The 72,089-nt window shown below is 34.8% G+C and overlaps 1 pseudogene; it reads right to left on the bottom strand.

Moving 5' to 3' along the window:
• Window positions 1-41,142: 41,142 nt before the first annotated feature.
• On the bottom strand, window positions 41,143-42,738 carry LOC121496266 (annotated as a pseudogene).
• Between the last annotated feature and the right edge of the window lie 29,351 nt (window positions 42,739-72,089).

Below are 72,089 nucleotides of genomic sequence, written 5' to 3'. Positions count from 1 at the left end.
GTCTGAGAGGATTACAGATATAGAAAACATATCAAAATTTTTCTCGTAATGAACTAGAAAAAGAGACAATGAAAACCTGCTAGATGTTTGATTATGTTTTTAAACAACTATTAGAAAGAAGGGCTGTCCATAAAAAAGAAAGAAAGAAGGGCTGTTGAGAAGGAAAAATAATGTGGCAACTTTGGATTCTATTGAATTACAAGTGCCTATAATATATTCAGGTAGTATATTCTAAAAAATGTTTACCTCTAACTTAAAGTGTCCAGCATTTATTAGAGAAGCAGAAAAATAGAGAAAATATAATTCAATGGGGATATTGAGAAGAAGATGATTATAGAGGAAAGTGAGAAACAATGTTCAAAGAAGAAAAAGCAATAGAAAAGAGTAATATACTGGAAGCCAAGAGAGTTTCCAGAAAGAAGGGATGATTAGCAGTGCCAGAGACTTCAGAGAGGCTAAGAAAGGAACATCATAAGAAGCCACTAGATTTAGTCATTAAAATACTGTTCTCAATTTTGAGAAGGCACTTTTAGAATATTTATTAAATTTTTATTTTAATTCCAGTTAGTTAACATACTGTGTTATATTAGGTTCAGGTGTAGAATATAGTGATTCAACACTTCCATACATCACCCAATGCTCATCACAAGTGCACTCCTTAACCCCGTCCCATATTTCACCCCTCCCCCACCTACCTCCCCTCTGGTAATCATCAGTTTGTTTTCTATAGTTATCAGTCTGTTTCTTGGTTTGCCTCTCTCTCTTTTTCCTTTGCTTGTTTGCTTTGTTTCTTAAATTTCATATATGAGTGAAATCATATGGTATTTGTCTTTCTCTGACTGACTTATTGCACTTAGCATTATGCTCACTAGCTCCATCCATGTTGCTGCAAATGGCAAGACTTCATTCTTTTTAATGGCCGAATAATATTCTATTGTGTATATATAAACATCTTTTTTTAAAAAGATTAATTTGTTTATGAGAGACAGAGAGAGAGAGAGAGAGAGAGAGAGCACAAGCAAGAGGAAGGGCACAGGTAGAGAGAGAAAGAATCTCCAGCAGAGCCCAATGTGGAGCTTGATCCCAGCAACCTGAGATCATGACTGGGGCTAAAATCAATAGTCAGCTGCTTAACCAACTGAGCCACCCAGGTGCCTCTACACCACATTTTTATCCATTCTTCTATCAATGTACACATTGGCTGCTTCCATAATTTGGCTATTGTAAATAATGCTACTACAAAACAATCTTAAAAAAGAAGAACCAAACAAAAAAATAATTCCAGACTTCAAGCTCTATTACAAAGCTGTAGTCATCAAAACAGTATGGTACAAAAATAAATACATACACCAATGGACAAAATAGAAAATACAGAGAAGGGTATAACATTTGAGTGATGAAATTATTTTTTAAAATATGGACAAAACTCAATAAGCTCTTATATTCTCAGAACTGGGGCAAGGGGAGGGAGGGATGTCATCATACACCTGGTGTGAAATTTCCTAAGTATTTCTCTATGGGAACTGGATTCCAAGATCATACTATAAATTACACAGCCTACATGTCCACCCTAATTTATAATTACTGGTGATATACTATATTTCCAGGCATCAAAGTTGCTGTTTCAGATGCCAACATCATCAATAATGGAAATTTAATCTAATTGTGGCTAAAATTTCCTTGACTTTGAGAAAGACTTACATGACTACTAAGTAATCTAGTTCTCAAGCAGCATTACTTCAAAATACGGTAGTCAGAAGAGACAAAGATCAATATGACTAAATGGAAGGACAATTTTATTATTGTTTGGAACTAGAACTTTGGGGAATTCTAAATATCTAAAATTTTGGGAAAAATACAATGATCCAAGGACAATATCAATTTTGTATTAAGACTATAGAAGAACATTTAAAAACTCAGCATTTTAATGTCTATCCTCCTTAGTAGAAGGTACTTCTCTGTTCCTTACTTTCCATAACCTTATTAGGGCCAGTCTCAACCTCACATAATGTGAGCCTTTGCTTTTGTGGATCTGAATTTCAAACCAAACATCTAACAATTCAAATGCTATAGAACTTGAGATTTTCTTATCAGAATATTTTTCATAGATGTATTTATTAATATCTACATATCCATATATTTATAATATGTTGATATATTCCATTTAAAAGGGAAATATAGGCACACCTGGGTGGATCAGTGGTTGAGCATCTGCCTTTGGCTCAGGGCATGGAGTCCTGGGATGGAGTCCTGAATCGGGCTCCCTGCAGGGAGCCTGCTTCTCTCTCTGCCTATGCTTCTGCCTCTCTCAGTGTCTCTCATGAAAAAATAAATAAAATATTTAAAAATAAATGAATGAATGATTGAATGAATGAATGAATGAATGAATAAATAAATAAATAGGGAATTTAGATAAAAAGAGAACTACTGAGTTCAGTACTATTCAGAACTATTGAGTTAGTCAACTAACAGTTCATCTCCCTGGAAATGAAACATGTAACACTGAGTATGGTCCATGAACTAGGTAATTATAAATTCAGTTGAATTAATGAAGTTATGAATACAATTTATTCATTTCCACTAAAAACTGATGCTTATGCTTTATTGTGTTTACTTCTCCATTAGAAAAAGTAGAGCATCAAGGGCTTTTTCGTAACGGAATTTAAGATTTCCAACTGTATGCCTTGAAGAATCAACTAAAGCAATCCAAACACATATTACTACTTCTACAATGCTCAATATTTTAAAGGAATTTTTATTTAATGTATTTAAAGTAATTTATTACTACAAGCTACTAAGCAGTGTCTTTTGAGTCCATAATTATGTAGAAGGTAAAATATTTTTTTCTTTTGTATCTTTTTTAAAAAATGAAATTTAAAATGGAATGCATTAGGAAGGCTCACAGCTTACTCTGGACTTTAGCTATTTGTCCAGATACATCATATCTTATTACTGTACCTAATAATAATACATACCTTCATCCTTTTAGAAATTTCTTTGCACCACAAATTTGTGCTTCTTTGAAAAATTTGAGTGTTTATATTTTAGTCATGGCACAGTTTGTGGAAAATCTTTGATGGGAACTGTGAAAGCTTGGCGAAAGTCACAGTTTTAGATTAACATAAGCACTTACAAAAAATAAAGACAATTCAGAGTGGTTCCTATATTTGTTCCTATAAAATAAAAGTGATATCAAGACACACTCTACTCTGAATAGCTTTTTATGACAGGTGAAGTTTACTTTTAATTATCTCTTGATATCATTTAGAAAAGTACATGTCACAGATAACTTGGTAAAAATAATGAGGTCTTGGTTGCATGAGACCTCATTCTAGCTATGTGTAAATTAAATCTTCCTACCTGGGATTATTATATTACTACATTACTGTAGCTTATCTGAAAAATTTAACACCAAATGCTAATACTAATATTAATATCCAAGTTCATTCTAAGAAGTATCATATTTATTGACTTATAGAAACAAAAGCCAGTCAAACCTTATAATTTGTTTTTGTTTTTTGCTTATTTTTTTGTCTTCTTTTGTTTGCTTTTGTTGACAATTTGACAACTATCAGTAAACATGCAAAAATTGAAATCTGGCTTTCATTTAGTTTCAATGATTTCTCACTGCTAGAATAATCAATTTTTAAAATCTAAAAAAAGTATGTAAATATTTTAATTTTTCTGGAATATTTTATATTGTTACTCTATGCTTTTCTCAAAGCCTCAAGTAATTATCAGCATACTTGATGAAGGATACATAAGAATATATCCAGCATAATAGCCTCTAGAAAGCTGACCAGAAATAGTAGTATAACTTGTGAATTGTCTAAACCCCCGAGACACACAGAAAACTTCATGTGGCATCTTTTCATGATTTTATACAAGGACACTTTGTTTCTATTCTTAAACCATAGCAAAAATTCAATAGCTCATCCCACATGGACTTCAATCTTTTTTTCAGGTATATAAACCCAGAATTTTAGAGGGATCCTAGATTTTATATAGAGTAGTGGTTCTCAGACATATGGGTTACAAAGATTAAAATTTTAAAAAATAGCAAAAACAATTGATGTGGAAAAGAACAAAGACTGGTCAGTTTTTTTGTGGAATCCAATGCTTTAAACAGAGGTGAATGAATAAAGAAAATGTGTATACATGTGATGGAATACTATTTGACCTTTAAAAAGACAAAAATATTCTGCAACATGTGACAAGATGGATTAACCTTGAGGATTAAGTGAAATAAATCAGTAACAGGAAGGCAAATACTGTATGGTATGATTCCACTTATGTGAATATCTAAAATGGTCAATTTCATAGAATCAAAGAGTAGAATAGTGGTTGCCAGGGGCTGAAGGAAGTGGGAAATGGGGAGTTACTAATCAATGAGCAAAGAGTTTCAGTTAAGTGGGATGAATAGGCTCTAGAGATCTGCTGTACAACTTTATACCTGCAGTCAACAATAATGTACTGTACATGTAAACATTTGCTAAGAGGCGGATCACATATAATGTGTTCTTACCACAATAAAATAAAAGTAGAAGGAAAATACCATTTAATAACTTATTCAAAAAATTTAACACCAGGGCAGCCTGGGTGGCTCAGCAGTTTGGCGCCGCCTTCAGCCCAGGGCCTGATCCTGGAGACCTGGGATGGAGTCGCACGTCAGACTCCCTGCATGGAGCCTGCTTCTCCCTCTGCCTGTGTCTCTGCCTCTCTCTGTGTGTGTGTGTCTCTCATGAATAAATAAATAAAATATTTTTAAAAAATTAACACCAGATGCTAATATTAATAACAATAATAATACAAAAATAATAATAATGCAAACATAATAAAGGACAACCTGGTAGATATGTTTTAATTTTCTAAAAATTTCATGAAATGCAGTAGTTAATAGTTGCTCCTATTGTTTATGAGGTAATACTTAACATACCCTACCAGGGCACACTCTGCCTCGCCTTCTCAACCAGCCACATCTCTTACTCCCCTTGCTTTTTGCCCTCCAGATTCCCTGACTTCTTTTGGTTCCTCTAGAGCAGTGGTCTACAAAGTGAGATAAAGAAAGACACAGCGGGATGCGGGGGATTGCGAGATAATATTACATTGAGGTTATGGACGGTGAAAATATTAGGATTTATTTTGACATTCATCTATAAAACTGTTAAAGTAGACTTTACCGAGATTTTCAGTAAAGATTACTGCCTTGGTACCTCAGCCAGAGGGTGCATCATCAGAATGGAGTTCTCTGGAGGAAGAGCAGGTGCTTGCAAACCTGGATCTTAGAAGGCTTCACTCTTCTGTCAATTTCCAGAATATTTTAAACACTACAGTTCATGCAACACAAACTTTCTTTAAAAAAAAATAATTTTACTCTTTTACTAAGATTTTACTGAGGTTGTTTTTTTTTAAAAAAAAATGCCTTAAAAATGCCTTATATAATAGAATGTCTATAGATCTTTGGAGATAAGATGGGCACTGACTATCAAAATCTGTGATGCTAAAGTTCGCTAGTTAACACATGGCGAAACTCTTAGAAGAGTTAATGTATATAAAGATGAATTCTTAAGTTTTCCTTTACAAAAAGATGTGCTCATTTCTGTCAAATGGTTCTTTTCAATTTCAAACCTACTAATTATTTTTTAAAACTAAAATTGCCTAGCCTATTTGAGGTAGCTTTGATGTTTTAATGAGTGAAACAGCTGATAAAACTCTTGTTATGGATAGACTTTTGAAGACAAATGTTTGGAAGTGTTACCATCATTATTATATAGATGCTGAAAGTTATGTGATTGCACCACCTATAAATGTTCTCGTATCTGCATACTTTGTGTTAGGAAGCAAAGCTTTTTAATCTCTTAGAATTTTTTAAATACATAATTTCCATGGATTTTAGATTTGTTAAAAATAAAAAATTCAATACTCTCTGAAGTTGCCAGACAACTGATTGATCCCAGTAAATCATAATTTGCTGGTCAATTTTTAATAAAAAACTTGTGCTAACTGGGCAAATGGATTGTAAAACCAAGTTATAATTTTGTAAGTTTAGCTAATCATGTAATTTTCCTATTTAGATATGCTCCTCCGTGGACTACTATGTTTTAAAGCTATAATAGCCATTAAAATTAGTCATCAAAATAAACCGGCCATAGAAAGACTTTTAATCACTGTATCACAAAGTACTAAACCAAGATTTTCAAAAATAAAAATGTAGAATTCATTCACAACAGTGATATATTTTTTGTTGTTGTTGTTAGAATGGAAAGGTTTTTGTACCATTCATGTAATATTGAAATTTTTATATTTTTGTTATTTTTGTCTTATACACACCATGTAGATACAATAGCATGTGTATACTACTCATGGGTAAAGAAACAAACAAATAGTGTGGTCAAATTTTTTAACTGTTTTTGTACATAATCAAAATAAAATTGGGAGACCACTGCTTTCATGAGCTGTGCTCCCCGCCACTTCAGGATGTCATTCATGCTTTGCCACTTGCCTGACAGGCTCTCAGCCTCCTCCTTTAATCTTTCATTATCATTACTTACCTCCTGTTCATCCATATCTCAGCTTAAATGACACTTTCTTAGAGAAGCTTTATCTGATTTCCTTCAGAAAAGTTAATTATTGTACTCTCCTGTGGTTCTTTGTACTTTATCTTCATAGTACTTAAACACAGTTTGTAATTTTGTATGCATTTCTGTGATTATTTAATGTTTCTACCCCCACCCCACTCCCCTAAAACACAAGGCTTTCAGCTGCAGGGAAACAGAGTCCCTGCATCCCTAGTACCTAGCAACCTCAGACATATAGTTGATATTCAGTGAACATTCCAGTTATGTGTGAATGAATGAATTGTCCTTAAAAAAGCTTATTATGGATGAAGATCAATTCAAGGCCCAGTGTTTGGTAATCATAAATTGAATTAAACTGTTCATTTTTACAAATAACCCAACTGAAGCCCAAAGAGATGAAATTATACCAATTATGTTAAATTATTATGCTACACTTCTGAGACAAGAAATTGGGTCTTCTCGGTCCCAACCCAGAGATATTAGTACTCCCATGTTGTATTGGTTTTTATATCATGTTGATTTCTTGGGATCTGTTCTATCCCTCTGAGTCAGTTATCAACTTCTCCATTTCAGAAATTATGTTTCATCCAGGGGTTTGTGGTTCATGAAGTTTATACAATTCTGAGGAGTCTCATTAAGTAAAATAAAATAAAAACAAAAGTTGAACACAAAACTGAGTTGATACAATAGGTGGTTGAGTATACTGGATGTAATTGGATTTTTCAAATTGCTACACCATGGCTAGAAATAAATTACCTAATTACAAAGAAGTAACTGAGAATTATGGATACTATCCTTCTAAAATAAAACATCTGCAACTCAACCTCCCTCTAGCTAGGTCCCAATAATGAGGTTACTCCAAAGCTCCAAAGACTTGACAGGAAAGAACCCTGTGACAGTGAAAGAAGGAGAGGAAAGAGACAGTGATACTAACTTTGGTTAAAATAACTTAGTTTTGCAAATTTTTCAAGTCGTAAAATTCTATGAATGCATTGTTACAGGCCATCACAGAGCCCTGGGAGGGGACAGTAGAAATGAAGTACCTTTAAAATTAAGCTCCATTAGCTTTATAATAATTTCTTCTCTGCTGATACCTTTTGTATAAGAGTTGTTGAAGTTTGCTCTCCTTGACCTGCCCCATTTGTTCCGACTCTGTATTGTGTATGCTCAGCAAATTGAATTTATCAAATTGCCAAGTTCCTAACACCATTCTAGTAGCTGGTCCACTATTTTTCCCACCCTCCTATTGATTTATGCATTTTGGTTTTTCTCCTTTGGTATTTTATTCACTTCTGGAGATAGAAAAACCATGTTCTGAATTTGAACATTTAAAAGCTTCTCTGGAGAGCCTTTTCACCTCTGAGTTAAGTTCAAAACATCTATTGCAATAACAGCATAAAATGGCACACTAGGGTATAATTCCTAGTGCTCAAATGCTACATATATGTATACTCAAGGTGTAACATTTAACCTTCTAAATTGTGCACATTCTCTTTCATGGGGAAGAAAGTTTTAAGTTAGAAACACCCAAAAGATCAACCTGATTGACCTACAGTCACCAGGTGTCCCTCCATTCTATAATGTTCTTCAGATTTCTGCCTTGATATCCTCATTCAACCTATTTCTCTACCCACTTCTGTGTCTTGCATCTTTGCCTTTTGCTTTTGGATCGTTTCCCATGAATCTTTGACTTCTCCGAATTTCACTTCAATAAAATAGAGAACACCAGCTTTGGAAATAAATATACATTTAGTATTCATTAATCAAAAATTTTGTAAATTCAGCTTTCTGACTCTGACTGTAAACTCCATACACACAAAAGCTATTTCCTTTCTTCTTTCTGTTCCTCATATTGTCTAGTGCAATGGCTTGGACATATGAGACATTAAATAGATTTATGTACATTCGAACTAATTTGGACTGTCATTATGTTGACTATGTACCAGAATTTGAAAGAATAGTATTTTAGTACTAAGAGATGAAATTATTAAGCCTCCTTATTAAAGAACTGTTTTCTGCCTAGTAAACCCTCCCTTGGCATTCTTGTCCACCATTCAACTCAATGATCAAATATTTATATTTTATCTTTTGGAGGTTTAACTGCTAAAGTATATCCCTATACATGCATTCTGTTTTTGAAAAAAAAAAAATCCCACGGTTTGTCTCTGGAAGGATGGGTAAATTTCTTAAAATTTAGTGATCCACCACAGAGGGTCTTCTCTGTGAATATTGTCATCTTGTTTGCCAACTCTGAAAGGCCTTCTCTTTCAATGGCTGAGATAATTGAATTTATAGCTATACTCCCCAACCCAAGAAACCAGACAGATACATGTCACCTAAATTAGAGTATACTGGGTGTTATATGCAAGTGATGTATCACTAAATTCTACTCCTGAAACCAATATTACACTATATGTCAAATAATTAGAATTTATTTATTTAAAAGGTTTTATTTATTTATTATTTATTTATTATTTATTTATTTGAGAGGAAAAAAGGGAGAAAGAGATACAGTGTGTGAGTACAGAGAGTAGCAGAGGGAGAGGGACTAGCAGACTCCATGCTAAGCTTGGAGCCCAATGCAGGGCTAGACCCTATGACCCTGAAATCATGACTTGAGCCAAAGTCAAGAGTCAGTGACTTAACAACTGAGTCACCCAGGCACCCCCAACTAACTAGAATTTAATAAAAATTTGAAAAAATAAACTAAAAAATAAATTTAAAAAAGAATACACATTGAGACTGCTAGGTCACCATGATAGAGTAACATCACCCAATTATCTCATTCCTTCATCCCAGATTTCTATAAAAATTAAGGGAAATAGAGGCAAAAAACAATAAATCTGGAAAAGTGGTAAGTAGTAACAAAGAATGCCTAGCATGGATTATGAATTCTAAGGGAATTATTAAAACATACTAGAAATGAAACTGTCTTAATGAAGAAAATTTATTCAAATATCTGCTAATACAAACAGATATGAAAATTGAAGCAGCAGCTTCTCAAGTTCAGGCACTAAATTTCTTTCCCTTTCTGGACACTGTTATAGAGAGCATTTACTATTTACAGTGTTTTGAGCTAAGCGTCAGGAGCAATGAGAGCATTTGATCCTGTGAGTGTTATCAGAGTAGTTATTTGAAAGACTTTATTTTATATTTATACCATCCTATGAATTTGATGTTGCATTCCCATTTTAGAACTGAAAAAAAATTAGAATTTACTCAACATTATACTTTAAGTTAATGGTAAAGCTTTCGTCTGAGTCCAGTTTTACTTGACTCCAAAGTACTTGGAGTACTTAAAGTAACCACATGTAACTGATTTTTCAACTGACCAGCTAGCCGTGTCTTATATTCTGAGACTGTTCAGTACTCCCTCATGATAGATTCTTTATGCATTATGTATTAATTTTGAGAGTTTAAAAAATCTTAATGAAAGAATGAGACTCCAAAACAAACAAAACCACTTCTTTTGTTTAACTTGAGAATGATGATAGTTAACTTCTGCAATGTGAAAATTAACTACTAAAAACAAATCAAAACCAAACCCTCAAAATATTATAACCTTTGTCAAGTAGGATTTTTTCTCTTCTCCATTCAGAAAATGTCAATGGATTATATATGTAGTAATCAGAACATTAATCCAACAATTTCACAAGGAGCTGATGGACTAGTGATGGGCAAAAAAATGGTTTTAAGGTAAAGTAAGAACAAAAGTATAGAATCTGATGTGACATTTGGAACTGGCCAAATGGAATCATTGAAAATGTTCTGAACTAGAAAATGAGAAGTTTATCCACTATTTCAATCCCCAGATGCTTCACTAGGTTTTGGTTCAGATCCTGGAGGGAGACTTTCCTGAGTAATCTGCAATGTGACTTCCATCACACCTTTAGGGGTGAAAATAAAGGCTGTGCAAAGTTTCAAGCCAGTGGATTTAGGAGAGACTGGACATGCATAATTCATGTGTAGTGAATTAACAATAGTTGATGGCATCCTGTCCCTGTTCTCTCTCACACACACACACACACACACACACACACACATACACCATGCACACACACGTGCACACACCACGTATTGGTCCTAAGAGTCTCAGCAAGGACAACCTTGAGTTACTTTTGTAAGGATAGATGAAGAAAGAATAAATTATGTTCCCAATCATAGGTAATCATCTAATGTATCTTTCACACACAGATTCTGGAAAAATATATTATCCCAGTTTGTTATTCAGTATATATTGACTATTCACTATTTCAGTTTCAAATTGCTTTGTGCAGTTTAAAAAGAGTCAATTTTGGGTAGAAAATATGGAAAATTTTGTATTATTTCTCACCCCTGCTGTTCCTTAGTAGGCCTGGCAGATTTACATTCACCATTGTTGGGGCCACCCCTCAAATCACCCTCTTTCCAATTATTTCTTTCTTTCCAGATTGCCCTGGATGCCCAGATGAGTCATCTTGATGTGGAATCTGCCTCTAACTCTCTCAGGCTTTTGAGACTGTCAATTATTTATGTTATCTTAGATGCTTGTTTTGTTTCATTTAATATTTTTAAATGTTTCCCAGTAAAGTTTAGAATCTCCATGAATGGAAAAGGATGATAGAAGACCAGTTTGGTGATAATGTCAAATATTGTCCAAACAATGAGACTTTCATACTGTTTGATGACATTCGCTGCCATGGTTTATGCATTCCTATGCTAACAAAATATCACTTTATACTACCTATTTTAAATTTTTTTTACAAAAACTTGCATGTGTTATTATAACATGAGTGGAGCAGGTTATGGAAAAAAAAAACCTCTTCATTTTCAATAGATAAATACTCCTATCTCCATACAAATCCCCTGTAGATGCAGAAAAAGAAGAGAGCAGGAGAGTGAGTTTTTTTCTTCAAAATATATGATCATTTGATTTTTTGACTTTCTGTCTTATGAGGACATCTTCAGGAAGAGTTACTATTCAAAAAAAGTACTATATAATGTTAAGGAGAAATTGATTCTACATGTGTTGGAGGGCTCATATTGTTACATGTAGAGAGTTGCTTTATTATTTAACATTAACCAAGAGAGATACATTTTCTTTTGATATTCTGAAATATTATTACTACAGTACAACATATTTTGTATAGAGTTTTATGCTAACACAAGTCTTTTTGTAGAATAATCCTTTGCTATACAATTGAGTGTAAGCCCAACTTATGTATAATGATTTCTTTTTGCCAGCTCAATTTTCCAGTTATTATTGATTGCCCACATTTTGTACATGTTGCCCAAAACAAAGAATGCTTGGTCAGATAATTATTGGGCTAGATGCTGCTAAATGTGGCAATACAATTAGTTTCAAAGAAAGTTAGTGTAATATCCCACCTCAATTCATCATAAACCCTATTGGATTCCTTATGGATTCCATTGTGTGTCCTTATGGACACATAAAGGGTCTGACTCAGCAGGTGTAAGAATAATTCTAACATTGCAATTGCTTTTCTATTAGTTGTCATCACTATAGGAAGGTGGTTAAGAATTAAGAGTGCTCTTTGTCAAAATGATTAGGCTATTAACTGTACAATCTCCTTTTGGAGCTTGTTTTTATGATTATTTGTAATTCAACTATTTTTTTCTATTTCTGGGGATATTTAATCCTACACACTGAACAAGTAATCTCAAATTTCAATTTAATTAATTAAAAATAAAAAGCTTTGATGATTTTTTCTTTGCTTTTCAGATGTATTGAGTAATAATGAATTTCTCCATAAAAAGAAAGTATGTTTTCCAGTAATCATTATATTTTTAATTTCCTTAAACATTGTAGTATTAATCATATTGTTTTTCTTGTCATAAGTCAATGATTTAAAAAAATAACTGAATATTAAAATTAAAATGCACCATTCCCAAGAGACACACACTATTTTAAAGGTAGCTAATATCTAAAAAGCATATTTGGTTTGAAAAAAATTTTTTTTGGTTTGAAAAATTTAAGATGACTAAATTTCTATTTTAATTGTCAGTTTCTTATTAGTAATAATTTGTTAAATTGCATTTAGTTCCTCTATTCAGACAAAATAGTATTTTACATATTTTGGTCTTTTTTTTCCCCATTATTTCAACATTTGGAATGAGTTCCACTAAGAGAAAGTCTGTTTTATCTGTATAAATGGAAAACAGTTTTGCATTGGTTTTATCTGTGCATATAATCAAAATGGAATTTTTATATAATCTATGAGTTTTGGTGCTCTAGTATTGAGTGGATAAGCTCAAATTCAGTTGCTGTATTTGGTAAGAGTGCACATTTGCTTTCAGTGTTTTCTATCTGATGTGGATTTAAAACAAAGCTTATTAAATCATGGTTCCCACCTGTTCAATGGCTCTCATTAAAGATAAAAGCCATGGGTATCTGTTTAACATACTACATTTGTAAGAGTGCTTTTTCTCCCTTCTTTTCTTTTGTGTGTGTGTGTGTGTATGTGTAGGATTATTTCTGCTTCGTGTGATATTAAATATAGGCTCTTGATTTATTTCCTGTGATGAAAAAGTTTTCAGGCTTTTAGAATCTCACTGAGCACAGGCTTAAGTATTAAAATAAGAATGTAATTCTATATTCTTCAGAAAGCACTATTTTTAGATAAAAGGGACTCATACATGCTCTAGAATGCCATCACAGAGTGTGGTTAACCTTTTCATAAACCAGGAGTCTTGGATCTCAGGAGGTAGGATAATAGAAACAGTTATACATTTAGTACCCCATTCCTTTTAGTCTTCCTCTCTCCTCTAGCCACATTTTTTTCTCTGCCAAGAGAAAAATGGGCAAAATAGGAAAAAGAATATTAAGATCTCTGGCTTGGCTGATGTACTACTAAGTGAGCAACAAAATGAATCAGAAAAAAAAAAAAGATTGCTAATTCCACTTTTATGTCTTACTTAAAGTCCAGTTGTCTCAGAATTTAGCCTGAAACTCTTAAACTGAGAGTATAGCATGAATGTCGGTATTCTTTTTTTAAAGATTTTTTAAAAATTTGAGAAAGAGAGAGAGAGAGAGAGACTGAGGGAGTGGAGGAGGAGCAGAGGGAGAAGGATAGGCAGAGTCTATGGTAAGTGCAGAAGCCAATGCAGGACTTGATACAGGGCTTGATCCCATGACCCTGAGATGATGACTTGAGCTGAAATCAAGCAATCAGATGCTTAGGCAACTGAACCATCTGGGTTTCCCGAACATCTGCATTATAAATCCTAGTGCAACCTGTCTAGGCACTATCACTAATTACTTCCAAACAAAATTTAGAGTAGACTGGAAGTTCGCTGAGGAAAATTTCTATGGAAGAAACTCATCAGAGTAAGAAGCTGTGGGATTTTCCCTTCCTTCCAGGTAGGGAAGGGGAAAGCTTCTCTCTCTCTTCCCCCATCTAAAGCTGAGTGAAGGAAACCCAAGATAATCCCTTCACAAAAGTGGGCTACCTGCAAGGAGAGGTTATTAGGCTATTAACGGTACAATCTTATTTCTGGACTGGATGCCTCTTGAGCCACAAATCCTAGTCCTTATCATGTTGCTACTGGAGATTAATGCAAGAGAATTCCTAATCTCTAGGAATTTGATTTTTTAAGCCATCCAAGAAGTTGGTGGCTATCTGTTTCGTAATTTTGAAGGCAGAAGATTGGCTGGAATTATCTGATTTTGTCAGAACAAGGCAAGAAAAGTTAGCAAGGACTAAGTATCATCTGGAGCCCCAGAAATCTAAGTAACTCACCCGAGATGCTGGCCAGTGAGGAGAGACTTCAGCAGAAAGATTCTAGAGGTTGTCTATTAACATCAAGGGATGGAAGAGAAGTTGCATCAAAGGAGGACAGTGCGAAGTTCCCTCAAGGGCACAGAGAAGGAGGACATTCCAAAGAACACATAAATGGAAAGCCAAGTTTTGGATGGTGTACATGATGGAGGGTACCAAGAACCACCCTAACAATCTCCATACTGTTTCCTAGAGCAGCTGCACCAGTTTGCATTCCCACCAACAGTTCACAAGGGTTCCTTTTTCTCCACACCCTTGCCAAACCTTGTTGCTTCTTGCGTTTTTAAGTTTAGTCATTCTAACAGGTATGAAGTGCTATCACATTAGTTTTGATTTGCATTTCTTGGAATTTAAGAAACAAAGCAAATGAACCAAGAAAAAAAAGAGACCAAAAAGGGATGCCTGGGTGGCTCAGCGGTTGAGCATCTGCCCTTGGCTCAGGGCGTGATCCCAGATTCTTGGGATCGAGTCCTGCATCAGGCTCCTTGCATGGAGCCTGCTTCTCCTCCCTCTGCCTGTATCTCTGCCTCTCTTTCTGTGTCTCTCATGGATGAATAAATAAAATCTTAAAAAAAAGAGAGAGTGAGACCAAAAACCCCCAGACCCTTAGATATAGAGAAAAATCTGGAGGTTATGGGGGGTGGGGGTGAAATAGGTGATGGGGAATAAGAATACACTAATCATAATAAGCACTGAATAATATATAGAATTGTTAAATCACTAAACTGCACACATGAAACTAATATAACACTGTATATTAATTATACCAGAATTAAAAATTTAAAAAAACACACAAATTGGGGATCCCTGGGTATCTCAGCGGTTTAGCGCCTGCCTTTGGTCCAGGGCGCGATCCTGGAGTCCCGGGATCGAGTCCCGCCTCAGGCTCCCGGCATGGAGCCTGCTTCTCCCTGCTCCTGTGTCTCTGCCTCTCTCTCTCTCTCTCTCTGTGTCTATCATAAATAAATAATAAATATATAAATATATAAATAAATAAAGCTTTAAAAATTTTGTCTTAAAAAAAAAAAAACAAATAAGCAAAGAAAAGCACTAGAGACAGAACACTTTGCCCTTCTTCCATGCTCCCAACACTAAACCTGTCAGAAGCAAAAGAGGGGTGAAGGAAGGAATAGAAAAGTTAATTGAATCAAAAAGAAAATCAAGTTCATTCCTCTCTTTCCCCCAGGCAAGTCTATAAACTCTCAGGGAGGCCTGAACAGAGCAAAAGGGGGAGAGCACAAACTCAGATTAGAGGTGGAATTTTAGGCTTAGAGTATCCTGGATTCCCTCACATAGTAGCAGGAGATCTGATCAAGATGCTCCCTAGAGGTAAGTCAACTAGGTAGTACAGGGTGTATTCTCAGGCGATAGTGGTAGAAAAATAAAACTATTTCTGATTATACCCTACCTGATTAAGCCCAATCATAAACCAGTTCCCTATTTTTGACATAAATTATTTTATCCTCTAATTTATCCCCTTGACTTGTGGTAATAGCTCTGATTTTCTTTTCAGGATTCTATCTGCTAAGAATTCATGTTCTGGGTGGACATAACTCCTTCCCTGACTCTAAAAATAAGGCATATTGCTCAGGCCAAAATATTTCAGCATAAGCTCATCTTCTAGACACTTTATTAGTTCAAAGCTGGGCAGTGACAAAACATGTGGCCCTGTGCTCCTAGGGCAGGTTTCAACACTAGGTTTGCATGGCAGCTACAGAGATCACAGAGGCCTGGCGCAGATGCTTGCTTGGCATCACTCAGTCCCCAGCAATGGCCTTGGCACCTAGGACTCTGCCTTTGGCCCTCTACCCAAAGTAGTGCCAGGACCCCTGCACTTACATGTGTACTTCAACTCTTCTTACCTTCATATCTATGAAGGGTGAGAAGACCTCATTCTCATTTCTTATGTGAAGGTTGCCAGAGAGATGGGCAGCTGTATTTATAGGGATGTCTCCTTTCAGATAATCTGAGAACACCATCAGCTCAATTTTATAAAGCTAGTATATCAAATGATCAGGAATTGCTTGTTTTTTTTTGTGTGTGTATGTTTTAAAGATTTATTTATTTATTTGACAGAGAGAGAACACAAGTAGGGGGAGGGGCAATGGGGGAGAGGGCAGGAGAGAGGGAAAGAATCTCAAGGAGACTTTCTGCAGAGCGGGGAGCCCAGTGTGGGGCTCAATCTCATGACACTGAGACCATGACCTGAGCCCAAATCAAGAGTCTGAGCTTAACTGACTGAGCCAACAGGTGCCCCAGGAATTGCTTGGTTTTTAAAGTTGAAAATGCTGAAGATGCAAACATTGTACATGTTTTTTTACAGTGAAGGATATAAGGACCTAGAAGAGACATGAGGAAATAACCATGGCTCAGACTGTGATTAAATACAAGGAGAGCTTCAGGAACATCCCTGCAACCAGCCACAATGTTCAGTACTTTTTGGATATTTGTTGGATTTCATTTAGAATGTTATTCGATTTGCTACTCTTTATTGTCTAGTGGCAAAAGCAAAATAATTCCAGCTCTTCAAAATGGAGGTTTTAATCCAAGTTGCAAGGTAGATGAAATTATTGAAGTGATTTTGAAACTACTATTACATTACCTCTCCTGAAATAGAATTTGAACTAAATGTAAGATCACCAGAACACCTGATACAAAAGGTTTATGTATTATCCATCTGTGTCATGTGGGGTTTGAACTTTTCAAGAATTCAGAAACTCCATACTGACAAAGGTAGTTTACTCTTCTTTTCAAGTTCATATCATGAAACCTGTGAGCGATTGTGGACATGGTGCTCCTCTGAGGAAAAGTGACTCTACAACTACCTCTATTTAACCACACACCCTGGCCTCCAGTATTCATATCTGGAAAAGTACTCTGGCTGATTATGTTTATAGATTGCCTACATAACATCTTGTACACTATTTCAAGGAAGATTAAAGCTATATCTCTTAGAATGTGATGGTACAGTTATATTTACCTATATAAGACTTCCTGGTGTATAACACAACTGCCTGGAAGCATGATGACACCAACCTTGAGGCTCACGATAGGGGTGTGCCAAGAAAACAAAAAAATATTCTGCAGTGCATACAGACATCAAGGACACTGGAAAAACCAAATGTGTTTTCTGTATTAAGTTTAGAAGGAGTGGAGTTCATTCTTGGTACCAAATATTTTTTTTCTTAGTTCTTTTCTATTTTATTTTAATTTTTCAAATTTTAAATTACAGTTGACATAATATATTCAAGTGTACAACATAGTGATTCAACAGTTATATGCATTACCAAACATTTTATATCCATTTTAATACTTAAATTACTCTGAATAAGAATAGACTGTAAAATCTATCTGTGCTTCAAACATCCTAAAAGATGAAGTGGTACCTATTTTACACTTACATCGTTGCACTTAATTTAGGTTAGTTTTCAACAACAGTAGTTTTGTTTAAATTTCTTGTCCTACTTTTGGTAAGCTCCAGAGGCAAAGAAATCTTCATATTTCTATGGGAAATTGTGCAATTTATGTTATGCTTTTCATTTGGGTGTGCTAGAAACATTTTCTCAATAATGCTAATTAACTACTTAGCCACCTTTTTGTTACTTAAAGCTCTTCCATATTTTATTTAGTAATGACAACAGTTATTAGCCAGTCTCTGTTTACCAGTGAATGACTATAAACACTGCAGAAAACAATTGCCTCATGAAAGTACAACCAGTCACTTATCAGCACCTACTTGCATTGTCTTAGCTCGGCTGTTAATACAGTATTTTAAAATTTTCTTGCAAAAGATTGCTACATCTAGTTCTCTATAGATATGAATTTTCTCTGAATGTGCTTGTGATTCATATTAGAGGAAAATTTTATATTTGTCATAAAATAAAAGAAGAAGCTGCTAAAATTGAGGGCAAAATAATAGTTCCCAAACTAGCTGATTTCAGAATTACCTGGGGGAATATTGAGAAACAGCTTTCCTGTAGCCTACCCCAGACATATTGAACTAGACTCTCTAGGGCTGGAGCCTAGGGATCTCAAACAAACAAACAAACAAACAAACAAACACAAAACAAAAACAAAAGTAAAAACAAAAACAAAAACAAAAACAAAAACAAGTGGTTTAGGGAACCACTGTTTTAAAGTGAATGGTGATAGTAAATTTGCTAAAGCAACAGAGAGAGCTGTAGGTTTTCTTTTTCATCTGTTAAAAGGTCAAGCTTTGAAACTCTGGGAGAACAAAGTATTAGGTCCTATGTAATAGACAGTAAAGCAGCAAATTAGAAGTGAAACAAGATGACTGCAAATTGTCAATTAATTGAAGGATTTTAACCACAAAGCTAGACCTCTAAAATGAAACATTTTATATAATATCCAAGCATTTTCATTAGAAAAAAGTAAAAATTGTTCATGACAAAAATGTTTACATTAGATATACTTTATATGTGGTAAATGTATGCATATATATATATATGTGTATATATATATATTTATTTATACACACACACACACTTTATTACTTGGTATTCCTTTTGGTTTCCAAAACAATGAGAGAGAGAAAGGGAAGTTTCAAGTATCCTCATTTTGAGACTCAGACTTCTTTCCATGTTTGCAGAGATTGGGAGCTAAGGTACAAAAGTCTGTATTGATCTAGTCCAGCAGCTGGCAAGTTTGAGAGACAGGACTAGGAAGTTAGGAGATTGTGTTAGCAGTCATAGCTCATTTTTTTTTAGGGTGACAGGGAAACATAATTCACTTACTGTAAATGCACAAAATAAAGCTTTGCAATTTAAAGGGGAGCTTTATATATTTAGAATACACTTTGAGGTTAACAACCCCTTATTCCTTAAAGGATTACTTGAGATAACAATGCTATATAAATTTGTAGGTTGGAAGGGATGTTTGAGTACATTTAGTTTAGTTCTCTCATGTTATAGATGAAGATCCTAAGACTCAGAGAGTTGTATGGTTTGCCTAGTGATTCAAAGCTAATCTGGCCAATCTGAGGGAAAAGGGCAGCTTTCCTAACCTATTTTTCTAGAATTATGGATTTATTAAAAAGATTAAAGTACACTAATGAGTTATTTATGTTGGTTCAATTTGCAAATATTTTTAACTTCATTTTACTTTTTTTGTAACTGAAATATTTTATAATACTTTGAATCAAAGTAATGTCTTTCTTCAATAATTTATTGCAAACTGAGATAAAGTTGGTTTTTGCTTAAAAAGGAGTCCACTCTCCTCCCCCAGATTAAAATTTTGCCCTCTTTAGCTGATCACTAATAATGGTGTTTTCAAGGGAACAGCAAAAAGGAGACATTTTCTTTTAGTTTCTTTATAAAGTTGAACTATTTTTACTTTGCTATTATGGTAATGGGCAGAAAATTACATAAAACAATATTTTGAGGGAGTTTTTTCCTGGTTGATTTTAAATCATTGTGCTGCCTGCAAAGTTTTAATCTTTAAATTCCCCACAAATTATTACATTCTTCAGTATCTGATTACTGCATTGTGGATATAAAAATGTACTGAAGGATAAGAAAAGGATTCTATGTGTTTTTTATAACCCAAGAAGTTAATGAATGTGGCAACATTTTTAAGGTGATAGCAAAAATGTTCTGCCCTATAATCAAAATACTGTCTTCCTATTTAAAGGTCATAATTTTCTGGCACTGTGAAATTCTTACATGAAGATGTTAAAATGGAAATATACCATAATAGTTTATAAAATATTTTCAGTCTGATAGTAATCTGAAAATATGAAAGAAAACTTGTCATCCCTGGCTCACTTAATTCTAAGAAGACTGGGTAAAAGGTTTTGTTATAGTCTGATGGGAAATTAGTTTTTTCTGTCTCATCAGAAATTTTTCTGAGTCTCTCTTCTTCCATTGATGAAAAAGACGTGTAACATAGCCCTTGAAGTTGTCACTGAAAGGAGTGGCAGTTTGGGGATGAAGTTAACACTGCTGAAGGTGAAGTAGAAGAATGGGGAAAAGCTGTCTTAATGACATTGTGTTGCCCTGCAATCAAGTCTAAAGGTTGGTGTCTTTTTGTTTCTACGTATTAAAGACAATTAATGCCCTTTATTTTTTAAGTGACTTTGAGGTGGGTTTTCTGTTGCTTATAAATGAACCTCTTAGCTGAGTGATTATTTAAAAATCTTAAATTGTTCCATATGCTGCTGTCATTGGTGCCACATTTTTCTATGGGTTTTTGCTCAGTTGTAAGCCTGACCTTTTTAAGTGTATCAGTTTAAGAGTCAAACAAATAAATAAACTCTAGGTATGAAAACAACCTCAACAGGATTATTACAAAATTTCCCTAGCAGTATCATGGGAAATAAATATTAATGCTTTTTAACCGTTTTATAATTTACACCACTGACATGCAGTATCATGACCAGTTTTAAAGATGAGAGCAGATAAATATTACTCAACAGAATAAATTCATATCCATATATAAGCCAAAGTAATTTTCTAGAAATTATATTTGCGTATAAATTCTAGTTGCTTTATCCAGGAGTGGATCTTTTATTTGGATATATAGGAGTATGGAAAGATTTGTCAAACTTTATTTCTTTGTGCAAAGCTTGCCTACCCACATATGACCTTCATGAGATAGTTGGAAAAGTCAATAGAGATGGAGAGTCTAGGTCATTGGCACAAAGCCTACTTTTTATGGGTCATTTACACTTGTCTTTTAGAAATCTACACATCTGTCTGGTTAACAGTTGGTGTGGGAATTTATGGGTCAAGACATAGCTTAGAACACATAGTCTTCCTGAGACTTCAATGTCACCTCACCACTTGGATGATAACCACTCTTTTCTCTGAAATGCTAGTAATTTATGGGTCATAAACTTTGGTTCTATTCTCAGAACAGAATAGTAAGTAGTACCAGCCATCCAGGGAAAATAAATCCTTATTATTATTTTCACACTTCTCTTGATCTTATAGGCACTGATAGGACTCCTTTCTAATAAGCATTTGTGAGTTTTTCCAGGCTTCTTCCTTCTCTCTCCACCCTATCTTCAGTCCCTGCCCCCCTTCCGCTATTCTATGGCAATGACTTATCCTGTTTTGATCCATTATTGAGACTAATCTGAGCCTACCCCAGAGTTTTGATACATTTTACTATACCTGGAGAACTGTAGATGGTTGTGGGGCCTTCAAAGTGGTTATTTATGTAAGTTATTGAGCAAAACTCTGGGGGATGTGGGGGTTGGGGCACACTTCCTAGAGGAAGAAAGAACTAAAACTTAAATTTGATTAAGATCAGTGGATGATATCCCAGCAATGGGATAACTATAAGCATAGAATAATACCTCTTCTTCAAAAATCCTCTGATCCAGAACCATGCAATTCTGTTTGAACTCTCAGATGAAGGACTGAAAAGGAGAATGAGAGCATCAAATGTCCTATATTTTAATTTTCTTGGGAGAAAACTAATGTAATATAATAATAATTTGGATGCTTATGGCTTCTGTGAAAGGGAACTATGCTAGACCTTAGTCCAATGAGTTGAAGGTTTAGGCTTCGTAAATAAAGGTCATTAGTACCCCTAATATTTGCATAACCAGACACCGGGCATTGGCAGTCTTGGTGCACACATTAACAGGCATTGGTGATATTTCTAGTACCTAGATATCATCAAGGGCACTTGGGAGTAATGAAAACCTAAACAGTAATTTAACCTGGATATACAAAAGGAATGGAGGAAAGGGTAGAATTCACTTTGTGCTTGTGAGAATTGTGTCTTTGCAAACATGTGAAATCACACGTAGAGATTCTGCAGAGGGTAAAGTGACATAATATGTATAGATAATGTATGCAGAATATCTAATGTGTCCTGGGCACTAGGCTAAGTTCTTAACATTTCTTCTTACAACAATCCTGGGAAACTGATGCTAAAATGATTTTTCCATTTTACAAATGAGAATGACAGGGAGATATATTTAGTACCTTGCACGACTGGTACTTGTTTAACATGCGACAGAGCTGGGATTACAAACAACACAGTTCGACAGTATTTTTTAGACTTATGCTTTTTATGACTACTACAATTCCTGTTCTTTGTGAGAGTATTACTAGGAAGCTAGTTTTTCCCCAAAGGCAAAGATGGATTTTGAAAATCAGGCTTATTTAATGGGTTCACAATCCAAGCTTGGGGTACTAAAGGAATGAATATACTCTCAGCCTGTGGGTAGGATTTAACTTGTTCCACCTGGTGGTACTGCCAAAGCCCCATCCTAGAGGTCTGAGTGGAACTACCGTCCTTCCCTGCAGGTTGAAGGGCACATTTCTTCATTTATCAGTTTTAAATATATGCCTACCACCTGCCAGACATTGCAGTGGGCACAAGGATGCAGTGACAAATAACAGGATGGCAGCAGCTCTTCTGGAAAAGTTCTGTTTTAGCAGGTAACCAGTGGCTAAAGCTTCCAGGTCAACTGGCCATCATATTCTCTTGGTAGCTTCCTCCAGCAGCCATAACAGTAAGTGGTGTTTAACTTTCTACAGAACTTTCAGGTTTTCAAAGTTGTTGAACATTTCATGCTCTCAATAGCAATGTGTGAGCGTTTCAGTGGCTCCACATCTTTTGTTTTTTTAGTCATTTTAAGTTTAGCCTTTTCTGTGAATGTGGAGTCATATCTCATTGTGATAATAATTACCATTTTCCTGTTGACTAATGCTGAAGCTTTTCATGTGCTTAATGGACATGTGCTTTTTGACCACAAGGAATGAATGCTGTTAGCTGTAGGCTTTATATAGATGCCCTGTGGAAATTATCATCATGAATGGGTATTGTCAATTTTTTTTCATGTTTTTTTCCTTTACTTTCTCATTTATTTCTTTAAGATTTTATTTATTTATTCATGAGACACACACACACACACACACACACACACACACACACACACACAGGCAGAGAGAGAGAAGCAGGCTCCATGCAGGGAGCCTGATGTGGGACTCCATACTGGGACCTCAGCATCACACCCTGGGCGGAAGGAAGATGCTCAACTGCTGAGCCACCTAGGCGTCCCTACTTTTTCATTTAATATGTTAAGAGAGTGGATTGCTTTGGTTGATTTTCAAATGTTCAATCATCGTTTTACTCCTGGCATAGCTCCACTTTATTAGAACACATTACTTGATGTATAAATAGTGATATTCTATTGCTAATATTTATTAAAAATATATTTGTTTATGGTCCTGGGGGATATCTGCCTATAAATTTTCATGTGATTTCTTTTTATGTCTTGTTTTCAGAGCTCTGCTGGCCTCATAAAATGAGTTGTGTGATCCTTCCTTTCGTATTTTCTAAAAGAATTTATATACAGTTGGGATTATTTCCTCTATGAAACAATTTTGTACTGAGATTTTCTTTGTGAGAAATTTGTTGATTACGTGTTTAATTTCTTTAAAGATTTTCTATTTATCTGGGTGTCCATTTTGGTAAATTGTGATTTTCAAGAAATGTGTCCATTTTATCTAATTTGTTGGATTGGTCGGCCATGAATTATTTAAATTTTACCTCATTATTCTTTTTAAATTTCACAGGACCTGCAATATTTCTTTCATCCTTGATAGTATTAATTTGTATCTTCCTCAGACTTAAGGATTTATCAATTTTCATTCTTCTTAAAGAATCAATTTTTCCCTTTTGTTTTTTTCTATTGTTTTTCTCTTTGCTGCTTGATTTCTTTTTTGTTTTCTTCCATATATTTTGAGTTTATTTTGCTCTTCTTTTATTATCTTCTTGAGGTAGAAATGTAGATAATTAACACTTTCATCTTACCTAAGCATTTAATGCTATAAATTTCTCTGTAATCAGTGTTCAAGCAGCACGACATGCTATATTTTCATTATCATTCATTTTGAGTTGTTCTATATATTCTCTTGAGATTTGTTCTTTGACCTCTGTGTAAGACTTTATGGATTTCTCATTTGATTTTGCTATCTTCAGAAAGTATACACTGTTGGATTTCAGAATTTTGAAGGTTTTTGAGAATGATTTGCTGGCCCCTCATTATGGTCTATGTTGTTAGCATCCTATGTGCCCTTGGAAAGAATGTATTTGTTGCAGTTGTTGAGCATAGTGTTCCATAAAGGACAATTAGATCAATGTAATTGGTAGTATTTAAATTGCCTAAATACCCCCTGATTTTAAAAAATCCTATCTCAAGTAATAGGTTAACCAAATTTTCCTTTTGTTTTCAAGAGTCTGCGCTCATGAAAACACACAACTGAGTTGTAATTAGGAGATGATGTGCCACCTGTGGTGCCAACTAATCAACTGTTGTATAGGTTAGTTGCTACCTGCTAGCTGTTGTATATACCTAGTTGCTAAGAGAGAAGTATTGACTCTCTAGGTTGTTTTCCCTAAGAAGACAGGTGGGTCCTATATGGTACTTTGTAGTACTGTGACTACCTGTTCATCATTTAGTGTACTCTGGATCAGGTGATTTTCCTAATGGCCTCTGAAGGTAGTTTCAGGAGGATCCCCTGCTGAGAAAACAAGTCACTGGATGCAGAGCAAGTTCACTAATTCACTCTCAGTGAGTGGCAAAGTGGAACGGTGAACCAGTTATGTGAAGGTGTGAAGGCAGTCAGGAAACCTGTATGACTGCTGCGTTGCCTGTATCATCAGTTGTGCTGGAAACAGATTTGTTTACTCTTTAACCCCTGAATAATGAGAGAAAAATGTACCATATTTTGCCTAATGGTCTGTCATTTTATTAATTTGATTTAGTTTTCTTTACTTCTGTGAGTACATATGGGGAGGACAGCTGGGGGTAGAGAAAGGCAGACAAATGTTCAGTCTTCCATTGAAAACCAGATGCTGCCTGACTGGAAATAAAAAATATATAAACTGTTTGGTTCATCCTTGCCAACAACCTAATGTCCACTAGTGAAAAGCAAATTGTTACACTGTGTCGGTACTGACACTTTTGTTTCCAGCTCTACATTTTGTATATCCATCTCAGGGATTTTCAGTGTTTTCCAACAAGAAATAATGTCCCTGGTAAACCCAAGCAGCTTCACAAAATTCTCAATAAGAAAATATGGTAATTTATATCCTGTCAAGTCTGCGTACTTGAGGGTCTCAGAGATCTCTAGATGCTAGAAGATGCTGATGAAATATGATTCTTCCCTTAACACTTAGCCACTTTAAATAGAAGTCATTCTAAATATACCGTGCGATTCCCTGTGTCTTCAATCAAAATATATTGAATATAATGAAATGTAATAAGGGAGGGAAGGAAGTAATTAACAGATACCGAAAAATTAATACACTTTTAACGTCAAGGCAGGGAGCAGAGTCTGTGCTGAGCATTGTGTCCTAAGCCTGAAGTAGTCCTGTAGGATAAACAGTGTTAACCCAATTTAGAGAAAATGAAACTGAATTTCAGATAAAATCAGTACCTGCTCTAGGACTCTCAGCTAATAAACACATAATCAAAGATTCCAATCAACCTTTATAGTTCCAAAGAGTATAGGAACTCTTCCTCTGTACCATTTTACCTCCTGACATTTCCTTTATAGGTCCAGAGACATTATTAGGCATTGTGCTGTTAGGCACTGTTACATTTAATAAATTTAATTGCAATGCAACTGAAATCTAAAATGAAACTTTTGAAATTCAAATAATTTCTCTGGAAGAAATAGTCTCCCTGAGAATATCTATAATGTTAAAATACAATAAAAACTATTAACATTATAGTGACATACTTTATTTTAAATTGAACTAAGCTGACACACAAGGTTACATTAGTGTCAGGTATACAACATAGTGATTTGATGACTCTATATGTTATGCTCACTACAAGTGTAGCTACCATCTGCTAATGACACATTTTAAACGGCATCATTGAATTTTAATCAGTGACAATTTATAAATCATCTCTTTCCTGTGAAAGATGGTGGCCTTACCTTTTAAAAACCCCTCTTATTGCCAACCTATTACTTCCAAATTTTTGTTTTTCCTATTTTCACATTATGGCAGTTAACAATCTGAAATCACAGTTCTCATAGTTACTTAATGTGTTCTGCTTTTAATAGATTCAGTACTCATCACTGGTCATTCATATAATTCCTAAACATTTATTTTAATGGGCTGAATTCCAGTTTTAATTGAATTTTAAATTTTAAGATAATTATGGATTCACATACAGTTTTAAGATATAATACAGAGTAATCCCATGTTCCCTTTACCCAATTTCCCCCAATGGTAACATCTTATAGGACTATAGAATGCTATCACAATCCGGGTATTGATACAGTCAAGATATAGCAAATCTCCACCACCATAAGGATACCTCACGCTGCCATCTAGAGAGCCTTGACAACCTTCCTCCTACCCCACCTCTCTTTTAACTTCTGGTAACATAATCTACTCTCCATTTCTATCATAATGTCATTTCAAGAATATAAGAAACATTAAGTACTCCTCCTCCCATCTTCCTTATAGGTTCTTTAGATTACAAGATAATAACAGAGGAGAGCACAGCTAAATTGAGAATAAATTGCAAAACCATTTTTAGTTGAAATTTCTATTGAGATATTTGTAGATTTACGTATAATTGTGAATATAATGCAGAGAAATAGTTTGTACACTTTTCCCAGTTCCCCTCAGAGGTGACATTTTACAGAACTATAGTATAATACAATAGCCAGGTTATTCCTACTAATACAGTCCACCAATATTCTGCAAATGTCCCAAATTTACCCTGTACTCACTTATGGGCACACATGCATGCATGTGTGTGTGTGTGTGTCTGTGTGAATGTGTCAAATTCCATACAATTTTACCCCACTGCTTGGGGCTCTTCAGTTTTTTTTTAAATAAGTAGGTGTATGTTTTTTTGCAAATTTGGGAAGTTTTCAGCAATTATTTCTTTGAATACTTTCTAAGCTCTATTCTCTTTCTCCTCCCTCTGAGCCTCTGATAACATGAATTTTCAATCTTCTGTTATTGTCCCACAGCTCCCCGAGGCTCTGTTATTTCTTGTTAATCAGTCTTTCTTTTCCCTGTTGTTGTATTTTTTTTATTGTTCTTTGTTCTAGTTAATTGATTTGTTCTTTGTCCCCTCCATTCTGGTATTTAGTCCATCAGTTGAGGGTGGTTGTTTTTTTTCCCCCAGCTTTTGTATTTAAAGGCCTATAATTTCCATTTGTTTCTTCTTTACTCCTTGTATTTCCTTCCTGAAACTTTGTATTTCTTTACTGAGACTGTCCAGTTTTTCATTTGTTTCAAGCATGTTCGTATGGCTTGTTGGAACATTTTATGTTTGCTGCCTTGTCTAATGTCCTTTTTCTGTTTCAAGATCCCTTCTGGGATTACATTTAATCACCATGTTTCTCAGACTTTCCTTTTTGGGGGGGGTGAGCTAGATGATTTTCAGAGGTACTGGTCAGGTATTTTGTAGAGTATCCCTCCTTTAGCATTTGTCTTATATTTTTCTTCTTATTAGACAGGATTATAAATTTTAGGGGACGGGAAGATTACAAAAATTTAGTGCCATTTTCTTCATAACAAGAGTATATATACTAACCATGACATCATTATAGATGTCAACCTTGATCAGCTAGCTGAGATAGCATTTGCCCATTTTCTCAGGTAATGTTACTATACACCCCTCCTCCCCCATTTCCTTACTGTAAGCTTTGGAAGGAAATCACTATTCAGAGTTCAGAGAGTGGGAAGCTACTTTGAACTTCTGTTAAGGCTGATTATCTCCATAAATCATTCTAAATTCTGCCTAGGATATTTATTTGCTTTATTTATTTATTAAATCATCCATATATGTCAGTATGAACTCATGGATATTTAGTTTATACTTCAGGTTCTACAAGTATTATACTTTCAGATATTATTCTTCACCAATTATTCCATTTTTAAAAGTTCTGTTTCTGATGTGTTATTTTTTTTAAATATTTTATTTATTTACTCATAAGAGACAGAGAGAGAGGCAGAGACGTAGGCAGAGGGAGAAGCAGATTCCCTGTGGGGAGCCTGATGCAGGACCCAATCCCAGGACCCCGGTATCATGACCTGAGCTGAAGGCAGACCCTGAACCACTGAGCCACTCAAGCATCCCTCTGATTTGTTATTATTTTAAATGTCTATCACTTAAATTTTTTCTTTTACTTTGCTGATTTATTTTATTATTATTATTTCCAGTAAACAATTTTTTATTTCTTTCCTTATTTTGTAATATTCTTAAAATTTTCATCTGCTAAATGTTAATGATATGCTTTCATTATATATAAGGATGTTCTTTTTCCCTATTTTCTTTTCTATTATAACAATATTGTGTGAGAGTCTGCTTCAAACTTTATCTGTTACACATTTATAGGCAAAATAACCACATTGTTTTTTAGGAGTGAGGGATGAGCAAGGATATTTATTAGTTTCACCACCCTAGATCCCCCTCCTCTGTTGTTTCACTAACAAATAAAAAGTAGGGTCTCCACTTTCTGAGATCTTCCTCCACATTTCCCCACCCACCTTAGCCCTCTCTAGCCCTTATCTGAATCTTCACTTTGTTTTGCTCTTATTCATCTGCTCAAGTTTGACTCCATCCAAGCAATATCTCCTCAATACTGAACACTGACCTGAAAAGGTGCTTTATTTTGTTGATTTCCAGATTTCATAGATCCCAGACTCCACGATAACTTAGCCACTTTCAGACATTCCCAAGGTTCCTTAAACTCTCACCTCCCATATTGGTTGTTTCCGTGTGCCCTTCCAGCTTTTGCTGCTGTTTCAGAGGATGGACTGAGAAGCTTTGCAGTGAATACATGATAATGATTTAGAATTTTCTATGTCTAAGCTCATTCAGAAGACCCTTTACTTTCCCTCTACTTTCTCTAGGATGGTTTTGGATATTGAGCAGGTAATTTAGTTGCTGCTAATTTGTCTTCACCTATTTTTATTTTGCTTTTTTTAAATTGAAATATAATTGACATGTAATATTGTGTAAGTTTAAGGGGTATACAACAGGTTGATTTGATATATTTATAAATTGCAATAGGGTTACCACCATAGCATTAATGAACACCTCCATCACATTACATAATTATCATTTCATTTTTATGGTGGGATTAATTAGATCTAGTCTCTTAGCATCTTTGAAGTTCATAACACAATATTGTTGATGACAATCTCTGTGCTGTGTATTAGTTCTCCAGGACATATTTATCTACTAATTCCAAGTTTGTACCTTTGAAAATATATTTTGGGGTTCTTGAAGATGTCTTCTCACTTTAATTATGTTTCTGAAAGAATTTCAAAAGATTCAAGTACCATGCTTGTGTCAGCAATCCTACTTGTTCAAATTTGACTCTAGCCTTTCTCACTCTTTTGCCCACCTCTAGGTAGCCTTATGGTGAGCAGAGTTTTATATAGTATTTTAATTACTTATAACCCCTATCATCTTTCCATCCTAGGGGCACCTGGGTGGCTCAGTTGATTAAGCATCTGACTCTTGATCTCAACTCAGGTCTTAATCTCGGGATCATGAGTTCAAGCCCTGTGTTGGGCTCCACACTGGCTATGGAGCCGACTTAAAAACAAAACAAACAAACAAACAAAGTAAGGAAAGAAAAGTAAAAGAAAGCAAATATATAGAAATTGTTTCTTCCTTCAAGTATACATGTATGTGCGAGGACAATTAATAAGATGCATGATAAGCACCTTAGTAATTTGAGGGAATATGCAAAGTAAATACAGAGGCAACAGTATACTTATGTATTTGTTTATTTATACTTTATAGCTTCCTCCAAAATGAATGTGAGGAGGTGGGATTATAATCATTCTAATTAGGTTGCACCTTTCTCTGTTTTGAGTTTGCTAAATCTCATTAATTTGGGTTATATTAAAAAAGAATGAAGTATATAATCCTCTTATGCCTAACATGCTAGCTATTTTCTTTTCTTTTTCTTTTTTTCTCCTTTCTCCTTACTTGCTTTTGCTCTTTCCATGTTTTTCTTTTCTTCCTTATTTATATCTCCTCTTGTTATAAGGGACTTGACTGATATATGATTAAAGATGCTTCAAATATAGTGTAACATAAAGCTTGGAGGAATAAAAAAATGCACTAGATGACATAATAGGGCTCCAAATCTGTCCTGGTGGATTGTATCTGCTAAAAATGAAATTCAACAGTATTGAATGTGTGAAAGCAAACTGGAACATGCCGCCAAATGCATAAAATTTAAGAAGAGAGTAGAAGGTTCTCAGCAGCAGTGTTTTAGTAAGCAGTGGCTATAATTTTTGTCAAAAATCTGAAATGACCACTAAAAGTGCTAAATACCCTGAGACTGCAATGATTAAGGGAAAATTAAGGACAAAATCTCACACTTTCATCAGGAGTGCTACTATGATATTTTTAGGTGAAGGGATGTTTAAATATTGTATTATTTCAGACTCCACTTCAACAGGGTTTATTCCTGCCAAATGTGTTCTATTCACTGACATTAGAATGAAGATGGTAATCAAAAACTTTTGATATAAATTAGTGCCCTGTTTGAGGAAGACAAGTGCATTTCCCTCAAATACTGATAGTGTTATCACAAAGAAGAGTCATATAAAGTCCCTAGTGGGGGAATTACAAAGTTTGGGGGGTATGAGAAAGAGTTCAGATGAATATATAAGACTTGCACAAAAATCAGACAAAAAATGGTATGGTCTGCCCCAGGTGGCAGTGAGGTATCTAAACCACATTTGGGTGGCCATTTGGTAAAAATTCTACAGAGTATTCTATGTTCTCAAAGATGACTGGATTGTATGCCTTTTAGAATGTCTTCAAATTATGAATGCTGGTAATTTTATAAAAGACTCATCTCACCTTGAAGAAATAACAAGTTATCATACCTACTCATCTTAAATTCAACTAAAACCTTTAAAAAGGAAGTGATTTATACTAAATTGTCATTTGATTTATAATTGTGAAAGCTGTGGGAAATATAATTTAGCCTCTATTAGCAGTGTGCTCTAGTGAGATCATTAAAACTAAACTATAATTCCCGAAAACAGGAAAAAATATTGGAGGTTGAAGAATATGTTACTGACCTCTTGCAAGCTCATGACATATTCATCAGTAAATGAATCCTGAACTTGTCTTCCTATTCATATTTAAAATAAGACTCGTGGAGATTTTTTTTCAATTCGGAGTAAATTGATTGAAATAGCATCGTAGAGTTTCCTTTTTGTAAACCATAACAAAATGGTCAAAGTAACTTAAAGATTTTATTTATTCATTTATTTTAGATAGAAAGACAGAGTGAGACCAGGGGAAGGAGCAGAGGGAGAGGGAGAAAGAGAAGATCAAGCTGCTGCAGCGAGCACAGAGCCCAACATTGGTCTGGATTGCAGGACCCTGAGATCATGATCTGAGCCAAAATCAAGAGTCAGAAGCTTAATGGACTAAGCCACTCAGGCACTCCTAAAATGGTCAGAGTAACTTAAAAAACAGCAATGACAATAAAAAAAAAAATACTCCAAAACAACCAAAAGAGTGGCAACACAATGTATCATAATTTAATGCCATTAACTATAAAAAGTGTTGCTCTTGTATTAAAGCAAAAATTAAGAATCTGAAACAGAGGAAGGTGCTGCACAGATTGATTGTGGCTCCTCCTTCCCCATAGTACTTAAAATGAAAAGTCAATAAAACCCTGCAAGTTGTCGCTGAGAGAGAAAAATTGAGTAGATCTCTTTTATTGTTTTCTTTCCTGAAGGAGTAGTAAAGACGACAGCTGCTGGGAAAAAAAGTGTGAAAAGGGGAAATGAACCTGGAGCTGAGGTTCTTTGGTGGGAATAAAGCTTCCAAAAACAGACAGTAAATTAGGAACCAGGAGTGTATCTCATTCTGAGAATGGGGTTTCTCCTGTTAACGTAATGAGTGCAGATAAGGACATTTAGCAAAATCGCAGGACGCCTGATTTTCAAACTGCAAGCTCGCTTTAGTGCTATTTCTTCCCTCACAATTCCCTGAGTTACAGAATAGCAGATAGAGCAGAAATCATCTAGCTCTCTCAAACTGTGTCTGTGAACAATAACAAAAACCCCAAAATCCAGGTAAGAAGAGAACAGGCAAATTGTATATGGATAGACAGCTATGCTTTGTAAAAAAAAATAAAGCAACAGTATCATCCAGAGGGAAAAAAAGGACAACACTATGGGATGACCAATATTTTCATACTTTCAGAAGCAAATCACTCAATCTAGAGAGAAAACGTCCCAGTCAGTTAATGATATGTAAATGAATAAAAATGTGAAATCTGTTAAGAGAGCTCAGAAATAAGGAGCTAACATAGTTATGTGATGTGAGAGACAGAATAATGGTCTCTGAATGATGTCCATGTCCTAATTGATGGATTTTGAGAATGTATTACCTTACATGCCCAGAGAGATCTCGTAGGTATGCTTCAAATTAAGGAGTTTGAGAAAGGGAAGCTATCCTGGATTATTTGAGTGGGTCCAATGTCATCACAAAGGTCATTACAAGGGAAGGAGGGAAGTAGGAGGGAGAAAGAAGAGTCAGAGGCAGAGGACTAGAAGGATTTAGAGATGCTATGCCACTGTCTTTGAGGATGGTGAAAGGTACCAAGGCAAAGGGAGGCGGGTGGCCTCCATAGGTGGAAAATTTCAGGCAAACATTCCCCGCTCTCATCCCCAGAATGAAGATAGCCTCGTTGACCATTTAAACTAACCTACAGAACTGTAAGAAATCTGCATCTTTTTAAGCCACTAAACTTGTGGGAATTTGTTAGAGCAGAGAGGGAAAACGAATACAAACAACATGCAAGAGAGAAAAATTGTACACCTTAAAACCAAACAAAACAACTGAGGACCAAGTAAACATTGTTAAATTTTTAAAAATGTCAGAGAAATGAACAGACACTGATGAAACTTGACTTACTAAAAAGAAGGTGAGTCAAGAGATAATCTTTATCAATACGTGTGAGCACAGACCAAAAGACTGAACAGATTAAGAAACAAACAAGGCAAAAAAACAAAAACAAAAACAAAAACAAAACAAAAAGAAACAAACAAGGCAACTAGAAGCTGACATAAGGAAAATATGTAACATAATTTTCTTTCAAACACCACAGGCATTGGTAAACATTCTCAAGCATGGAACATAAACTCTTTTGAAAAATAATGAAGTTAAAGTGAATTAAGGTATAATTTTCAGGAAGATGAAGATGTACTCCTCCATATTCCTTCTGTTAAGTACAACCAAATCCCCTGGATATTATGTAAAATGAACATAAGACTTTGAAAAGTGAAGAGAAAAACGCAGACTGTCTGGGACCTTAGGATCCAAAGAATAACATGGTGGTGGGTTCCCAGAGGGTTTTTTTAAATTTCAATTTTTTTGCTGAAAATATCCCTGACTTGGAGCTAAAGAAACCAGTGACCTAAAAATGGCAATAGATGCAGACAAGAAAGCCCCAACAAATGCCTGCTCTCCTTAGCAAACAGATTAGGAAAAGGACAGCCTAGTAAGACAAAAAACTCCTAAATATCTACCCAATTGAGCCAAACACCACAGAAAAATATATGACTCCATCTCCACATACTAACACCAACCAAGATGAAATGTGAAATCCAGACCTTCACCTCATCATGCTGGACCCACCCAAGCTCCTAAACCTACTAGTTGGTTTCAGAGATGGTCAAGTAGTGAGCAGAATTTCTCTCTGTCAGCAGTGAGGAATATCTCAACCCCCAATAACAGTGGAAACCACATGATTAACCTGTGAGTCCAGAAAACAATGAGTCCTGTTTAAGATATTCAAAGAAACAGAATGTCACAGAAGGATTTTATATCCAGCAAATTTAATTTTCAAATATAAGGCAAGACTATCATGAACATAGACAAACTATCATGAACAGAAATGAATTCAGGGTGTACTTTTTTCATTAGCATTTTCCAGTTGGATTGAATAGAGAATGCTCTTGACACAACAATCAAAATTACTAAAAATATGTATGTATATACATATGTATTTAACATATATATATATAGTCATAGAACCTCTAGAAGTGGCCATTAAATGTTTTCACCTACAAACCTAAAATTTAATGATAATAATAAAAGAGACAGTATGCGATGTGATGCTAATAAAAAGGTGATAAATGTTGATAGCTGGTTTCTGGGAAGAAAAGCTGATTTGTGTTGGCTGATTTCTCTGGTGTAAATGCTCTCATCATAACAAATTTCAGGCTATCAACTTAAAGAATCTCCTGCTGGTAAGAGATGGGACAATTTGAGCATCTATAGAAATAATAATAGCAATAAAGCAGAAGCGCATCAAATGTGCTTTAAAAAGAAATAAGCATTTATTCTGCCTTTATTATAAAATCAATACCTTGAGGAAAACAAAATAATCGATGAGGAGAGGTGAATCTTTATAAGAAACATTCCATCTTATACACAAAGAAGGAATAATTTAAAATGTTAACATTTTATGATCCCTAATAAAATAGGGATCTAATACCAAAGGCTAATCACCACTGACATCACAAGGGGAAACTGATATTTGGTACCTCCTAAAGGAAGTACAATGTACCTCCTGTGAAATAGTCTTGCAAATGCTAGATCTAATTATGAACTTATGATAAATATAGGAGAGAGATGAACATGTTGAATGATGTCATGGGAGTGCAAACAGTACATCCAGGTTGTGGGGCATGTATGGAATACTAAAAGACAAAAAACAAAATAAAATAAAACTTTGATTTTTTTTCAAAATAAATTGTAAGAAGAAAAAAACTTCTGTAAATTACAGAAGACTTAAGAAATAAATCAACCAATCAAGGTGTGTACCTCTTGTTTAGATTTCAATTTTATCAAATATGGTATAAAGATAAAAAGAATTATAGGATGATCAATTAAATGTGTATATTGCCTATGTATTTGGTGATATTAGGAATTATCTTTTTTAATTACGGGGGAGGGTGTGATGAAGATACTTCAGTTGTGTTGTAAAGGGTAATTATTGTGTTTTATACATATATACTAAAATGCTATGGATGAGGTAATGTTGTCTGACATTAGTTTCAAAATAACAGGATGGTGTGTGAATGTGTGACATTATGGAAAAAATAAGAACTGGTCATGCCTTGATAATTGTTAAACTCGGGTGATGAGTATATGTGGATTCAAAATGCTATTTCCTTCACTATTGTGTAAGTTTAAAATTTTCTGTAATAAAAATTTTAAAAGATGACCTTTGGCTATAAAGTATAAAATTCTAGGACATCAAATTAAATAAGGTATTGTCTATATCTAATAATGCTGAAGAGAATTGAAGCTAAATGTTTTGGTGGTATTAGGCTATAGGTTTGCTTGACCTCTCAAAGTTCTTTCTATTCTTGGCTGTCCTTCATTTCTTTAGAAAGCAACATTATTTTTGTCTACAGTTCTACAATGCTTTTAAGATTTTACTGCCAAGGAACATTTTATTATGGAAACGTTAACTGTGTCTTTGTTTCCAATATATTACTGCAGTAGAGATAACTACACTTAAGACTACCTATTTAAAAAAAAAAAGACTACCTATTTTAGGTCACTTAATATACTACTTTCCCTCATTTAATGGCTAGAGATCAATATTATTATTGTAGACGAAAATCGTAGATACCTCTAGCTTCCAGATATTCCTACAGAGAATTACTGAACTCAAAATATTATTTGGTAGTCTCTCTTGCTTTTTCTGTGGGTAGGTAAACCTGTTATAACATTTAAAAGAAATAATTCTTGAAAGGCTGTATGCTGCCATAACATTGATTTCATGGCACTTAAGATTATTCTAAAATGTTTATTTTTAAAGGTAAGACAAATTATATTTGTTCTTATAGTGAAGGAAGAAATACTGCAATTACCTTGGCTATATTTTTAATCTTTTAATAAATATTGAAATAAAATTTATAACATACATGTAAGGTAACAGAAAACAAAGGAACATTGGTATACCAATTTTAAGAAACAGACTTACCAGTTCCGTTGAAGCCTTTTGAGATAATCTTTGTGAAGTCCATCACAACCCCCATCCTTAGAGAATAGACCACTATTGTGAATTTTGCATTTATTCATTTTTTAAAAAATTGTTTAATATGATTATACCTTCATCAATATGCTGTTTAGTTTTTTCAGGTGTTTAAACATGTATTAATGGATCCACATTTGTATATTCTTCTAGACTTTATTTTTTATAAAGATTATATTTCTGAGATTCATCCATGCTGATTCATTAACATATCATAAAGTATTTCAATTTATAAATATAGTCCATTTTATTTATCCACTATTCTATAGATATGAATTTGATGTTTTTAATTTTTCCTATTGTGTTTTTGTGAGCATTCTTTTTCTTTAAGTTTTTATTTAGATTCCAGTTGGTTAACATAATATTAGTTTCGGGTATAAAATATGGTGATTCAACACTTCCACACAATAACTGATACTCATCACAAAATGTGTACTCCTTAATCCCCATTACCTATTTCACCCATTCCCCCACCCACCTCCCCACTGGTATCCAACTGTTTGTTCCATTGAGTCTGTTTCTTGGTTTGCCTCTCTCTCTTTTATTCCCTTTGCTCACCTGTCTTGTTTCACAAATTTCACATATAAGGGAAATCATATGGTATTTGTCTTTCTCTGATTGACCTTTTTCACTTAGCATTCTATTCTCTAGCTCCATCCATGTTGTTGCAAATGGCAAGATTTCATTCTGTTTTATGGCTGAGTTGTCCGTCAATGGACACGTGGGCTATTTCCATAATTTGGCTATGGTAAATAATGCTGCTATAAACATCAAGGCACATGTATCATTTTTTAAAAAAAGATTTATTTATTTATCCATGAGATACACAGACTGAGAGAGAGGGGCAGAGACACAGGCAGAGGGAGAAGGAGGCTGCTTGCAGGGAGCTATATGCGAGACTTGATCCTGGATCCCGGGATCACGACCTGAGCCGAAGGCAGGCACCCAAACCCTGAGCCACCTAGGCATCCCCACATGTATCATTTTGAATTAGCGTTTTTTATATTCTTTGGGTAAATACCTATGTGTGCAACTGCTGGATCTTAGGGTAGTTCTACTTTTAATTCTTTGAGGAATCTCCATACCTTTTTCAGATGGCTGCACCAGTTTGCATTCCTACCAACAGTACAAGAGGGTTCCCCTTTCTTCACATCCTCAGCAGCATCTGTTGTTTCTTGCATTGTTGATTGTAGCCATTATAACAGATTTGAGATGATATCTCACTGTTATTGTCATTTTGATTTGCATTTCTCTGATGATCAGTGATGTTGAACATCTTTTCATTGTTTGTTGGCCATCTGTATGTCTTCTCTGGGAAAATGTCTATTCATGTCTTCCACCCATTTTTGGATTCAATTATTTGATTTTTGGTGTTGAATTGTGTAAGTTCTTAATAGATTTTGGATATTAACCCTTTATCAGCTATGTCATTTGCAAATATCTTCTCCCATTCTGGTGGCTGTCTTTTAGTTTTGTTGATTGTTTCCTTTGCTGTGCTGGAGATTTTTATTTTGATGAAGTCCCAGTAGTTTATTTCTGCTTTTGTTTCCCTTGCCTCAGGAGACCTATCTAGAAAGAAGTTGCTATGACTGTCGAAGAAGTACCCACCTGTGTTATTCTCTCAGATTTTTATGGTATCAGGTCTCACATTTAGGTCTCTAATTCATTTTGAATTATTTTTGAGTGTGGTATAAGAAGGTGGTCTAGTTTCATTCCTTTACATTTTGCCATCCAGTGTTCCCAACACCATTTGTTGAAGAGATTTTCTTTTTCCCATTGGATATTCTTTCCTGCTTTGTTTAAGGTTAATTGACTGCATAGGTTTATTTCTGGGTTTTTATTCCATTCTATGATCTATGTGTCTATTATTGTACCAATACCATACTGTTTTGATCCCTACAGCTTTGTATTATAACTTGAAGTCCAGAATTGTGATGCCTCCAGCTTTTCTTTTCTTTTTCAGGATTGCTTTGGCTATTTGGAGTCTTTAATGGTTTCATACAAATTTTAGGATTGTTTGTTCCAGCTCTGTGAAAAATGCTATTAGTGTTTTGATAGGGATTGGATTAAATGTGTAGATTGGTTAAGGCAGTATAGACATTTTAACAATGTTTGTTCTTTCAATCCATGAGCATAAAGTACAAATAATTATAAGAGAATATTATGAAAAACTATGTGCCAATAAATTGGACAAGATGGAAGAAATGGATGAATTCCTAGAAACATATAAGCTACCAAAACTGAAACAGGAAGAAATGGAAAACTTGAACAGACCAATAACCAGCAAAGAAACTGAATCAGTAACCAAAAAACAACCAACAAACAAAAGTTCAGGGCTAGATGGCTTCACAGGTAAATTCCATCAAATATTTAAGGAAGAGGTAAAACCTATGCTTCTCAAACTATTCAAAAAAATAGAAGGAAAACTTCCACATTCATTCTATGAAGCTACCATTATCCTGATACCAAAACCAGATAAGAACTCCACTAAAAAAGCAAATTATGGACCAAAATCCCTGATGAACATGGAAGCAAATCTTCTTAATAAAATACTAGCAAACAGAATGCAAAAATACATTAAGAAAATCATTCACCACAATCAGTGAAATTTATTTAGGGTTGCAAGGGTGGTTCAAAATTTGCAAATCAATCAACATGATACACCACATTAATAAAACAAAGGATAAGAACCATGTGATCATTTCAATAGATTCAGAAAAATCATTTGACAACATACAACACTCCACATCCATAAAAACCCTCAATAAAGTAGGCTTAGAGGGAATATATCTGAACATAATAAAGCCATCTATGAAAAACTCATAGTGGAGAACTTTTCCTCTATGGTCAGGAATAAGACAAGGATGTCCACTCTCACCACTGGTACCTACCATAGTCCTGGACGTCCTGGCTACAGCAATCAGACAACAAAAAGAAATGAAAGGCATGCAAATTGGTAAAGAAGAAGTCAAACTTTCACTATTTGCAGATGACATGATATGCTATATAGAAAACCTGAAAAATTCCACCAGAAAGCTGCTGGAATTGATAACTGAATTCATTAAAGTCAAAGGATACAAAATCACTGTACAAAAATCTGTTGCATTTCTATACATCAATAATCAAGCAGCAGAAAGAGAAATTAAGGAAATAGTTCCATTTACAATTGCACTGAAAACAAAAGATACTTAGGAATAAACCCAACCAAACAGGTGAAAGATTTATACTCTAAATAATATAAAACTTTGATGAAAGAAATTGAAGATGACACAAGAAATGGAAAGACATTACATGCTCATGAGCATTCTTGATGTACCTATGTAAGAATATATTTATCCAGAAGTATGTCTGATTTATATGTGCAATAGTTTATCTAGGATATATATCCAGATGTAGAATGATGGGGACACTGGGCAAGCATTTTTTTAGCTTTATGAGAAAGTACAAAACTTTTTAACCAAGTGGTAGTAACCAATTTACACTTCTATCGGCAATACAAAGTTAATTCCAAATCCTGTACACCTACATCAGCAACTGATGTAGTCTAATCTATGCCAATTTAGTAGGTGTAAAATAGTGTGTCATTGTGGTTTTCATTTCTATTTCTCTAATTATTAATGTCATTGAGCATCCCTCAATGTTATTTGTGTATTTGTGTTCATATGGACTTGTTGATATTTTTCCCCAGTTTTCTAACTTGGTTGTTTACCTTTTAATTTTTAAAAATTTTTAATTTTTAAAAATTTTCTGTGTAGTATGTTAATCTCAGTTAATGAGTTGCAAATATTTTATCCTGGTCCATGACTTGTATACAGGGACTTCAATATCCCATTTTAAACAATGGATCAATCATTCAGATGGAAAATCAATAAGAAAACACTGGACTCAAATACACATTAGACCAGATGAACCTAACAGACATATTATACAGAACATTGCAACCAACAGCATTAGAATACACACGGGACATTCTCCAGACTAGATAATATGTTAGGCTGCAAACCAAATGATAAGAAACTTAAGATTGAAATCACATGAAGCATGTTTTCCAACAACAATGTATGAAAGCCAGAAATCAATTACAAGAGGAAAATTAGAAAATCACAAATATGTGGAGGCTAGTTAGCACACTGATAAACAACTAATGAGTTAAAGAAGAAATAAAAAAAGAAAACCAAAAAATATCCTGAAAAAATAAAAAAATAAATAGGAAAACTTATGAGATACAGCAAAAATAGTTATTAGAGGGAAGTTTATTTATTTATTTGTAAAGAAAAGGGTGGAATTTAATCTTTATTTACAGGACACTGTAAGATGGAAGATCCCACATAGAAATAAGCAACCCACTGAGAGGAGCTTCATACAGTTTGTACAGTTCAGAACTGGTCAAGTATAGTTTCGTTGTAAAAAGTGCTACAATAACAAAACACATTTAAAAAGAGTTGTTGGGATCCCTGGGTGGCGCAGCGGTTTGGCGCCTACCTTTGACCCAGGGCGCGATCCTGGAGACCCAGGATCGAATCCCACGTCAGGCTCCCGGTGCATGGAGCCTGTTTCTCCCTCTGCCTGTGTCTCTGCCTCTCTCTCTCTCTCTCTCTGTGACTATCATAAATAAATAAAAATTAAAAAAATAAAATAAAATAAAATAAAAAGAGTTGTTAGTAGAGAAAGTAAGACAAACAACTACCAAACAGTACTCAACAAACAACTTTGTCTCAGCTGTACAATCTAAAAGTTAAAGGTCCCTGGAGTGCCATCCTGAACTTGAAATGTATAGCCTTCAGAGGTAGTTTCAGGCACAACATTCTGATCTTCCTCTTCCTCTACAGAGAGTACTTCTCAATCAAGTTTAATGAAGCTTTGTACACAGACTCATTTTCATGGTTTTGTAGAGCTTCAATTTTGTCCAAACCCCCACAATCTTCAATCATTATACTAAGTTTCTCAGTTTCACCTAGTTTCTTAGCAGCTTGAAAGATGTTTGAAATGGCATCTAGAATAACCAGAATAATCTTGGTATCTTTTGCAGTTAAGAGGTTCATCATGCCACAAGAGGTTCTATTATGCCACAATGAACGAGGTATACAATCTGTTCAACTGTTCCACCACTTGTATAGTTGCTCACAGCCCATACAGCTTCCACTGTGTCTTAAAGTCTGCCTTAGAGAGAACACCAACGAGGAATGGGACTAATCCATGATTCACAACTTGCTGTATCTGGTCCTGGTGACCAGCTGTGATGTTTGACATTGTCCATGTAGCTTCCTTCTGAATATTAGTTTTGGGGTTCGTTAGCAGGTTGGGAAAGACAGCAAGTGCTCCGGCATCTATTATAACCTGAGTCTGTTCATCTGTCCCAGTGACAATATTTCCTATGGCTCTTAGTGTAGGAGTCACAATGGGTAATTCAGTAGCTCCTAGAAGCTTCGCAAGTTGGGGCACAACTCCTGTTTTCACAACCATTTCAATCCATTCATTTGGACCATCAGTAAGGTAGGAAATGGCCCAGCATGTATCTGCTAATACATCTGGGTCATCATGATGTAGGAGACGAACTAAGGTAGGAAGAATCTGCTCAACAGCATCTAATGGGGGTGCTGGATTCTTGTTGTGACAAAGGTTTGAGAGTGCCCAAGTAAGGTTACATAAGTAACCACATGCTAAAGATGACTTATCAGGAACTGCAACGAGAGCCAACAGTGGGTCAGCTGTACCATACTTGACAACCAAGTCTCGAAAAACTGAACCATCACCTGCAATGTTTCCTAGAGCCCATACAGCTTGTTCAGTGATGTGGGCATGGAAAGATGCCAACAGAGAAATGAATGCTGGGATAGCACCTCCATCAACCACAGCCTTGGTCTGTTCTGATGTTCCAGAAGCAATGTTAGTGAGGTCCCAAGCAGATTCGAACTGAATAGGACTACAATCAGTTCTGCCCAAGAAGGACACACATTTTGCAATCAAACCAGCCCGGATTATGTTGTCTATGGGGGGCTGGTTTTCCCTACAAAGTAGTTTCCTAGCAGCTTGAGTAGCCTGGAGCTGGCTTTCCAAATTGTTGCTATTTATGCCTTTGACAATGTCATCAACAGACCAATCTACAGTGCCCTGGTTGTTGCGGTTTTCCTGCAGTGGAGAGGTAGAGTCATCAGGAAATGAGCTTTTATTTCCCCTTTTCAGCATCTGGTCTTCCTTCTTCGCATTCCTCAGCTCCACATTAACTTCTATTCCGCGGCGCCTCATTTCTGTACTGTCTTTCCCCTTGTTCTTGAATCTGTTAAGGTGGGCAGCTGGTGAATTAGCCTTCTCGCTGGTGGACATGGTTATGAGACAAAGGGAGAAAGCTGCTCGGCGGGCTCAGGCTTCCCCAGGAGGCGGTGAGGGGCGCGGGCTGCGGGTGGGCTGCCCTCAAGACGTCCACAGGGATCAGCCCAGAGACGGTGTGCCAGAGGGAAGTTTATAGTGAAAACCAGCTGCATTAAGAAAAAAAGAAAGATATCAAATAAGCAACCTAATTTTATACATCAAGAAAACAAAAAAAAAAGAGCAAGCTAAGGCCAAAGTTAGTAGAAGAAAGGAAATAATAAAGATCAGAACAGAAACTAATAGACTAGAAACTAGAAGGACAATAAAAAAAGAACAATGAAACTAAAAGCTATTATTTTGGAAGGTAAAACTGATAAATCTTGAGCTAGATTAAGAAAAAAGAGGCTCAAATAAGTAAAATCAGATAAGGAGGAGATTTACAACTAATAATACAGAAATTATAATGATTATAAAAAACTACTGGGAGCAATTATATACTAAAAAATTAGATAAACTAAAATAAATGAATAAATTTCTAGCAACATACAACCTAGCAAGAGCAAATCATGACGAAATATAGAATTTAAACAGATCAATAATGAGTAGAGAATCAATAATCAAAAGTTTCCTAAAAAAGAAAAGTCCAGGACCAGATGGCTTCACTGAATTCTACATATGTTCAAATAATTAATATCATTGCTTCCCAAACTCTCCCAAGATATTGAAGAAGGGGGAATATTTCCAAGCTCATGTAAGTCGATACAGCCATTATGAAAAACAGTATGGAGGTTCCTCAAGAAATTAAAGATAGAACTACTATATCATCCAAAAATGCCACTTCTGGGTAAATATCCAATAAAAATATAATCATTATCTTGGGGGATAAATGTATTTCCCATGTTTATTGCAGCATTATTCACAAAAGCCCAGGTATGAAAAATTTGTGTCTCTCAGTGGCTGGTTGATAAAGAAAATATGACAATGGATATTAATCAGATTTAAAGAAAGAAGAAATCCTGTTATTTGTGGTATGAATAAACCTGGAAGGCATTATGCTAAGTGAAAAAAAAAAAAACAGACAGTGAAAAACAAATACTGCATGGAATCACATAAGTGGAATCTCCACTCACCTCCCCAAAAGTCAAACTCATGGAAACAGAGTAGAATTATGGTTGTCAGAGGCTGAGGATTGGAGGAAATGGCAAAAGGTTAGTAAAGGATAGAAACTTCTAGTTATAAATGGTTAGGATCTAAGGAGTTAATATGTGATTATAGGTGATATTATTGGAATGTACAATTGAAATTTGTTAGGAGGACATACTTCAAGGGTTTTCACTAAAAAAGAAAATAAATATATAGGGATAGATGGTTTAATGAACTCATTGTGAAATATATCAAATTATCAAGTTGTACACATTAAATGTATTATTTTTTTGTCAATTATACTTCAAACAATCTGAAAAAGTTCCTTTCTTATTTGAAGGTCATACGGATATTCTCCTGTTTTGTCTTCTAAAAATTTGTAAACATTTCTTATTATATTTTGTTTTTCAAATATTTTGGAATTTTCGTTAAGGTGTCAAGTTTCCATACATTGTTTTATTGGTTTATTTATCTATTTCCACTTTCCTTATATCTAATTGTTTTATTTACAGTATATTTAAAATAAAACTTTTTATGTCATTGGAAGGTGTGTCTTTTTATTCTTTGGACATGTTCTGACTCTTCCTTGCTCTTATTCTTTTATATGAAAATTTAAAAAAATGTAAAACCATTAAGTCTAAAACAAATATAACTGTTCTGGCATTTTGATCAGAATCTTATTGTACTTACTGAATACTATACAGATTATTGGTATCCAAACAATATTAACATTTTTATGAACACGGTATATCTTCTATATACTTAAGTGTTTTTAAAGTGTCTTTCAATATAGCTTGTTTTGTTCCACAAATTTTATGGAATTTGTTCCACAAATTTTATGCATTTCTTCAGTTATATTTATTCCTGTGTATTTAAAGTTTTTTTGTAATTTTAGATGGCTTCTTCTATTTTAATTACGTGTATTACATATTCTTTGCTGATGCATCGAAATGAAATAATATAAAATACTTATTGAAAATAAAAACTTGGTAAATTATCTTATGAGTCCTAATACTTATCTATAGATCCTTTTCAATTTTCTATGTAGGCAATAATTTCCTTTGCAAATATTGATTTTTTTCCCCTCTATTTCTATTCCTTATACCTTTTATTTTATTTCCCTATCTTTATCCCCTAACCAGGACTTTCAGTACAGTGTTTAAAAGTATCAGTGAAATTATATTTGTCTTACTTTTGTTCTTAAAGGGAATATAAACTTTTCACATTTAGTGTGATGACTGCTGTGGGTTTTATATCAATTCCTTTTTTCAGATTAAAGTATTCCCTTACATTGATAGTTTGTTAAGAATGTTGCCTAAAGGCCATATTTTAGCCAAATATTATCTGGTATATTTTGGGATAATTTTGTGATATATGTTGTTTTCTAATATCTTTAATTTTTTTTTCAGCTACAGTCATAAGTGTATGTTTTGCAGATACACTGGGCTATTTTTTTCCTCATCTTTCTCCATCTGCTTCTATTTTTATAAGGTTAGGATAGCATCATAAAATATGTTGGAGTGTTTTTCCTCCTTTTAAATATTCTGGAAAATTGTATATAAGTTTGAATATATTTGTTCTTAGATCACATAGATAAAATGATCCTGTTTTAGTATTTTATTTGTAAGAAGATTTTAATTGCTTTTTCAATTATTTTAATGACAAACATTCAACTCAACTATTGCTTCTTAATACATAGCATTTTTGTTTTAAATGTGAGCTAGAGTCCAAAGACAATGTTTGACTCACGTATAGTACCAGTGTTATTATTTTTTTCTTGGTAATGAAGTTCCTGCTTTTCATCTTCTTTCACATTTAACTTGCTAATGAAGTGCTCTAATTGTAATGTATGCCTTTCTCTGTATATTTCTTTTTGTCTGTCCCATGAGACATCATGTAATCAAAATTCATGCTAAATTACATGAAACACTTCATAGAAGAGCATAATTAAAAATAAAAACATATTTCCTATAAAACATATGTAAAGCCAATGAGCAGGATGCTCATTTTGCTGCTGCTGAATTTATGGTTCATGATATTAAGCAACACTAATATTTAAGATGAAGATTAGAGGGTTTAGAATATGTATCTTTGAGAAGGAAAACCTATAAATTGAAGCAGCTGATGGGAAAAACTGCCTAGTTAACATCTGCCAGGAGATAACCAGGAGATAAAGCACAGTAGAGCAGATTTTATTAGTGCCCTTTCCATATGAGTGCACAGAAGCCTGATTTCCAACTCCCAGTGCTTGTTTTTCTTTTTTTCCTAAAGAGTTTGGCTCTCAGAGCCTTCTTAGCTCACCTGGTCATTGGCAGTGTCAGAAGGTTAATGCCTCTTCTCCTTCCTGGGGTCCTCAGCTAATGGCAATTGGTATATAAAAATATCCCAGCTTTCTCTCCTTCCTAATGACATCACTCTGAAGCAAATGCTGGATAGTGATTCCCAGAATTCCCCAGTTGTTGGGGGAGGTCATGGAGATGGCATGTTGACCCACAAGCTGGGCAATGAGAGCCTCCCCACCTTCTCCTTTATCCTTGGAATATTTTCTTCACACTTTCCTATCCTTAATGTTTTCACCTTCTCCTCTATCCTTGGAATGTTCTCCTCACCCTTCCCACAGTGAGAGTCATTTTCAGGGACATAGCCTTGAGAGAATAATGTGTTGAGATCATTTGGATGGTATACATGAGTGAACCCAGTTAAGGCCTCTGTATAAACTTTTGGTGACCTGGTGTGGAGATCTGCTCATTTTTTGGCCACCCAAGACATACTTTGTAAGTAAATTCCTGTCCTACTACAATGTCCACTTACTAATCTGGAGTGATCTACCTCTGTGTTCAGTCTCTCTTTCCCCTCTGTGTTATGGGGACCAGTTAGCAAACGAACACCAGTGTGATTGAGATACTGTTTCCCTAAGTGGTAACTTGATTTATGCACTTTTTTTTCCTTTTTGGCTGTTTTCTCCTTCATCTCATTTCCCCTATCTTGTCTATATTTCCTGGAATTACATTCCAAATAAACCAACTGTACTTGAATACCTTTCTCAGGACCAGCTTATTTGAAAACCCCACAAAAGCAGAATTATTCCTAGTAAATGTGTCCTAAGGATGATTTTGTGTAATTAGACAACTCACTAGCCAAATGATCACAATACTTCCATTGCTAGTCCTGGGTGATATAACCTCTGGCATATATGTATTTTATTTTAAAGATTCATGTACTTTTTGGAGGCAGGGAGAGGGGCAGAGGAGAGAAAGAGAGAATCTCAAACAGACTCCCTACTGGGTATGGAGCCTGATAGGGGGCTCAATCACAGGACCCCAAGATCCTGACCTGAGCCAAAACCAAGAGTCACGCTTAGCCAAGTGCGCCACCGAAGTGCCCCTCTGGCATGTTTTTACATCACAATTACTAAGAATTTTCTCTGGAATGAATCAAAATGGGATCCAGGTGTAAGAAGACAGACTATCCCATATTTCTGACATTTGAGTGTTATTGAAATAATGTTAATTAGAAGGCCCATGGGATTGGTTGTTTTGGTCAAGTGTCATCAATGAGCCAAGGAAGCAAATGTGCAACTTATGTCACCCAATTCCCAACTCAGGATATGGTGAGAGAGCCAGAAGTACTCTGGGACTTTTGAAAGAGATACTCTTCTTCTGTAGGCAAGAAAAAAATTAAAAAAAAGAAGTTGATAGCAGGCATTAATTCTCAGGATCTTTAGGTCTATTAATCCCTCTCTTCAGTATTCTTATATTTATATATTTGTCATTTCTGTTAAAGAAATGAAATTACTTTTAAGACATGAAAAGTCAGGTACTTACTTTGTAGTACCACATTGAAAGCCACCTACTTTGACTATGTATTTCTTGTGAGGGTTAAATAGATTTCTTTAGAAGCCTTCATATTTGATGCAATCTGGGTTAATAGATGACTGGCTAATCAAAAAGTAATTGAAACAGATAATTGGGGGCAGCTCTGGTGGCTCAATGGTTTAGCACCGCCTTCAGCCCAGGGCCTGATCCTGGAGACCCGGGATCGAGTCCTGCGTCCAGCTCCCTGCATGGAGCCTGCTTCTCCCTCTGCCTGTGTTTCTGCCCCCCCTCCCTGTGTCTCTCATGAATAAATAAATAAAATGTTTAAAAAAAAGAAACATAAAATTGGTAAAATAAGAGACAATCATTTCTTTCAGTTTAACTTAAATATATGTGCATATGCCTACCAATATCAATATATTTGGAGGGCCAGGGCATATGTTTGGAGGATGACCCCATCCATATTTTATCAGTTTACATAACCTTTAACTTAATAAAGTAAGATGCCACTACTTGAAAGTGGTTTATTTATGTAATGCACATTCAGTATATTAAGGGTCAGTACTGTCAATTATACTGGTCAATTGGTTAAGTAGAGGTCAATGAAAAGATCTTTTATTGTTTCACAGATGAATTTCATGGGCTTCTGAAAAGAAGTATGGTTATGGCATAATAATCTAGAAAATGTGTTAGAGTGACAGTTTCTAAATACACCAGGATGTGAAAATGCTGTAAATAATGTTTATTGACAAATGAACATAATACTATAGAAGAATGATAAAAAATTTTTAAAAATTATGGATTTTCCTCTTTTCTCCTTTTTCTACAGTTTTTATTTAAGCTTTTACCATTTCTTACTGGGATAATTGAGGTGCAGGGATGCATATTTTTGCATTTGATATGGGTCTTTCTTGTATTCTAGTTTTGGGAACATGTGGGTAAATTACTAATCTGTCCCCAAAATGGACATTAAAATAGTTATTAAATATTAGAAATGTTATAATCACTACTAAATGAGATTATACATACAAGTAGTAAGTACAGGAATAGGATTATTGAAAACACTTTGTAAAAATTAATTATAATAATAATATTAATAAAAATTATAATAGCAAAGGTTATTCATCTAGATAGTGCTTTAATCCTGGATTATTTTTTTGAAGTTTTTATTTTTTTTTCCTTGAAATCACTTGTGGAGGCAATGAGGAGGCTACATTTTTTAGGATATGTTTTCTTCTATTTCAGTAGATTTTCAGAAAAGTAGATAAATTTTGTGTTTATGTCTACCATTTTATATGAATACTTCTAGAATAAAGAGCAAGTTTAGAAAGAAAAAGACTCAATGATACATTGTTAATCCTGTTAGGTGTTAAGTAGGAAAAATAAGAGTGTATATTAGTAAATAGTATAATCTAATCTTTGTAAAAACAAACAACACATCCAATCTTTATCCAAAATAAATGCAGATAGGTTTATGCATGTGGATTTGTACCAAGTTTTTATAAACTTGGTTGGAAGTTGGTTATTAATATATAGGGGTTGGAAGAGAGGTTATTAATATATATATATATTTTTAATTGGTCCACTATTCAAAAGGACATATTACTTTGATAATTTTAAATATATTTAAAATTTTCAGCATATGAAAAGATCAAGTCATTTGGATCATTCACATGTAAAAGAGTAAGCAAATCATGCCATTTTCAAAACATTTATATTAAGAAAGTTAAGAAAACTTTTTTTAAAAATTAAGAGGACAGGCCTTATTCCCTGATACTCTCTTTCCCATGACCCTTTTGTTTTTCTTTCTCAGCAATTAAAACAGATGCCATTTAGAAATTTAAACTAAGTTTCAGATCGTGAATGTTAATTTAAATACATTCTAGTAATCATTTCAGGAAACCATACTGTCCACTAGCAAATATCAGTTTTCTTCTGGATGTAAGCATTTGGAAGAATAAAAAAAAATTAGTTTTGTTCAGCATTTGCTTCAAAACTTCTTGGGATAGTGGGACCTGCTAAAAATAAGTGAAATGATCAAAGGACACATCTCTTATCTATCATTTGCTAACTTCTTTGATTGCTGTAAAGTAATAAGCCACATCCTTTGGGGAGTGGATTTCTTCCCAGAAATGAGTCACTCTACATTCCATTAATATTTTCAGGTCCCTAAAGATAGAAGTCTATTACCAAATATAATTTTATGAAAAAAAGTTGATAAAATTGATTTAAAAATGACATTTCAAAATAAAAAGACAATGTAAGTGCTTATTTTTGTATTGTTTTAATACACTAATTTAAAGAATATAAAAATTCAAAGGACTTTATTTTTTATTTTTAAGATTTTATTTATTTATTCATGAGAGACACAGAGAGAGAGAGAAAGAAAGAGAGAGAGAGAGAGCACACGCGGCAGAGACACAGGCAGAGGGAGAAGCAGGCTCTACGCAGGGAGCCCGACATGGGACTGGATCCGGGGTCTCCAGGATCAGGCCCTGGGCTGAAGGCAGCGCTAAACCGCTGAGCCAGACGGGGTGCCCTCGAAGGACTTTAATAGTATATTTCTTGACGTCCTCAGTCTCTAAATACAACATACAATCTATTTTGATAGTTTTTCTGAAGAAGTTTTCAGAAAAAAAAGTCATACTGCCTCTCTGATTAAATTAATATGTTGTGGTTCACTAATCAGACGTAGTCAAACGTGTGTACAGATAGGTATGATCAGATTTCTCCAGAATTTTCTTGAGAGGAAGCAGGCCTCACAGAAATAATTTGCTCTATTTCCTTTTCCAGTTTTTTCCCCCCCAACTCTCACACTTCAGTTACTTGTCACCAAATCTAATCTCTGCCCTAGGCCTGGGAGTGATGCCTCTTTTTATTGCCAAGGGCTGGAGGTCTGTTTGGGGGAATGGTTTAAATACCTTACATTATCTTAGGTGTGGCAGATACCTTGTCAGTTGTCTTGCATAGAGCTTGTGGTTCTATGTTTCTTGCAGTGGGCCTTCACCAACTTGTGGAGCCATTGTTTGGCATTCCCGTTCTGTGTGCTATATACTGTTTTACCTTGACAGTCTGCCCCACACTTGTGTTTCTCAAGAAAGTAGGGCATCTTTATGTATTTACCATCACTCCCAAAATGTCAAAGTCATTTACCTTCTGTTGTCTGTCTGTGTGCAGTGGTGCCTTTTGGTGTGTTGTTTCTGCTTCCATGTCTTATCTATATTGCTTGGTTCTTGGTATTCCTTTATGGAGCTCACTTACTGCAAAGAACTTCTTATCACACCCTCTTGCTGGATTTCCCTCTCAGTGACTTATTGGATACCATCGTTTCTCAACAACATCAGAAACTCTCACTATTTCCATAGCTTATGTCCTTTAGAAAACTTTCTTTTCTTTTAATTTTAATTTCTACATTTTGTTTTATGGTTTCTGTTAACTATACAGAATCAATCAAGGGTTATCAGTAGTAATATCAAGAAATACTAATAATGACAGTAATAGTTTGTTCTCCTTTATTACTAAAATGTCAACAATATTCAGACAATGGAATTATGGGTGTTTATACTTTTAAAACAGTCTTTAATATCATTTTGTTATTAGATCTGCCTCATAGTTCTTTACTCACTCATCCCCATGGCATTAACAAGACTACCATATTGTTTGGATAGACCCTTATCTATTTTGTGCTTCTGTTTTAAAGTTCAAAATTAATCTTACTTCAGTGAACAATGACTCAATTCTGAATTCTTGTTATAGAGATACTTGAGTTTCTTAGTGACTTTCAAAGTAGAGAAGACTGATAATAAAACTAACTGAACAAATCTGCCCTTCTTTTATTTATATATTCATTCATGATACATAATAAGTTATCAGCTAAGCCCTGAGGATATATATTTGGATACTATCTTTACTCTTGATATTCTCACAGTATAAAGGGGAAAGATTATTTGTAAACAAATAAATTAGCATACAGTGTGCTTGGTACAAAGGGAGAAAGTTGGACACTGCTAAAGGAGAGACGCTACCCCAATCAGAAGCACTCTATTAATTATAGAGGTTGGAAATTGAGTATGATTTGTTTTCTCAGTTATTGATTCTTTCCACTCTTCAGGGTTTTTAGGATGAACCCTTCATTGTATATCTCCTTCGTTCCATAGTAAGTTCTATTCCAGAATCCTGGCTCAACTACTACTCAATAAGCACATGTTTACACAAAAAGCTGAGAGGAAAAGTATTGTTCATTTGAGGTATATTTGACATCATTTTTTGTTAATTGCTTCCAGAATATATATATCTCTTCTCTTTTTTCTTTTGTGTTTATTCGTCTTCCTCAGGTGCTTCTGCACCTTGGCCTATACTTCATAGGTGCTGAATATACAAGTGTAATAGTAATAGCACTGGTTTTAGAATCCTGGCTTGACCATTTCCTAGATATATAACCTTGGGTAAATTACTAATTATTCTCAGCATGTTTTTATTCATGTGTAAAATGAATTAATGTCAAATTTTCAACATTAGTATGCAATTAAATAAGGATGCAGAGTACTGTTTTATCTTGAAAACAGTAAAAAATAAGGAAGTTATCTCCATCTCCTACTCTCCTATTCAAATGACTTACCAAAACAACTTTGAAACATATATTGGGATAGTACACACAGTATTCAGCACACACATTGGCTTAAAATTCAGTTGAACTATTTTAAGAATAATGATAACTGTAATCATAGAGTAAAAATCAAATTGCCCGGGAAAGGTCAGAAAACTATTCTAGTAGCTTTTCATTGTAGTTGTTTTCAATATAGAAATGCATACAAGTTCAAACAACAAAAGCATGCCATAATAATCACAAGTGATTGGGCTTTGTAAATAAAAAATATATGTGTTTCTCCTTCCTTCTGGAAAGTTCAAGTATGTAATACAGTTTTAAAATTCACTGTAGAATAGTGACATGCTACATGCTATTCTTAAATGAGTTAGGTTAATTTTTCCTATTATCATACAAGTTAAATTTGGATTTATGCAAGCGTATAGAGCAGAAGCTCTGCAGAAGTCTAAACAGACAGCAGCACAAACGTTTGCCTTTGGAGAAAGCCAGGGATGATTCAAAGAATTACTATAAGAATTGAACCTCAAGAAGTCATTTGAAAATGGAGGAGGTAACTGGTCAGAGAAGCCAGAGAGGAAATAAAACACAAATAAACAGGGCACCTGGGTGGCTCAGTTGTTTAACTGGCTAACTCTTAATTTCAGTTCAGGTCATGATCTCAGGGTCATGAGATCGAGCCTGCATCCAGCCCTATGCTCAGTGGGGAGTCTGCTTGAGATTTTCTGTCTCCCTCTGCCCCTCCAACCCCCACTAATTCTCTCTCTCTCTCTTTCTCTCAAAAATGAATGAATGAATGAATGAATGAATGAATGAATAACTAAATAAATAAATAAAACACAAACAAAACCAAAAACATACCCAGGAATCCAAAAATATTTTTTTTAAAGTGAGGAAGAGGGAAGGAAAGGATGAAGAGATGAGAAAAAAGATGTATTAATGGGCCAAATGGTGAATCAATTCCATTTCCGTGAGATGACAAGTGGAATGGATTTGACTTGAATTTTTTTTAATTATTTATTTATTTATTTATGATAGAGAGAGAGAGAGAGAGAGAGGCAGAGACACAGGCAGAGGGAGAAGCAGGCTCCATGTACCGGGAGCCTGACGTGGGATTCGATCCTGGGTCTCCAGGATGGCGCCCTGGGCCAAAGGCAGGCACCAAACCGCTGCGCCACCCAGGGATCCCTTGACTTGAATTTTTGAAGCTATCTCAGCACACACAACCTTCTAATCCTAATGGAATTTTACTATGACAAAGAAAAGGCAAATATAAGATACCAGAATTTTCTTTCTATAGAAACTATGGAAATCAGTTGGAATTTGGGCAAAGATCCAAATCAGCTCAAGAGTTTGACAAATATTTGTTGTATCCCTACCCTTTGTATCATCATCATCAATCATCATCATTATCATCGTCATCATTTCAGGTGATGGATTGTAACGTGATTAGAAACTGATCCTTTTCTTCAAGGGGGTCACCAGTTTTGTGAGGCAGATACTCAGGTAAAATCACATTTTATGTTCTCTACTGGAAATAAGAACACTATGACATAGGAAACAGAGGAGAAGATTTATCCCAATTTGAAGACTTTATAAAACTTTCCTTGGGATATAAAAAAATAAATTTTGTTTATACAGAATTTATGGAGTGAACGAAGTGTAGAAAGTTGGCAAGTTTCTAGGGAGTGGTGGCAGCATGAGCAAAGTTGCAAATGCATGAACCAGCATGCTAGGTATAAAGAAATTAAAGAAGTTTTTGTGAGAATTTGGAGACAGGAATTAAAGTTGGTAGGTGTTAGGATATAAAAGACTTTCTATGTGAAGATAAGGAGATTTGATAGAAAGAAGATTCTGTAGATTGAGTGTCAAAGAGCAAGCTCTACAGATAATCTCTTTTGGGGGGGGCACATTAAATAAATATTAAAAATTTGAGGTTTTGTATTAGAGGCCGTTGCCAGTGCTTTTATAGCAGCACAGGTTCTTCATTTCCTCAGGGCAGTAATCTCCTGAGATGAGAAGGCTTCTACTCAGGGCATATGTTCTCTGTTGTGCCACTGTGGTCATTCCTCACACAAAGTTTACATATATATTTTCTAACTTTATTCCTATCCCACCCAATTAGACATTTGACTTTTCTGACTCTACTCTTGATGTTGGTTATCTATACATGAGGAGGACTATTAATGCATTTTAATTTCTGGCATGATATGTTTAATTGGGGGAAAATGAGGCTGGATTTGTGGAAAGACCAGAAGGAGAGCAAGAAATAGGTAGAACATTTACAATGTTGTAATCATTAATGTGAAGCCTAACTAGAACTTGCTTAAATTTAGCATAATTCAGTCATTTTCTGGGTGTGAGGAAAAGAGAGGACACTATGATTACAATTAGTTTTGTGGATTGGTGGTTAGATTGATGATCAACCCGTAATTAAGATAGAACACACAAGAATAGATTTGAAGGAGAGAGAGATGTTTTCAATTTTGGATAACCTGAGTTGGAAGTCCCTGGGGGTCAGGTGAACAGTGAGTTGTACTTGTAAAACAGAAGCTCAGTGGAAGGGCCAATACTAAGAATATGCGTGGTATTTAAAACCATGAAAATAGGTAAAGTCTTGAAAGTAATAATAGAGCAAGAGAAAATCCTGGAAATCGGGACATGAGAAACAGAAAGAGAGGTAGAATAATACATGAAAAAATGAAGGAATCTGAGAATTATAGATAAAATAAAAAAAAAAATTGTCCTTCACCCTCTGAGTCTATTTGGTTTCTGAGTTTAGCCAGCAGGAGTTTTGATGGTAAGAGATACCTTGAATGCTCAGAGCATTCAAGGGGATAGGGAACTTTAGGTAGTAAGTGGTTAGTAGTTTCAAAGTCATAAGACTAGAGCTCAAATGCAATCATATAGAAATTATGGTGATCTTTGCTTGAGTAATTTCAATGTAGTGCTAGAGACAGAAGCCAGAAGCCAGAAGCCAGGAGAGTGAGGAGTAAATGGAAGATGTCCAGAGTCAGTGAGAATAAACTACTTTCAAAAAGCTTGACTGACAAAAAAAAAGAAAAAGAAAAAGAAAAAGAAAAAAAAACCTAACCAGAATGATATCAAGAGTTGGTTGCAATATCTAGAAGGGGCTTACATTATACAGAAGAGACTGGGACATGCTATTCACATACTTCTGATTATAAACTTACAGAAATCTTTTGCATGGATTTTAAAAACTAGAAAACCAGAATAGTTCCAAATACAACAAAGTATAACCCATTATCATTGAGGTTTTTTTATTTATCCTTATAAATTTAAATTTATTTCTTTCATATCTACCATTTAAAAAAATCTGAGAGGGCACATGGGTGGCTCAGTTAAGTGTCCAACTCTTGATTTCAGCTCATGTCATGATCTCAGGATTATGAGATGGAGCTCTTCATTGGGCTCTTTGCTAGGCATCATGCCTGCTTAAGATTTTACTCTCTCTCTCTCCCTCTGCTCCTCCCAGCTCCCCTCACATGTGTGTGCCCTCTGTCTCTCTCCAACTCTTTTTTTTTTTTTTCTCTCTCTCTCTCAAATAAGTAAATAAATAATAACCCAAGAAATTTTGTTTGGTAATTCATACCTGCATTAACATACCACATACATTGTTTCTATTGCAGCTTTAATGATGGATGAGGAGGCCCTTGTCTTTAAAGGCAAAACACTATTCTTATGCAGCCCTAACTTTCCTCTTATTCTTCTTATGTTAATTCAAAATCTGCTTCCCCTGTTTCTACTTCTGGCTCTAGTTCTGCTCTTAGAAGACAGAGTAAGACTAACCTATTTTTCAAAAAAACAGACAAAAAAAATCCTTTAGATATTTGAAAAATAACTTGCATGGCTCCTCTTTTATTCAGCTCTTTTGTAAACTACATGGAAATTTCTACCCTTAGCTCACATTTGAGGTATTTTCAGGTCTCTCACTAACTTTATCTCTTACTTCTTCTTCTTCCTCTTAATTTGCTCTGGCTTATCAATATATTTAAATAATGTTGAATTGTACATAATACTCCAGGTTTGATTGTGTAGCACAAAGTTGGTCCGCCTGTTTCACTGTAGGGAGATTATTCTTTTATTTAAACTTTTAAGTTTGGCTAGCTATTGTAAGCAACCATCTCACACCTTAGCTCATTAGGAGATTTGCAGCCACGGATAATTTTCACATTAACTCATGCCAAGTACTTTTTCTTCCTCCATAGACTTATGTTATGTTAGTTATTTTTGAGCTTAAAAGTATGAGTCTACATTTTCTTATCTTCACATTAACTCGGGATTTTAGTTTCTCACTCTAATATTGAATCTTGATTTTGTCACTGTATTTTTTGATCTCTACCTACTTTGTTGTTTCCTGAAAATATGCTAAGTATCCTTGTATGTTCTCATCTAATGCATGGAATAAAAATGATAGATAGGTGAGGACAAGGCCACAACTTTGTGGTGTTCCACTGGAAATTTATCCCAAGCTTGAAGTTGATGTCTTACCTAACCCTATTATGTTTACTAAGGCGTTTGTTAATTCCCCTAACAATATTTCCCAATTCACACTTTGAAAGCAACTTATTAACATATGTGAACATTTTATTCAAGTGCCCAACTGTTTTGTCAAACTAGTGACAAATTGTCAAAGGAGGAAATAATAATTGTAGAGCAAACTCATTTTGGGTAAATCTGCATGGGTTTCTTAGGATTCATGATTCTTGTCAAGTAATAGTAATTTATATTTATATGGTGTTTGGCTTTTCTAAAGTGATTTGTCATGCAATTTTCTAGAGTGGACGCATTGTACAAGTTCACAGGCTTTGGAATCTAGCAAATGGATTAAAATATCTGGCTTTGGTATGCATTAGCTCCATGTTCAAGAAATATCTACACTTTCACTATATAAGAAGGCTAATAGTAAATGGTGTGCAAGATTATTATTAAGATTTAATGAGAATTTATGTAAAGCATCCAGTCCAGGGCCTAGTCCACAGTATATGTATGTCACTTTAAATTTCTTACTTTTTTTATGTCAGTATAATTGATACACAATTTACATTAGTTTTAGGTGTACAGCATAGTGATTCAACTTCTCTATATGTTATGCTATGCTCACCACAAGTGTAGCTACCATCGGTTACCACACAGCGCTATTACAATATCTTTGACTATGCTGTGCTTTTTATTCCCATTACTTATTCATTCCATACCTGGAAGCCTGAATCTCCCTCTCCCCTTCACCCATTTTGCTCATCCTCCTACCTCTTTCCTTCTGGTAACCATCAGTTTGTTCTCTGTATTTACAGATCCAGTTCTACTTTTTGTTTTTGTCTATTCACTCTTATTTAAGATTCCACGTGTGAGTGAACTCATATGGTATCTGTCTTTCTCAGTCTGACTTAGTTTACTCAGCATAATACCTTCTAGGTCCATCCATGGTGTCACAAATGGCACAATCTCACCCTTTTCATGACTGCACAATATTCTATTATATATATTTTTATACACACACACACCACCCCCACATCTTCCTTATCCTTTTATCTATCAGTGGGACATTTAGGTTGCTTCTATATCTTTAATATTGTAAATAATATTTCAATAAACATAGGGGTGCATATATCTTCAAATTAGTGTTTTCATCTTCTTTGAGTAAATACTCAGCAATGGAATTATTGGATCATACAGCAAATTAGACCTGATGGACATAACAGATATATACAGTACATTCTACCCCAAACAACAGAATACACATCTTTTCCAAGTGCAAATGGAACATTCTCTATAAGAGACCATATGTTAAGACACAAAGCAAACCTCAATAAATTTAAGAAAATTGAAGCCATACCATGTATCTTTTCTAACAACAGTGGTATGAATCTAGAATTCAATCACAAGAAAAAAATTGGAAAAAAACACAAATATGTGGAGGCCAAACAACGTGATACTAAACAAGCAATAGGTCAATGAAGCAATCAAAGAAGAAATTTTTAAAAAATACATGGAGACAAATGAAAATGAAAACACAATGGTCCAAAGTCTTTGGGATACAGGGAAAACAGTTCTAAGAAGTAAATACATAGCGATATAGGCCTACTTCAAGAAACAAGAAAAAGCACAATTGAACAATCAAAACCTACAGCTAAAGGAACTAGAAAAAGAAAAATAGAGCCCAAGGTGAATAGAAAGGACACGTTAAATTTACTTCCAACACCAAGATACTCAGAGTAAGTGCATTGATTATTCAGACTGAGTTTAAGTACATTTTGAAGATGAATAAGAAAAGTGTAGAGAATTTTATTTTTTATTTTTTTTAAAGATTTTATTTATTTATTCATGAGAGATACAGAGAGAGACAGAGGCACAGGCAGGGGGAGAAGCAGGCTCCATGCAGGGAGCCTGACATGGGACTCGATCCCAGGTCTTTAGGATCACGCCCTAGGCTGAAGATGGCGCTAAACCACTGAGCCACCTGGGCTGCCCTAGAGAATTTTATTCATTCTTTCAACATTTATTGAATGCTTTCTAGGTGTTTGGTACTCTTATGCATTGGATATGATGACTTATGAGATGCAGGCATAGGAATCCTTGGAAAATAGAGAATGTATACCAAACTTAGCCTTAATGCCTAGATAGTTCATTTTGAACATCAATTGACTAAGAGTTGGCATAGTGTTTTGACAACTCAGTGATTGTCTCTATTATGGATACTCTGTAAATATTCACAATGAATGCCCTCAGTTCTTTTTTATGTAGGTATAGTCTATTATAAAAGCTTCTTGTGTTGAGCTCCAAAGAGTAAAATGTTCAGGCAACAACGTGTAGCACATTAAATGACTAAAGACCAGCTTTAATGAATCATTAAAGATTATTTATAATCAGCATATGAAGTATATGTAATTAGATATTTTTAAGGTATTCACAGACTCAAACAATTTTTTTTTATATTTCCCTCCTGATTAAAAATGCTCTTTGTTGATTATCCATTTTTATAGCTACATAGCCTTAACTTGGTCATAAACACAGAACTAGTGCAATTACAATTAATGATGTTTGAATGTAATTCAAAATTGTCAAATTATAACCTTTTTTGTAAGAATAAATTTATTCCATTCAAATCCCATTGTCTGAGAGAATGCATAATATTGTACAGCTATGGAAAACTGTCAGGATAGATAATAATTTAGTAGTTATATTTAATAGCACTGACTAGAAAGATAACTGAAAATATGGTTTAACATGACAAATCTGTTTTGTTTTTTGCTAACTTAATCAAAACATACAGTATTTTGCCCTTGGGAGAATTTTTACTCCATTGAAGTGAGATTTGAAAAAAAAAAAAAAAAAATGCTGATACAGGACTCCTCACTTTGAGAGGAAATACACTGAATGCTTTATATGAAGATACTATGTGGATCTTCCAGGTAAATTTTTAAAATAATAACTGCTGAAGTAAGACCTGCATCTATGAATAGTTGGTGATCCTCCATACACACACACACAGACATACATATACACACATACATGGTGTAACACCAGACAGAATTCTGGAAAAAAATGTGAACTATGGGAAAATGGTTAAAATATCAAGGGAATTATCAGAGAAATTGAAAATCATTAATTCTTGAAAATTGCTACAACGTCAGATAAGAAAAATCTGAGTCTTCAGCCTTTTTGCCTGGTGTTGCTGTCTCTATTCTCCATCTCCTCCCGCCTTTAGTTGGTGAGAATTGTTAATTTTTCATCTTGGGGCCGGCTGCACAAACTTGCCACTATGTTGCCATAGAGCATGGACTCAATTTTTTGTAGAATGTGAAAACACAAGACTTTGCCAATAAAAGTGGTGAGCATAGTAAGAAACCAATGAAGAAAAACAACATTCCTGATAGCCCGAGGTTGTGATTCTGGTTGGATTGACTGGTAGACCAGCTAGAATTTTACCAAGAGGTAAAATAGTCTCTGGATAAACTCTCTATGAATCTCTGGCTTTCTAGTAATCTATGATCATGATAGAAACAAGTTGAAAGTGAATATAAAACTTTTCAGAACTGCCTGATCTTTAGAGCTCACCAAACCACACAGATTGATCATCAGAAAGAAGTTCAAGAGTTTGAACACAATATCTGCAAAAATCATTGGCTGACCATTAACCCATGGAGATACAGCAGTGACTCCCAAGAAACAAGACTTAAAATTATGACTAAAAACCCTGTAAAATCCTATAGAAAAGAAACAGGAGATATTGACATCCTACCTCTTCAGATTTACTCCTATGTGACCTATGCTCAGTAAGATGCAGATAATCATGACAACTACCTTGAAGGAGTATGGAATAACTTTATGAGTTAATACAGGTAAAGTAATTAATTAGAGTAGTGTCTGACACTTACTGGTTTTTCTATAATTTCTATAGAAAGTAGTGTTTTTGTTTTGTTTTGTTTTGTTTTGTTTTGTTTTAGTAGTGTGCTTTTGTGAAAACAAACAAAAGCAAAACTCCTGAGAGCTTTCATTAGTTTAAGAAACAGCAAAGAACAGGAGAAGCAAATTTGCACAATACAAAACAACAACAACAACAACAACAACAACAACAACAACAACAAAGTTTCTAGATTTAATTTACTAGTTTTTAGATCTTGTGAGTTTTACTACTCATGAATTTAGGGTACCTTTCATTCATTCAACAATGATGTATACTATGTGTCAGGTACCATACATGTTGCTGGAAGGAGAATTATGACTAACAACATCATTATCAAAACAATGATAGTAAGAAGTCAGATATTTCAAACATATTAAAACTGTTTCATGTGAAGCAGGGTCTCACTTTTAGTCATGGGGTAAGATAACTTAAAGGTAAAAGTAATCTTTCCTGTTAATATGTACTATCACCTGGTAGTTGGTGACTAAATCCAATAGTTAAATATTGACCTAAGAATTGGGCTTATATTAAATTTAGTATTGTGTGTGCTTTCAAATTATTTTAAAGTCAATGTAGCTAATTCATAGAAATGTCTATCAGAATTGTTCTAGTTTCTTTGGATTTTCTATGACTTATTTTCTTCTATGGATTCAAGTGTTACTTCAGAGAGCATTGAATTAGTAGGACTCAACTTTTAACTCGAGTGTTTATTGAGAAAGTAATACCACAGGGGAATCCATTGTGATTTTCTTAGGGAGTGGTACTCGTAATTCCTTCTGACTTTTCATCAATCAGCAGATGAATAATTAACACATTTCAGTTTTGACTTTTGAAGTCTTCTCTATAAGGAATGGTCAGAACAGAGATTGCAGTTTCTGTTGATAGTAATAACTCATAATATCTTTGTTTCTGCCCAGTTCTCTTGACCTTTAGACTCACATAGTTACTGGACTACTTGACATTTCTAAATGGGTGCTTCATAGAAATATCCAACAATATTTTCCAGAAGGAACTCCTGATTTCATCCGACAAACCTGATCCTCTTCTGGGATTTCCTCGTTTCAGTAATTGTTAAACTATACACCAAGATTCTCAAATTGGAAACTTTAGTGACTCCCTTATTCTCTCAAGACATTCAAGTTACAGTTCCTATTGTTTCTGTCTTCTTCTTTTTTAAAAAAAAATTTTATTTGTTTATGATAGTCACAGAGAGAGAGAGAAAGAGAGAGAGAGAGAGAGGCAGAGACACAGGCAGAGGGAGAAGCAGGCTCCATGCACCGGGAGCCCGACGTGGGATTCGATCCCGGGTCTCCAGGATCGCGCCCTGGGCCAGAGACAGGTGCCAAACCACTGTGCCACCCAGGGATCCCTGTTTCTGTCTTCTAAATATATCTCATACTCATTCATTTTTCTCTATTTACTCTATAACTATTTGAATTCAAACTACTTAAATTATATCTTAAAAATTTCCTCCTAATTGGTCTCCTCTTTAAATTTCACCCTCATCTAAATCCTTTTTAAAACATAGCAATCAGAGTCATCACTTCAGATTATGAATTAGATAATGTTATTCTCCTTTAAAAACAAACAAACAAACAAAAACTTCAACACCTTCCAATTGCATGATGTCATCCAATTGCAAATACAAATTCCTTATCATGGTCTGTTAAATTGTATACAATCTGGCCCCTGTACCCTTTAAAAAAAAAAAAAAAAGATTTATTTATTCATTTGACAGAAGAGCACAGAGAGGAGGGGCAGAGGGAGAGGGAGAGAGAAAGAATCTCAAGCAGACTCCCCACTGAGCGTGAAGCCTGAAATGGCTTGATCTCATGCCCCACAGATAACAACCTGAGCTGAAATCAAGAGTCTGACACCCAAACTGACTGTGCTACACAGGCACCACCCCCTTTTAAAATATTTCTTTCTCCTCTTTCTTCCTTGGTGTTCTGGTCACCTTGGCCTTCTTTCAGTTTCTCATTTTTGTTAGTTCCTTTCTCATCTCAATGCTTGGCTTATAGTTTTGTTTTTGTCTGAAAAAAAAATATTTATTCTGTGAACCTCAGTTTAAAATTTATTCTACAAAAACCTTTCCTAAACCATAAATAGCCTAACCACTATTGTCTTATGTTATTCTACCCTCAGTTATCATTTAAGTACCATAAGTTTTAATATGTATTGTATTACTCATCTATATTGATATATTACTAAGTTGCAACATAATTGCTCTTAGGGAGGAGCCAAGAAGCATATTTAGCATCTATTTCTTCATAATTTCTAGGGGTTATACCTCTCCAATAATTAAAGCAATTCCACAAAACAAAAATGTACATCACTAAATAGTATATATTCATAATGCATAAATGAACACAAATAATTTGATTAAACAATATTTAAGTCATGCCCCATAGATAGTAGCTATAGGATAGGCACTCAGAAAAAGTGGCAATCTACCTTCCCAAGCCCGTGTCTGTGGTATCCTCTAAAATCCAGTGTCCCACATTGATCAGTACAACACATTGGTTAGTCAGCCTCTCCAACTACAAGGCTCACTTCAAAATTTAACCTCTGGTGCAGGATATTTAAGGAAAAAAAGATCAATAGATAGATAATTAATACATTTCAGATTTGACTTTTGAAGTCTTATCTACAAGGAATGGTCAGAACAGAGGTTGCAGTTTCTGTTAATAGTAATAACTCATAATATCTGTATTTCTTTACAGTTCTTCCTTGACCTTTGTTTGAAAATTTTTGAATGTCTGAAAATTCTGAATTTGTGGAGAAATTAAATTTTAAAATAACTGCATAGGAATGGAAAAAATATATATCTTAATTTACTTTATATATCTAGTCATTTTATTAGATTCAAAGTATAAAAATTATTATTATTATTTTAAGATTGTATTTATTTATTCATGAGAGACACAGAGAGAGAGAGGCAGAGACACAGGCAGAGGAGGGACAGGGAACCTCCTCACAGGGAACCTGATGTGGGACTCGATCCCTGGACCCAGGATCATGCCCTGAGCCCAAGGCAGAAGCTCAACTGCTAAGCCACCCAGGTGTCCCGAAAGTATAAAAATTATATCTAGAATCCTTGGTTAACTCATAAAATTAAAATGGTTGGCATATTAAATTGAAAAGAATAGTTTGTTTAGACTCTAATTCCAAATTTGCTTTCAGAATTTATTTTCAAGTGTGTTTAATTGTTACAAATGACAATATAAGCTACTGATCTTAAGAAATTGAACATCTATTAGTTTTCATCTGTTTATCTGAAGTAAACAACCAAGAAATCAAGAAACCATCATTATTATAATTAATCAAATAAAGTCATCATATTTTGCAGACATAGAATTTACCATGTTGTTAAACAGATTTAGAGATAAACAATTTCATAAAGAGAACTAAGATATAAAAGAATATGTAAATATATATTTATCCATTGGTCTGGCCAGAAGAATCAAGAATGAAACATGGAGTTGTAACATGGGCATGAAGTATGAGGTTAAGTATCCTCAGATGATGAGAGAAATTCTGGAGGCAGGAAGGGCAGAGCCCAGCTAGAAGATTGGAACCGACACAGTTCACTGTAGAGGTAAAAGGTGATGGGGAAGGTGATGCAGTTTTACTGACTACATACCATAAGCTCAGAACTGAGCTAGAGGGTTTAAGGGTATGTTACTTTACTGTTTGCAACAACTATTTGATATAAATATTATTTTTCCTTAATTTACCCCGTAAGAGACCTGAGACTTACTGAGTTCAACTTGTTTGCCCAAGTTTACACACACGCATACAGATATGTGGGTCTAAAGCCAAGCCCTTTCCATCAGCAAAGCCAACATGAGGGCTGCTTCCAGAAAAAAAGGGGCCAAGAAATAAGACTACATCAAACCAAGACATGGAGAGGTGGCCACTACTCTTATGTCCTGTGTATGAGGCACACCTGGCAAATAGGAGAAGCAAAGTCTTATTCCCACAGATTGTATAACAGTAGGGGTTGTAGAAAATGAAAAACAAAGAGAGCAATAAATATATGACATAAACAATATGTAGCTATAGGGGCCTTGAAGATAACTATAACTGTCAAAGTAGATAGAATGTGACATGTGGTAGAAAATGGCTATTTTAAATAAAGTAGCTAGGAAGGGCTCTCTGAAAAGCAAATATTTGACCAGAGACACAAATGAAGTAAAAAAGGGAAGACCTGGGACAATGGTGTTCTGGACAGCCAAGGTGTGAATGCCATGAGAGATGTTCGAAGGAGTGTGTTTGAGACATGTTTGAGGGATGTTAAATCAGCGTGGCTAGAAGTGAATGAGGGAGGTAGATGGGTGTGAAGATAACTTTATTTTTTTGAAGATAACTTTAGAAAAAAAAGGAAGCAGCTGGTTTACCTACATCTCCACAGGCTGTGGTGAGGAGTTTGTGTTTTATTTTATGTGGTATGAGTCTTTCTGATATTGAGCAGGAGGTGTCAGGAGCTGACCTAAATTAAGTACCACTGTTGCTGCTTTGTGAAGAATGTAACAAGGGTTAGAGCAGGCAAACCAGTTAGGAAGCTATGACTCGGGTCCAGGAGAGATGGCAGTGGCTTGGAATAGGGTAGTAGGTGTGTATATGGTGACAAGTAGTCATATCTGAGACGTATTTTGGTGTTATAGACATTTTATGACCGTAATAGGAGCAAAGAGAATATAACAGGATTTCTCAGAATTCCATTGGCTATATTGTTGCTGCTCTAGTTGGCTGTGATTTCACCTCTATCACCCTCAAAGGTTTAAAAGATACTACTATAAAGGAATCATGCAACTTTGGATAGCCCCATTTTCCAAGCTCTAATGTTCTCACTGAAAATACTCTTTGGCATAATGCTAATTACCTTTAGTATATGCTTGATCACTATTAGGGGCTTCTGCTGTGCAATTTTCTCATTTTGATCTCGGCAAAAGTTTCATAAAACTGAAGCTTTTTACATAATCTTCTCTTGTCTTTAAAATTATTTACTTTGGGCAGCCCAACTGGCTCAGAGGTTTAGCGCCTGCCTTCTGCCCAAGGCGTGATCCTGGAGACCCGGGATCAAGTCCCACATCGGGTGCCCTGCATGGAGCCTGCTTCTCCCACTGCCTCCCTCTCTCTCTCTTCTCTCTCTCTCTCTCTCTGTCTCTCATAAATAAATAAATAAATAAATAAATAAATAAATAAATAAATCTTAAAAAAATAAAATTATTTACTTTATTTCTTGGGGAGGTGGGGCTACCATACACTGGAATGAGGCTTGTCATTGCTCTCATATAGCGCTTTCATTTTCTAGGGAGGAATCCAATGCTCCCTCTTGTCTGGTTCTTGGAGGTGTTGTGGAAAGAGGATATTAACTAGTATTCTTGGAACTTTCCCGTATGCTAATTTTGGGACAAAGCATCTTGTTCATATTAATTCACATTAACTTAGAATAACCCTGATAAATTTGTATTATTTTCATTCACAGAAAAGGATGAGGCTTAGAATTTAAATATCCTAATCAGCTTCACACCAGTAAGCCGTGGGGTTAGGATTTGAAACTTTCCCTATAATACCCCTCTAACTGAAAAGCACAAATTCTTTTTGTTGCAGATGCTTGGCAGATCCCAGACTAAATTCCTGGAGCAACCCCTAAAGGAATGCCTTTTTTTCCTCCAGCACTTTAAATTTTCTTTCTGACATCCAGGCTAACTGTGCTGCTTATTTTGTAATCCAGTCAAATGCAGCAGCAGTTTTATATTTCTGCCTTTGAATCACAGATCCAAGAAACTGGCAGCAGCATGAATTCCTCAGTGTAAAAGAATTGTAATGATCTGACTTTGTCGATGGGTTGACACCAAATTCTTTTAGTCGCATAAGACTTTTTTATTTTTTTTTGTTAGAAATAAAAATAGTTGCAGAGGAGTGAATTGAGGAGTAATACAAGAAAAAATATAACTGAGGAAGTTATTATTTTTTAGAAAATTATTTTTATAAAAGATTTATAATAAAAATGTAGCTTTCCATTCCTAGATCCAGGTACCAAAAAATACCTCCTTCATTATTTATTATTCTTATCACTTCCTTCTCCTCTAAAGTGTGCTCTAAAATAGCATTCATAACCTGCTCCAAATTGTGTTATTTTGAACCTCCTTTTTAAGAAAGGGAGAAACAAGAATTTTCTCACTTAGTGATAACTTGGCCATGCTCAAGAATAAACGAATTAAGGTGAATGGTTTTATTAACCCTTTATAGGGTTAATAAAAGTAGGGTTTTTATCCTACTTTTTAGTTTTTCTAATTCACATAAAACAATGAATATTTTACTACAACTATAAAAAGAAATATCAAATTTTACATAATGTTTACAACCTAAGACAACCACTCAGTTCAGTTCAATCACAAGCACTTAAAATGGGGTTTGGCTAGAGGAAGTTGAGGAATTTATGGCCTTGAGGAATTTATAGTTTATTAAATAACAAGCATATAAAGTGAAAAAATTATATCTTGAGCTACAAATGCTATGAGACTCCCAAGATGCTAATTTTCTCAACTTGAAAATTCAAAACAACACTTATTGTTGGAAGTAACTAAAGTTTTTCAGGTGATTATAATAGGAAAGAGATTTCTGACCTAGGAAACAGCTTGACATAAGCAATCTAGGGCATGAGGTATAGTATTCTGCTTCCTGCTATCTCTTCCCAACCTCTGAGTGGGGCCCACTGAGCATAAATGCCACCAATAAAATGAGACAATATGTCAAAGTGAGGCTAGTTTGGCACTCTGCTTTTCTTTCTTAACCATGGTATATGTGAGTATATGAGAGTGGAGAACCATCCAGAAGCTGAGTTTCCACTCCCCTCCTACATCAACAAAGCAGTATGAGTCAGTCCTCTGCTTCTTTCCTCCTTGGTGGCAGCAGGACCCAAAGTTGGAGCAGAGTTTACATGCCCCTTGGCAGCAACAAGGCAACTAGAGTCAATGACCTATAGGATAGAATTAGTAGACCGCTGGGCCAGTAGAATTTAGAAAAAAAAAATAGACAATGATTGAAGAAGAAAGAGAGAGAGAGAGAGCTTCAGAGACCTGTGGGACAATAGTCAATAACCCAGCATTAATTTCATTGGAGCCCCAGAGGAGAGGAAAGAGAAATTGGGACTGAAAATTGTTTTAAAAATAATGGCTTCCTAAATTTGATGAAAACAACAACATAACTTACAGATTCAAGAAGATAGGTAAATCTTAGGATAAATCCAAATAAATCACACCAAGAAACAACACAATTAAACATCTGAAAACTAAAAGTAAAGAAAAAATTGTGAAAGCAACCAGAGAGAAACAACATTGCAGTGAAGAGTTTGACTCAAGTTTTGGTTTTATTTCTTTTTAGAGAGGGGAGAGGCAGAGGGAGAAGGGGAGAGAGAATATTAAGCAAGCGCTATGCCAGTGAGGATCTGGACGCATGGCTCACTTTCACAACCTAGAGATCATGACCTGAGCTGAAATAAAGAGTCAGAAACTTAACCAACAGAGCCACCCAGGTACTTCTAGTCTGACTCAAGTTTTGATGTTTGATTGCTGACAACTTTCAACCTTACCACTCCTCTTGTCCTTCTGCCCCATATGTATGCAAGTCATGTGACAAGAAAGTCTGATATTACCTGCTTTGGTACAATGGGAAATTGAAACCAGCATGGTCTGGCCCAGGTGCAAGAAGTGGCACCTAAGTTGACCCCCAAAAAACTCAAGCCATCCTCATTTCCTGCTACCTCAAGTGATATTTGGATTTGCTTAGGAATCTGTTATCTTCCCAGAAAATATCATTATGAGAGGAATAAAATTTTTCTTACTTTCTTAGTGCATATTTGGCACCATCAGTCATCAACTCTAAATTTTGGGTTGGGTTTCCATCTAATTTCTATAATGGCTATAAGTGATGTATTACATATAGGGGAGCAACATTTGGATTGACTGAATCAGATTTCTCATCTGAAATCATAGTGTCCAGAAGAAGTTGGCACATTTTTCAAGCACTAAAAGACGTGTCAACCATGAATTCTATACATGGTGAACGTAGATGTAAAAACCCTCAACAACAACAACAACAACAAAAAAACCCTCAACAAAATATTAGTAAGTTTAATCCAGCAGTGAATAAAAAATAATCCCAGACCATACTCAAATGAAATTTATTTTGCATATAGAAGTCTGGTTCAACATTCAAATATCAATTAATGCAATCCACTATACCAATAGACTAAGTATGAGAAAATCAAACGATCCTATCAACTAATTCAGAAACAATATTTGACAATATATAGCACCTATCAATGATAAAAACTCACAGCCAACTAGGAATGGGGTGGGGAGGGACTTTCTCTGTTTTATAAAGAGTATCTACCAAAAACCTACAGCTAATAAAATCCTTAATTGAGAAAGGCTGAATACTTTTCACCTAACAGCAAGAACAGGACAGATATGTCCACTCTTGATACTTTCATCCAACAACTACTGGAAGCTGTTGTCAGTACAATAAGGCAAGGAAAGGAAATAACAGTATATTGATTAGAAATAAATAAAATTTTACCCATTTGTAGAAAAAATGATTTACAGAAAACCTCAAAAAGACCTACAAAAATTTTGTAACTAATAAGCAAGTTGAGTATGATTGCAAGATACAAATCACCATGGAGGAACCAATAGCATAACAATAGGTAGAAGTCAAAATGGGAAAAAAAAAAAAAGTACAGTTGCTCAAAATAAAATGAAATTCTTAGGTTAGGTATAAATGGAACAACACATATAGAATCTGCATGCTTAAAACTACAAAATACTGATGAAATAAATCAAAGATCTACATAAGTGGAGTGTGATACCATGATCATGGATTGGAAAGTTCAACATAGAAAAGATGTCAGTCAGTTCTCTCCAAACCGATACACAGGTTTAATAAAATTTCCATCAAAATCCCGTCAATATTTGTTGTTAATATAGGCAAGGTCATTGCACAGTTTTTATGCAAAAGGAAAGGAAATATAATAGATAAATGTATTTTGAAAAAGAGAAATAAATTTGTAACCAATTTTAAGACTTTTTATATAGCTACTTTCACCAAGACTGTGTGGTACTGTGGAGGAATTGACACATCAATGATACAGAACAGAAACCCAGGAATAAGCTTAAACAAATATGCCCAATTAATTTTTTAAAAAGGTGCAATAGTAATTCATTGGAGAAAGGATAGACTTTTAGCATATTGTCCTGAAGAAAGAGGACATCTATAACAATAAGAAAAAAATAAATCTTGACCTATGTCTTATACCTTATATAAAAACTAACTGAAATGATTCATGGACTTAAGTGCAAAATGTGAAACTAAAACTTTTAGTTAAAAACAAAAGATCTTTGTAATCAAAGCAAAAAGACTTGACACCAAAAGCTTAATCCAAAATAAGAAAATATCAATTAAAAAAAGAAAATATCAATTTTATTTTATCAAAATTATAGCCATTGGCTTAGCAAAAAATTCTGTTAAGAGAATGAAGATGACCTATGGATAGAGGAGAAATATTTGCAATCTACTTACCAAACGGAGGACTAGTATGTAGAATATATAAAGAAATTTCAAAGCTCTAGAGTAAACAAAACAATGTAATTATAAATGAGCAAAAGACATGAAGAAACATCACTAAAGAGATCATACAGAAGGCAAATACACCCATGAAGAGATTTTCAAAATCATTAGCAATTAGGGAAATGTAAATTAAACCCCAGTGAATATCACTACACACTTATAATAGTTAAAATGAAAACTCATAACAACATCAAGTATTGATGAGGATGTGTAGAAAACTGGATCACTTCAACATTGCTGGTAGAAATGTAAAATGATAAGGCCATCCTGGAAAAGCAGTTTGGCAGTTTTATTTTTTCTTTCTCTATTTTTTTAAAATAGACTTTTATTTTTTTAGAGCACTTTTAGGTTCATAGCACAATTGAGAAGGTAGAGAGATTTCCCATTTACTCTTGGCTCCTACACATGTATGGCCTTTCCCATTATAAATATTTTCCACCAGAGTGGAACATTTCCCATTATAAACATCTTCCATGAGAGTGGTACATTTGTTATAATTAATAAACCTACATTGACACATCATCATCACCCAGATCACCCAGGGTGCACACTCGGCTTCACTCTTGATGTTAAACATTCTATAAGTTTGGACAAATTTATAATGCCACGTAGCTGGGCCATTATAGTAAAATGCAGTATAGTGTCAGTGCCATAAAAATCCTTGGGACTATACCTATTTACCCATCCCTCCCTCCAACTTCTGGCAATGACTGATCATTTTATTTTCTCATAGATTTACTTTTCCAAAATACCATATAGTTGGAATCATACAGTGTGTAGCCTTTTCAGATTGCCTTCTTTCATTTGGTTATATGCATTTAAGTTTCCTCCATATATTTTCATGACTTCACAGCTATTTTTGGTTGTTGCTATTACATTTTGGGTTTTGGGTTTGGTTGGTTTTTTTTGTTTCCTTTTTTCAAATTTTTTAAATAATAAATTTATTTTTTATTGGTGTTCAATTTGCCAACATATAGAATAACACCCAGTGCTCATCCCATCAAGTTCCCCCCTCAGTTCCCGTCACCCATTCACCCCAACCCCCCTCGCCCTCCCCTTCCACCACCCCTAGTTCATTTTCCCAGAGTTAGGAGTCTTCATGTTCTGTCTCCCTTTCTGATATTTCCTACCCATTTCTTCTCCCTTACCTTCTATTCCCTTTCACTATTATTTATATTCCCCAAATGATTGAGACCATATAATGTTTGTCCTTCTCCAATTGACTTATTTCACTCAGCATAATACCCTCCAGTTCCATCCACGTTGAAGCAAATGGTGGGTATTTGTCGTTTCTAATGGCTGAGTAATATTCCATTGTATAAACAAAACACATCTTCTTTATCCATTCATCCTTCGATGGACACCGAGGCTCCTTCCACAGTTTGGCTATTGTCCTTTTTTTTCAATTTTTTAATTTAAATTCTAATTAGTTAACATATAGTATAATATTGGTTTCAGGAGTAGAGTTTAATGATCCATCACTTACATATAACACCCAGTGCTCAACATAAGTGCCCTCCTTAAATCCCCATCACCCATTTAGCCCATCCCCCACCTACTTCCTTTCCACAACCCTGAGTTTGTTCTCTATAATTAAGAGTCTCTTACGGTTTGCTTCCCTCTCTTTTTTGTCCCTTCCCCTATGTTCTGTTTTGTTTCTTAAATTTCATGTATGAGGGAATTCATATGGCATTTGTCTTTCTCTGACTGACTTATTTCACTTAGCATAATACTCTCTAAC

The sequence above is a fragment of the Vulpes lagopus genome, chromosome 7 (assembly GCF_018345385.1).
Source record: "Vulpes lagopus strain Blue_001 chromosome 7, ASM1834538v1, whole genome shotgun sequence".
NCBI classification, from domain to species: Eukaryota; Metazoa; Chordata; class Mammalia; order Carnivora; family Canidae; genus Vulpes; species Vulpes lagopus.
This window is presented reverse-complemented; position numbering and strand designations above follow the sequence as displayed.